The sequence below is a fragment of the Heterocephalus glaber genome, unplaced genomic scaffold (genome assembly GCF_053883595.1).
Source record: "Heterocephalus glaber isolate CG9 unplaced genomic scaffold, H.glaber_assembly_v1.0 deba00001733, whole genome shotgun sequence".
Taxonomy (NCBI): domain Eukaryota; kingdom Metazoa; phylum Chordata; class Mammalia; order Rodentia; family Bathyergidae; genus Heterocephalus; species Heterocephalus glaber.
The window spans coordinates 10458719-10530807 of record NW_028258444.1 but is presented as its reverse complement, the minus strand read 5'-3'; the positions used below and the strand labels follow the sequence as shown (position 1 = coordinate 10530807).

General features: G+C 37.4%; 1 pseudogene; it reads right to left on the bottom strand.

The window, feature by feature from the left end:
• Positions 1-21135: 21135 nt before the first annotated feature.
• On the bottom strand, positions 21136-70892 carry LOC106008571 (protein kinase C iota type pseudogene; annotated as a pseudogene).
• Positions 70893-72089: the final 1197 nt, after the last annotated feature.

Sequence of the window (72089 nt, the reverse complement as noted above, 5' to 3'; positions counted from 1 at the left end):
GAATTACAAAAATATGGTTCCAAACTCTGCTAGTTCCACAGTGATCCTCACCTTTCCCTTGCTCTTTTATTCTTTCCTTACTGTCTCTTGGCTGGAGTATTATCACTCCAAAATGCAGATTAGATCACTAATTTTCTTGCTTTAAAATCCCTAAGAGTAGCCTAAGACCTAAAATTTTATCTTCCTACATTTATAATCCTCCCATCCCTAATACATACACACACATGAAGCCAGACCATTCAATTTCCCTTTACATACCTCTGTTCACCATCCTGTTGTTCCTCCTGTCTAGAATGAAAGCTTTCTTCTGATTTGTGAGCTCTCATTTTCTTTCAAGTTCCCACCTCCATACCTGGCAGTGGCAGTTTGCGTGTGGGTCTTCTCAGTGCATCTGGACTCCCCAGGTGCAAGAATTGCTCCTTCCTCTGTATGCCCACACACCTCACATGTCTGGAGAATTATGCTTATTCTGCTTGTTAGGTTTGTTTATGTGTAAACTCCTGTCTGCTCTGTTACTCCACTGTGAGTGTCATGAGCTCAGGGACTGCCTATTTGTCTTTGTTCTATTCCTGAGAGCTTATCAACATGCTGGGTATAGGCTAGCTACTTGATAAATTTTTTGACTGAGTGATGAATACATGTATAACACTTTGCTGCCAGTGAGAGGGTAGCAGAATCTAAGAATGTGGCTCCTGACTTCAAATACTAATGTAACAGAGAATCTTGATCCATATCTGAAACACATAAAAACATAAGAGACACTATGACATTGTCAAATACAAGTGCAGCCAATATGTCCAGGAGAAACTCAGGGGGATGGAAGTTATCTAAGTCTGCTTAAGCTATCATAATGAAATACATAGACTGGCTGGTTTAAGCAACAGGCATTTATTATTCACAGTTCTTGAAGGCAGAAGACTGACCAGGTGCCAGCCTGCTAAAGTTCTGATGGAGGTTCTCTTCCTGACTACAGATTGCTTCTCACCTGCCTCTCTGTCCTCGTATGGCAGAGAAATCAAGCTCATGGGTTTTATAAGGGTAATATCCCATCATGGGAAACCCATCAACTTGACCTCTTCTAAACATAATTATATCCCTAAGGCCCCATCTCCAAATAGCATCAGACTGGGGTGGGGGGAACGCAATTTCATCCATAGCAAAAGGTGAACCTTTGGCAGGAATGAGTTGGAAACAAAGACCTGTTTGTATGGTGCCCTCCCATTCCTGACAGATCCCATGAAAGACAGCCTCTCCCATTCTGACTTACTGACAAGAATTGTAGGGAGGAAGATGACAGCTTCTGTGGACTCCCCCAGAGAAAGCGTTTCATAAAGTGGGACCTTCATCTCACTTCTCAAGAAATGCTTGGTTCCTGCCACTTTTAGATTGAAGTGTGAGTTGTGAAACCTAAGTACCTAAAAGGGACAAAGTTAGGGGCAGTATCTTAATTACACTGGGAGTTTATACTTTTTTTTGTTTTTGTAATGTAGCAGTTCCCTTCCCTGAGAAGGAGGAAGAGAGGGAGAGAGCAGAGGCATTGCCAACAGCAGGACGACATGTAGAGAGGTGCTCCCATCTACACAGCTGTCTCTCTTGCTTGCTCTCAAGCACAGAACCAGACCCGGCTTTCCAAGAGAAAGGAGCCCATGCTCTGTGGTTGAGAGGCTACTGAATGACCTCCTCTTCTTTTCCTTTTTTCTCCTCCACCTGTGTCCACTGTTCACTTAATTTTTCTACAGCATTTCCTTGAGCAATTCCTATGTTGTCTTTCCTTTGTGATGATAGCAATACTTATTCTTAATTTTTATTCTTATAAGTGATGATAGTAAATTATGAAAAAATTAGAAAACAGAGATAAGCATGAAGAAAAAAATCACCACTCACAATTCCATCATGCAGAGGTAACTGATATCATTTGGTATGTCCCTTGTAGTCTATGTATCTGGCTATATCATGTGAGTTTTTCTTTTGGAAATAAAAGGGAGGTCAAACTATATACCCTACTATTCACTGATTGGCTTATTCAATGAGTTCCCCAATATGTTTAGAGAAAAAATTACTCCCTAGTCCAGCACTTAAAATGCTTGCACCTATCTCTAATCTGCTTTTCTGGCCTTTTCCAGACTTACACATCCAGAAGGGTTGACTTATTCGGGCCTCCTGGCCTCTGCTCCACTACTAATCTATTGCCATTCACCTAGAATTCCCTTCTTTTCCCTCCATGTCCCAGAGTGTTGTCGTGTTTCACAGCCCCAATGGTATTTCATGTATAAGGTCCTTTTAAAACAAGGTTAGAAGTGATTTCTTGCCTTCCAGGTTCTCCCAGATGGCTTCCTCTGCCTGGCATGCCCTTTCACCTCAGTCTATGTTGGGGTGAGATGTAGAGAAATGTCACCATCCACACAGTTGTCTCTATTGCCTGGTCTTGAGGTCTTTGGTCCTCAAAATAAATGTTCTGAGATTTTGCAACTCCATTTCCATCCCCTAATAACCTCTCATTTTTCTCCAAAGCAACCCTTCTTGATATTTGGAGTATGTTGATATTCAACGTTTTGACTGATCGATAGGCTTTTCTTGTCAGGAAACTGTAAATGGATGCCCATTACCCCCACTTTCTTTTAACCAGAATAGCTAAGTAATCTTGAACAAGAAGAATAAAGGAGAAATTAGGCTTCTTGTTTCCAAAACTTAATACAAAGCTACTGTAATCCAAACAATAAATCTTTGCATATATGGTCAAATGGTTTCTGACAATGATACAAAAGCATTTAGTTCCTTTCAACAAACAGTTCTGGAAAAACTGGATATCCACATTAAAAGAATGAACCTGACCCCCAATGCCCCATACAAAATTAATTCAAAATGGATCAAAGGCCTAAACATAAGATTTAAAACTTTAATTGGAGAAAGAACTTAAATAGGCATTTCTCCAAAGAAGATATACAAATGATCAATAAATAAGCACATGTAAAGGTGCTCAGTATCACTAATCATTAGAAATGCAAATCAAAACTACAATAAGTAGTTTCCACTGCATACTCATTGAGATGGCTACTATAAAAAAATAACACCAAAAAGAAGAAGTGTTTACAAGGATGTGGAGAAACTGGAAATCTTGTGCAGTATGGGTAGAATGTATAATGGTACAAACATTGTGGAAAACACAACGGCAGGTTCTCAAGAAGGCAAAAATGGAATTATCACACAATCTAGCAATTCTGCTTCTGTGCATACAAAAACTAATTGAGTCTCAAAGAGCTATTTATACATCCATGTTCATAGATGCATTATTCATAGTAGCTAAAATGTAGATTACTATTCAGCCCTAAAAGGAAGGAAATTGTGATATGTAGTGCAACATGGATGAACTTTGATGATATTATGCTAAGTGAAATAAAACATGCAAAGATGAATATGGTATGATTCCACTTCTCTGAAGTACTAAGAATAGTTAAAATCATAGAGACAGGAAATAGAATGGTGTTTTCTAGGGGCTGGAAGAGGAGATGAGGAATGTTTAATGGCTAGAGAATTACAGTTCTGTAAGATGAACAACCTGGAGATTGATGAAGACAGTGAGATATACCAAGTATGGTATGTATACAAGGCGAGGTATATATTTAATACCACCAAACTGGGCCTTAAACATGGTAAATTTTATATGTATTTTATTACAATAAAAAATTTGTGAAAAAAAGGGATCCAAGTCTCCTGAGAGAAGTGATTGATTCCAGATCTGGTGCAGGAACAACATAAAATAAGTCTTGGACATCTTGGGGTGCCACAAAAGAAGAACATGCTCAGGAAATATGAGGAGGCCATGGTGCCTGATGAAAGTACACAGGAGCCAACCTGAAGGAATTTCCGATGGCAAAAGCTGAAATAATTGTATCAAGAAAGTAAATAATGAGTGCATGAAGTCTTAATCCATAGAATTAAATAGCCGTGTGTCCGAGAGTCATTATTTACAATGAACTGAATTCATAATCACGTGGGCCTGGCTCATTACTGTCTCCATCTTGAGTCTCAGTCTCTTTTCCTTGTCTCTCATCATGGTTTATGCTTGTTTTTCCATGGAGCCCAGCCTCAAAATGTTCACATAGCTGGTGGTCAATAATTATTTATGACTGGACAAGAAAAGGATTTCTAAACTTAGGCTTATAGAGGATATAGGGAGGAGGCTTATATGTTTAAACTCCCACTTTAGGTTTTCTTACATTTTTCTGTTCTAGGAATTTTCTTCTTACAAGCAGGAGCAATGGCCTCTATACATACAAATTCCAAAGGCCAAGTACATTTTCTGATGAATTATACCTGGAGTAAAGGTAGATCATGAAATATCGATGACCTTTTAGTGGATGATCCATATTAGAAGCTACTAAGGGCCGGGGATTTAGCTCAGTGGTTCTGCTGCCTGTCTCGCAAGCACAAGGTCCTGTGTTCGATCCCTGGTGCCAAAAAAAAAAAAAAAAAAAAAAAAATCTGCGGTATCCAAAAGGGCTGAAGTTTCTTCTGAAGCCTCTGATGCAAACCAGGCCTGCCAAATGCTGTGCTGTCTGATTTTAAAATCCTACTATGGATTTTAAATTGCAGTGTGAGGCGTTTGTTTTCATATCTGTGTCTTTTCCCTGGAGTATCTGATGGCAGTGGGCCACTTCACCTCTTGAAGCTTGGCTTCACCTCCACAGGGATGCGGATAATCAGAGCTGCTCCCTCTCAGCAAACCACAAAGACAGTGACAAAAAGGCCCTCAAAAGAGTACCTCCTAAAGTTGGTTGGCTCCTTGGTTAATTTTTCATCTTCTCATCAGATGGGGTGAATACTCCAGATGCCAGACTTCTGTGAACTTCCGTTCAACCACTGGTTAGACTCCTTTGACAGGCGTGTGTGAAGCCATTGCCTGGAGAAACGTGATCCCTGTAATGTTACCTCTGAGAGGACACCAGCAGGAGCTTCTTCTGGCTCCCTTGCTGTTGAAAGCCATTAACTATTGATTGGCGCAACTTCTAGTTTCAGGTGGTATTGGGATTCATCAGTGTGACTTTGATAAATTTTTATACAACTTCCAGGAATAATACATGTTCCTTTTAAAATAGCCCAAAGCTTGCACACAGTGATAAATCATCTGAGAGGATTAGCAGGTTTGAAAAGCAGCATTTATTAGCTTACACTGCCATTTCTTTTCCCACCTAGATTTCCTCTCAAAGAAAATTTATTGCCCCGTCTGTCCGACTGAAGTATCTCCCATAACACAACTGAATTGAAAATACAGTCCCTCCATTGTTTTTGCCTTCTTAATAACTAAATTGAATTGACTAGATAGTTGAGTCCATTGATTGCGCAGAAATCTTTTAAGATAGCTGAGAACAACAACAACAACAAAACACAATTAAGCTGGAAACCATCTGAGTCGGTGGTCACATAAAAACATGAGTCGTGTTCTTTACAGACTTTCTGTCTATTAAAGTATTTAATTTGAAAAGTTATCATCCCACCCCTGAAAGGAGAGTTGCTTTAATGACACAAAAAAATGATTTATTTTTTTGAAAGCTTTTGTATTCTTTTTAATCCAGTATCAGGATGACACACACACACAAAAATCATTAGTATCCAACTTTCCTGTCAAAATAAAAAGGATGTATTCATTTTTGACTGAGAAAAAAAATCCAAAACCAATTCTTAATTACCCCTGACTTAATGTGGGGGATTTGAAAAATCACTGAGTGTCATTCTTCTAAAGCCTGAAGATATTTTTCTATTTACGTATTACACATATATTTCAATCTCTCCTCCTGGCACAAAGAAAATTTCTGGAGATTCCAGGATAGAACCACTAGACATTCTTATTTTGAGAAAAGAAGGGAAAACACTAATACTGAATAAATCAATAATTGATTTTAAAATCAGTTAACTTAAAATCATGGTCCTTAAATTCAATGTTATAAAGATTCTGAGGTTCGATGACTGACTGCTTTCAAAGCTTGTGACCTTCTCTCCTTGCCCCACATATGGGTAAGCCAGGAAGAAAATTCACATGCTTCTGTCCCTAGCAACAGCAGGAAGTTCAAAGCATGTGAGTTTCAGTTTGTGACAACTTTTCACCCAGGCCCCACTCTAACCAAAATAAAAACCAAATTTACTGACCCTTCCCTTCATTCAAGCCATTTTTGACTAGGTTGGGTGCCTGACCTGCTTTCTCCTGAAAGCCACATTATGTGACTAATCTACCTCTCCATTCCTTCCTGGAGAATGTGCTATGTCACCAGCCTTAACATCATGTCATCAGCCTTAACTGAACCAATCTTGGGTGAGAGGTACATTCCACTGTCCAGAGGTCACCACAATTGGTCAGTGCTGTGAGTCGGATGTTCTGGCCACCATTACCTGGACCTTTGCTACCTGTGGGCCCTCTCTCCCTTGCTCACTGGCTCTGTGGCCTGCTGGTGAGCGGCCACTTTGAGCGTATACCTACTGGTTAGCATGTGCTGTGAGCCAGGCCATTTTATGCTACATTTGCCGACTCCTGCTGAGCCTGTTATGGATTTCACTGTTGTTAAGTTGGGAGTTTTGAAAAATTGGCAGTTCGGGAAGGAGTTCAGATTGGGATCTTCCTCAAAGTGTTTCTGGGACATACATCTTGTCTTAGAATCTTGGATTGAATTGTGTCTGGATTTCAACATAAGCAACTGAAGTGAGGGGATTTTTACTCTATGATTGTTGGTTGCATGTCTCAAGCAGGCACTGGGCCTTGTTCTACAGACTTCTCAGAGGGAAGACTTCAACCTTTGCAATATAATTATTCTTGCTAAAATTCCCAGATATGTTCCATCCCTAACATTGCTAAGAAGCAGCTATTGTCCTGGTCAGCATTCCCAGTGTTGAAAGAAAATTAACATTTTTAAAGACCTTGTAAGGGTCTAGAAGCAGCCTGTTTCTCATCTACAAATTGGCCCATTTTGAGTGGGACCCCTCTACAACAAAAAGTTTTAAAATCTACCACATTGCAATATAAGCAGTATCCTCCCTCCCCTACCCAGATTCTCTCACTATTGAGATTTTAGACACCTTCTCTCAGGCCCCCTGGAATCTCTGGACAACCAAGATGGACATACATTGGCTGTGGTCTCCTGGTACAAGAAACTGCCCTTTACAGCTTACACCTAATGCTATTAGCAAGGCAGCTTCTGACCACATCCTGGGGTCTTCTGGGGGAGGGAGGCTTTTATGGTTCCTGAGCCTGTGGATGTTGCAGCCAGCTGCCCATTATGTCTTGGATCATGAAGGCAGCATGCTGCGGAGGCTTGGCATGGCTACAAAGGTCTCTTTGTTGAAATAAAAATGCTACTTACAGACTAGAGCAAATTCTAAGCCTTCAGGGCTATCCTACTTCCCTTGCCTCAGTTGCTTGTTTACTGCATGGTACCCAAGGAAGTCGCCCCCTTCTGGACCACTGGCCACCTGGGAAGTTTCAAAGGACAGACTGAGTGATTAGAAAAGGCAGTTTATGCATTTCTTTGGATGATAGTGTCCCTGCCACTCATGATAGAACCTTCTGTCTGCAGTTGACTCTTCCTTAACTGGGACCTCCATGATCAAGGGCAGGACCCAAAGATTAGCACAGTTGGCTGAACATTAGGCAGTTTCCTGGAGGATGCCCTTACTAACAATCAGCACCACCTGTATAGTTTTAGACTTTGGGGCCATAACAATGATCTGGCTGTCTGGGCTTACCGATAACAAGTTCATATCCAAGGTTTTTCTCCTTTGAGTTGAAAGTTTGTTAAGTTTCTTGTCTTACAGATATACAAAATATAAATTAAAGCCATATATATCTTCTGTGAATATATTACCAGATGAAAGGAATTTTGGTGATGGGATTAATTTAAGAACTTTGAGATGTTAGGGTTTGGGTCTAGGTGTCCCCCGCAAAGCCTCATGTGGTCATAGGCTGGATCTAGAGTGTGTGAAGCTGGAATTGATTCATGATGCAATGCAGGGCTCAAGGGCACTAGGATTAAGGGTGTGAGTGCTACCCACCCTAAGTAGTCTGGATAAGATAAAAGGGGCAGGGAGATGCTGTTAACTCCCTTGTTACCTTTGCTACCTTGTGTGTGCCATGTTGTTTCTTCACTGTGATGCTTGTTTGCCACTCCAGCCTAGGAGCCAGATGATTATGGACTGAAACCTCTACAAACTATCAGCCAAATAAAACCCTTCCCCTTTAACTTTGGGTTTCTGGTATTTTGTCTCAGCAACGAGAGAAAAGTAACACAGGGAGACTAGCTTCAATTGTGCAGGTGGAATCAATATAATGAACCCATCCTAGAAGGAGGCAGGAAGGTCAGGAATTGTGGTCCTGGAAGTGGAGGTCACAAAGGGAGAGATTTTCAGGTACTACACTGATGGCTTTGAAGGCTAGGGAAGAGGCCAGAAGCCAGGAAATGTAGGCAACTTCTAGAAATCTGAAAAGATGAGGAAAGATTCTTCCTCAGGCCTCCAAGGGGGACAGCCCTGCTGCTAGCTCAGTGTGCCAAGTAGGCGGCTAAAATCACATGCACATTGTAAAAGGTATTTCCCCCAAGTTTTTTGGGAACATTTATTTTACATTAAAAGAAGCACAAGATTTTAGAAGGCAATGGGTGAAGTCACAGAAGTTTATGCCCTCAGGCTCCTTCTGGGATGGGTTCACCCTCTGTCATTAAGGCTACTTGAAAAGACCGAGAATCCCTATTTTTCAGATAACTTGATTTCAAAGGACGATTTGATAACTAGATAAGATTAGGTTATGGCATTATGAAAATTGACCTGGGTTCCTTGAGCAGAAGTTATCTTGGATGATATACAGGTTAAGAATATTTAAACATTTTAAAATTACCAGCTAGTGAATATGCACTGGGCTTAAAATATTTTACCATCCTAAAAAATTGCCCTTCTCCTGTGTTCTGCCTTCATTTTTAAAAATAGAATTTCATTAAAGATTCATAATGATTTGCAGAAGATCCTTGGATGACCACTCCAGGAAATCTGGATGTGTTTGTGTGACTGTTACTCCCTGTGTGTGGATGAAGACACAGAGGGAGAGACAGACTGACTTAGGGTGGTTGAATTGGAGAGAGAAAATTGTGCCTAAATAAAAATTTCAATGTGAAATTTTATTGTAAGATGTAAGTGTTATGAATGCATCATCTGCCAGACTGCACTTTTCCAAACTAAAACTAAAACTTTTTAGAATATATTTTATCATTTAGAAAGTCACATTTTTACAGTATTTGCCTTTCTGGAAGCTTAATTGAGCCAGAAGTCATACTGGAAAAGTAGAGCGTGGAAGAGCTGTCTTCAAGCTGTAGGGTAGGCTGAAGGGAGCCCACCCTGGCAAGCAAGCGTGTAGTGCACTGCAGTCCTGGGGTCTTGCCCTGCAGGTGGTGCCCTCATGGTCATCAAACCAGCGCTGCTGAAAGAGAACTGCAACCATCACAACATTTTCTACCCATGCCCTGCAAATGTCCTCGTCACTGCTTTAAGACACTCATTCTGCCACTATTCCATTTCAGTGTTGATTGGAAATGGGCATAAAGGGGAAAGGAAAGCTGAGGAGAGGGCATATACCCCTTTAAATGACTCATCTCTTTCCTAGGACTTTTAAAATATTAAGTACAGCAAAATTTCCCTTTATGACCTTCACCAAATTCCTACTAGCTATTTGCTTTTTTCTGATCGTGAGTCTGCAGTTTGAAGAAATACCTCTTTTGCCTGTGCTCATTCTTATCAGTACTACTTACCTGGCAGATTATTTATGCTCCCCCCCCCCCCCCCGTGAAAAGTCTTTGTGTTCTTTATCTTTTTAGATTTAAACTTTGTATCTCCACCCTCCTTTTTGGTGGTACTGGAGCTTGTGCATGCTAGGCAAGGATGCTACCACTGATCTTCATCCCTATCTGTCTTGGTTATTTTTCTCATTATTGAGACAAAATGCCTGACACCCAAAGTTAAAAGAGAAAAGGTCTATTTAGCTCACAGTTTGTACAGGTTTTACTTCATAGTCATTGGGTCCAAGGCAGAGTGGTGTGGCAGAGGGGCATTGCAGAGGAGAAACAGTTCTTGGCAGGCAGAAGCCAGCAAAGCAGTGAAGCAGCAGTGACTAGCAGCAAGTGACAAGCAATAGCAGCAGCCCTCTTTCTGTCCCTTATATTTTATCCAGGGTACCTGCTCTTATGGTGGGCAGCACTCACACCAAGAGAGGGCCTTCCCATTATCCACACCCAGAATTATGCCAAACCAATCAGGACTAATTTAGAAATCACACACCCTTGATTCCAGCATCACACACTTAATCCCAGCATCACACACTCTAGGTCCAGCCACTTCTGAAAAGCCCCACCTATGACCACATGAGGTTTTGAGGGGACATCTAGACACAAGCCATAGCACCAGCTCTATTTTTTAAAAATTTGAGATGGTGTCTTGCTAAGTTGCTAAATTGCTCAGGCTGTTCTCCAACTTGCATTCCTCTTGCTTAACCTCCCAAGTAGCTGAAATTAAAGGAGTTATATCCCCATTTTAAATTAAGACATATCTAATATCTAATAAATGGACAGGAAAAATTATGAGAAAAGAAAAAAAATGGAAATGAAGTCTATGTAAATAGGGAAAGTTGGGGGGGTGAAGGGTGCAGAGGTAATGGGGAAAAAATAACCAAGATGCATCACGTACAGGTACAAGCACCCAATGATAAATGTAAATGTACTGTATACCTAGCATGTACCAATAAAAGAATTTAAGCAAAACAAAAAAGCAAAAAATCCAAACCAAACCAAACAAACAAAAAAACTGCATGGGGTAGATACAGATCTGGAAACAGAATGCAGGGATTTTGGTCTGAATTCTATCACTGACTTAATGTGTCAATATAGGAAGGCATTTAATTTCTCAAACACAGTCAATGCTTCTTATTAGCCAGCTCCACATTAGTGAATTTGCCTCCTTGCTCCGTTATCCACAAGCTCTGAGTCAGTTCTTGTGCTGGTTTCAGAGCAGGAAGGTATTTGAGCCCCTAAAAGCACACATTCCCAGATAAGCGGCTCAAGGCCTTTCTTTCTTAAGTCTCTGCCATAAGCTAGCTGTCTTCTCAGGACTGTATTTTTTCATATTTTTGTGAATATGAATTATGTGAATATTTTTGTTGGTGATTTCATTGTTCTAGTAGCCCCTAAGTACAGTGCTGAAGTGCTGTGACTACACAGCACCAGGCTTGTTGATACGCCTTTTGGAAAATACATGTGAGAGATCAGTTTCATTCTTACATGAATGATAATGCTGTTGCCATGAGTTCAACATTAATCGGGCAACAATACATAGAAAGGTGTTTCTAAACAGGAGCATACACAAAACAATGTCGTGCATTACTGAGTGACAAAAATGAGACCAGCAGCTTGCGGGAACCCAATGCTGCATTTCTTCTAGGAACCATGGTTCAGCATGTGCTAGTTTCATGTTCATGGAGATTTTCTACAACTTACCCACTGGCTGCAAAGAAATTTGACTGCTTAATTATTTTGTAAGGAAAAATCAACATCTCTCAATATTATAGTAGTTCATCTTACAACTTTGAAATGTCAAGGTTGTCAGGAAAACATAAGGTACTCCATGTATTAAAATACACAAGATTTTGATAAGGAAAGTCAAGTCTTATGCCAGGTTTGCAAGGTTATCAGCATGAAGTGTTGAGAGGGCAGATCTTCAAAGCTTCTTAGTGAAGCTAACATCTGCTAGCTGCTGTCTCAGCAGCAGAGTGGCTGCTGCTTTCTACCTTTCAAATCCATGTCTCACCTAAGCAGATGCTCACCTGGAAGCCCACAGGGAGGGGATTGTGGAAAATGCAGTTCTCAGCCACTCCTCACAGATCTTAGAATAAAGTGGTGGTGACTATAGGTTGATGAAAGAGACTCTAGTACAAGTAGTAATAATAATACAAACAGCGGTTGTGCTATAGTAGTAACAATCAGGATACAGTGAGTGTCAAACTGGACTTTCTGTGTTGGCTACTGTCACAGGCTCAGTAACTATTCACAGAGGTCTTTCTCTGTTCCTGCACGTGCTGTACGTGGATCCTTCAGAACCTTCGGGGCCACTCTCTGGCTTCAGAGTACAAGCCAAGATTTACCAGAGCCCAGCTACTTTTCCTTCCAGTGGTCTCTTCCAGGAGTGGCTGGAGCTTTCTCTTTATAGGGCCTCGAGGTACAAGAAGATCTGCTAGCACTGTCTTCCTCAGATAATGGAGCTACTTTTTCTCGTACTACTACTCTTCCTAACTCAACACTTTCCAGGCTCACACACCCACACTGGGAGGAAAATAGTCTTCAATTCCTCAAGGACCATTTGCTCTCCTGAGGGCAATCAAGCTGTAAGAAAAGGAAACACCTTAATAAATTCCTTATCCTAGATAGTTCTTTGCATTTTAACATGAAAGAAATTTCAGGGTCAACGAATGGGGCATTTTGGAGGAAGGTTGTTGTAGTTATCAAAGAAAGCCTTGGTCTGGGAATTATCAGATGTGTATATTAGTTCCAGCACTGACAGCTAACCAATGTAAAAACCATCATATGTTTTAAAAACAGGATTTGAAATCATGATAGATGTTCTCTTGGGGATTTTGAATATTGCTTTTGAAAGGTCACTTAAACTTATGGATTGATTGCAAGTTATAATGGCAGACTTCCCTTAGGAGAATGTGAACATGGGTGATGATTAAACATCATAAAAATGTAGCTCTAACAAGACCAGAGAAAGATACGAAAGGGCTTCTCTGGATACTAAGAAAGTATTTGGAGGAACTGAATAAAGCATATGAATAAGAAGAATAATCACTTTAAAAAAGGTAAAAGGGAGGCTTTGGTATAAAGACCTAGAAAACTTCAGAGAAACTGAGGAGGGATTGCATTTTTTCATAGTCGTTTGGTTTTAGTAGCAAGATGATGGATTGAAGCATAAATGAAATTTCATTCAGGATTTTTATTTTTTTTAAAAAAATATTTGGTTGTCTTCTAGATTAATGTGTGACTAGAGGTGGTTTACCTTGAGACTTGCTCATTTAATGTAAAATCATTTCAGAATTTAGAAGGTAAGCTTTATGTCAAATATTTTGTTTGCATTTTTAAAGTTAAAATGTCTTCAGGTGAGATCTGCTGTCAAGCAAAAGTGTGAGTGTGTAACTGAGACTCATTCTTACATCTTTTGTCAGGAAGCAACCACCAATTTGAGTAGTTCCCTTTACAGGATCATAACCCCTTCACCTCATTACAGATTATATTTTTATAGTTATCATCTCTTTATATATTTATGTAAATTCCTGTTCCTAGAAGGCTTTAGCTTAGCTGATAAAAAGCAGTCAGTTGGATTTCCATCCTTTTATAAGAGAACGATAAGGGCAGCCTAGGAAGTGTTGATTATTCAAGTAAAACAGTAGCTCTAAATTCTTTGACTTTCTAGGCTTGTCCTTTAATAGAAAATAATGCTGTAAATGTAAGTGAGCCCGTTAGCTAGAAACAATTCAAGGACTGAATTCAATAAAAACTCCCCTGGGTTTCTGCATGAGAGCTGTTGAATTTGGCTGCAAATGAACAAAAAACATCTAAAATTTTTTTTCCTTATCCTTACCCATTGTAGAGACCTTGATTTCATTTATTAGGCAATAATGGATCACCGTTGACTTACCTAACAGATGTATTTAAATACCTATTTCATTTAAAGATAGGTATTCAAATACCTATTTCATTAAAAATATGCTCAGAAAGGAATATAAGAGCTTGTTCAACCATCCTTCTTAATAGCTCCTTTGGAGTCTCTCTGTGCTCTCAGCTAAATCCAAACTTGCAGAGTTTCATTATGAGCGAGTATTGAGTCAATTCAATTACCCTTGGAATTTGTGGTGGTCTGTCATGTTAGAGTTTTACCCCAGGGAACTACAAAATGCATTCATTTTAATTTTGCTAAATCCACACGAGGCTCTCCTGACTGGGGGAATTTGGGGAGTGGGATCTGATCATTTTTTACTTTTTAAAATTAAGGCACATAACATGCACATAGCAATAAACAGAAAGTGCATTGATGTCAGGTATGCAGCTCAGCGAATTTGTACACATATATCCAACACTAATGATCACCCTAATGAAGACAGAGAACCATCCTTGCATCTCAGAAGGCTCCCTGTGCGTTTTTTTCCAGTCAATACTCCCACCCCATAGGTAACCACTATAGATAGAAGAATGATTTCTATCATCCTTGATTAGTTTTCCCTGTTTTTCAACATCATATAAATGAATCCTATATTGTAGGCTCTATTGTGTTTTCTTTGATCAGTAGATTGTGAGATTCACCATATTGAATGTAATAGCTTATTTAAAAAAAATCCTGAGTAAGAGTCCATATATGAATGTATCTGAGCTCAATTTATCATGCTTCTTATTATTGGACATTTGGGTTGTTTCTAGTTATGAATATTCTTGAATATGTTTAGTGGTGAATATATGCACTTATTTCTCTTAAATATATGCTTTGGTGTAGGAATGCTAGGGCAGGAATAGGTTATTAGGTTTCATAGATGCTGCCACTTTTCTAGTGATTGCTCCAGTATATTTTCCAGTAGTAGTGTAAGAAAGTTCAAGTTGCTCCACAATCTTACTAACGTTTCCATTTATATTTTTTTAAAAGGTAGCTATTTATTTAGGAAATGTTTCCCTACTAGGTAATGTTGTTTGGTATATTTTTATATGCTTATTTAGTTATTTTAATATCTTTTTTGGCCAAGTATCTGTCTGGTACTTGCTTGGAAAAATTTTAATCTTTAAAAATTTAATCTTTAAAAAATTCTATCTTCTTCCTACTGATGTGTGAAGTTCTTTGTATATTCTGGATACAAGTCCTTTGTTAGTTATATGTATTGCAAATATTTTTCCTAGCCCATGTGACCTATTTTTCCATGCTTTTAATGATCATTTAATAATGGAAGTTGTTTGATGAAATAAATGTATCACGTTTTTGTGATAATGCTCTTTTGTGTTCTATTTTTTAAAATCCTTGCCATTATAAGATAGGACATGTATTTTTGATTGTGGCTCTGTGGATATTTTGCAAACTCTATTTAGGGAACCAGTGGCCTAAGTGAATGTTATGGCTTATCTGTAGATGTTCCCTCAAAGCCTCATGTGTTCATAGATAGGGCTTTTAGGAGCTGGCTGGATCTAGGGCATGTGATACAGTATCAGCATTAAGGGTATATGTTACTAAATTAGTCCACTGATTGGTTTGGCATAGTTCTGGGTGTGGATAATGGGAAGAACCACCTTGGGTGTGGGTGGTCCCACAAAAAAGGCTTGTAGCCTTGATGGGGCAAAAGGGAAAGGGAGGCTTTCATCACTGTTGCTGCCTCCTGCCTGTTTTGCCATGGACTGTTTCTCCAATGTGGTGCCTCCTTGCCATGCCACCCACCCTTGGAACCAGTTGACTATAGACTGAAACCTTTACAAACTGTGACTGAAATAAACCTTTCCTCCTTTAACTTGTGGATTTTGAGTATTTGGTTCTAGCAATGAAAAAGTAACTAAGACAGTGGGTAATTTGTCAAGAAGTCAAGGAACCAAGTCCTTCATTTAGTCATGAGGAAGGAGACTTTCTTTTGTCATGACAAATGACAGCTGTTGTAAAATTATTTTTGTTTGTTTCCATAAGAAGTGTAATGATTACCTCTGTTGCTGACTCTACTCATTTTTAGAACATTAGAATTATATCAGGTTTTTTTTGGGGGGGGCGGCTACCAAGGATCGAACTTGGGTCCTTGCGTTTGTGCAGCAGGCGGCGAAACCACTGAGCTAAATTCCTGGCCGCTTACATCAGTTTTTAATATAAACTGATATAATCATTTAATTTTTGACATTTAAAGATGAGTAGATTTTTATATCCTGGTATGAGCTACTAAAAATATTTCAGAATGCATGGAAGGAAAGAGGAAATGGAAATATATCTATAATTAGTTGAAAGGAAGACTGTTAATAAGGAAAGCTAAAAATATTTATGACCCAAAGTCTAGGAGTAAAGAGGACTTGCGAGGGCTCTGGTGAGCTCTTTGTCGGGAAAGCAGTTTTAAAGGCATCAAGTTATCTATCCTAATTTACCCTAGCCCAACATGTGGGTCAATTGAAGAGTTAGTTTATAGAATAAAAGACAATTGCAGATAGAAAAGCAGAGATCCTACCAAATTTCTCCCATGGTGCCCCATTCCCTGAAAGGAGTGTTTTAGGACTGATTAGACCTTGAATTGGGTGTGGCCAGATGGGTATAATGACTGACTCTTCTGGACCATGGCTTCATGGCTGCTACAACACTTGCCTCAGGTTTATTGTCAATCAGCAAAGCCACTTATACCTGACACCTTCCATTTACCTTTGCAGATATGGCTTCTTCTCTTATCCCCACTGGGAGGCTCCCCACTGGGTGGCACGTACTGTTGCCCTCTGGATTCTGGTTGGGTTTGGCAATGGAAAACATTGTTGGGAGAGTGGATGCAGGGCAGGGAAAAGGGGATGGTAATTCATTATTCCCTTTCTTCAAGGTTGCTCCAAATTGCCTGTGGCTAGGCCTGAAAGTCACAGTCTCTTCAGGTGACCCTTTCTACTCACTCCAGGTGTGAGAAACTGTTCTTTCCCTAAATCCTTAAGGTTTGGGGTACCTGTGGCCTCCTATAGTCACATGTCCTACAGTGTGGCACTATCCCTTATGACTTCTTTCCCTACACATTGACTTTATGGGTCATTATGCATAGTCCTAGAATGAAACTTTTCTCCAATGACCAATTCACAGAGAAAATGAATTAAAAATTTCTGAGAGGACAGGGGCACAGAGGCTAAATTTTGACTAATAGTTTATCTTTAAAAAAACAAAAATAAAAACATGCCTCTGCCTCCTGAGTGCTGGGATTACAGGCATGCACCATCACATCTGGAAAAAATTAACTTTAAATGTGAAATATAATTGTGAAATAAAGGAAACAAAAGAAAAACATTCACCCAAAATATATCACCCAAGATATCAACCCTTTTTCTTATTCTACTCTAGATTTCATCTTTATTTGCACATAGTTTCAAAAATTGCTATTTTAAGTGGATAAAATTTCATTAATTAATTATATTGGTACATTTAAGGTATACAATATAATGACATTTGTCATTGGAAATTTGCACCTTTACATAATCCATCTTGGTTCTTTTTCTCATATTAATTCCATTCCCTTCTTTCTTTTTCCCTACCCCTCCCATTTTCCCTTCCCCTTTGCACCTTTTCTTCCTATTTCACATTATCCATTATATCTTTGTCATACAAGTTTAATTTCTTCCTTCTATGATCCAGACCTCTCAAACAAAGGCTTCAGTGGGGATTTTCTTCAGAGAAACATAAAGTGCTTGTAAGCCTCCTTGAACTCTACCCCAAGAAGAACCTAGAAATTATAATTCAAAAGCATACATATCCTGTTTATGTGAAGGAAGGATGGGAAATGATGTTGTATTTTTTTAGTCCTGGGTGCATTCATACTTCATTGCTCACATTCAAAATTCAATACTTCAGCTTGCATGTAAATAATGCTACAAAAATTACAGTGAAACATATAATTTTCCTCCCAAGAAATGTGATTATTGGGTCAACTTTTAAAAGCGTTTTACTAGTTAATCTAAAAGCTAAATTGTTGTGACAAGAGGATCCAAAGAGACATAAACCACAGACAAGGTGGCTTCCACTTCTGTGGATGAAATAATTTAGCCAATTCTTCCACTGAAGATAGAGGAAACGGAATACATGGTTGAAGAAAATTGGGAAAGGACTCCTTATCCTGAGCTCTCACTGTCATTGGTGTTACAATGACGCTTTCTGCTTCTGATCCTCTGAAGAGACCTTTCCTCACTGTCTCAGAGGTCCTGAGAGGGCTATCATGATGCTGTCAATGAAGATGCTGAGAGGTTTTTTTGTTTTGTTTTGTTTTTGCTTAAATTCTTTTATTGGTACATTTTAGGTACACAATATGTTTACATTTATCATTGGGTGCTTGTACCTGTACATGATGTATCTTGGTTCTTATTTTTTCCCCATTACCTGTGTTCTCTTCACCCCCTCCACCCTTCCCTATTTACAAAGACTTTGTTTCCATTTTTTCCTTTTCTCATAATTTTTCCTTTCCCTTCTTTCCTTTCCTCTTCCCCTCCCACCTTCCCTACCCCTTTGGACCTTTTCTTCCTATTCAAATTATCAATTATTCTTTTTAATCATTTTAATTCTTATTTACACTTTCAGTTTCTCACACCGAGAAACTATTTGGTATTTACACATGTGTGCTATTTACTGCTTAAGAGTATGGCCTCAGTATGCATCCATTTAGCTATAAATGTCTCTAGTTTTTCATTCTTTATGGCTGAGTAGTACTCCATTTTATAAAAAAACCACATCTTCTTTATCCAGTTTCCAATTGATGGGCACTTGGGCTGTTTCCAAGCTTTAGCTATTACAAACTGTGCCACTATAAACATGGGTGCACATATATCGCTGTGGTATGATTCTTTCAATTCTTTAGGGAAGATAAAGTGGGGGAATAGCTGGGTCAAATAGACACTGAGAGGTTTTAAGAGAGCAGAGTTAAATCATGCTAAAACCAGAGAAGGACCAAGACCTGGGAGTTGAGTTCACTGTTTGAGGCTGCTTTCCTTAGAAGTAGGTAGTTGTGGTTCTAGAGAAAACAAGTACAAATCTTAGAGGCTGACTGTTTTCTGGACAGTCTTGAAAGGAAAGGGAAATTTAAATTTGGATCTGAGGCCCAGAGGTCAAGAGTCCCATTGAAATCTCTGGCTTTGGGGTCATACCCCACATAGTTACAGTTTAAAAGTAATAGCAAACACCAGAAGTAAACAGACCTGCAAAATTTTTTTTGGAAATTTCTGAATAAAGGGAGTCAGTCTCAGATTGTCAGTTCCCCAAACAGTTGATGGAAGCCATATAGATTCTCTAGAGAAAGATAATAGAATTTTTATATTCAAATTCATTTTTCAAACAATTTCTTAAAAAAATATAACTGACAATAGAAAAAATCGGCATGCGAGATGATGATACAACACACACACACACACACACACACACACACACAAACTCAGCAAAAAAACCAAACAACAAAAACAGATGAATGTGGGCATCAGATATTTTTTTGATGAGTATTAAATGTTTTATTTAAAGTTTTTCAACATGAAAAAGAAGGTACACAAATACAAATTACATTATGATGAACAAGGCAGTATTCTGCACAACAAAAACTAAACAAAACAAATTTATAAAGTAAATATACGGGCACTGAACAATGTACTTGAAATTGAATCCAGGCTGCATATACCTAAAATGATCTGACCACAGGGTTATGCAAAATAAATTATTTCCTAGAACACCAAAATGCCAACCATTCTGACTGTAAACTGCCTTATTTCCTTGGTGAGTATTTTGAGAGAACTATATAATAAGAAAAGAACTGGAATGATACTTAAGAAGACTGCAAAAAATAGAACACACTTAAAAACGTATTTGTAAAGCAATTCTGCATAAAATATACATAGTCAATCTTACTACTTAAAATTTTTTCAAAACAAAAGACCATCCAGAATAAAGATTAAAACCTCATCAAAGAAAAATGCTCATCATTTGTATATTATTGGTAGAAAATTGATAAGATTTTGCTGGGAGTAACAGGAAAGATATCTAATGAAGTTATTTGTTTAAAATTTATTCAAAAAATGTTCATAGGGCTGTAAATTGCTGCTTATACCACCTTAAAATATTACACCATGAATATACTTTCTACTATTTAACTGGAGGACAAAAGAATAACTTTAAGAAAGTGTTTCTCAAAATGAGGTACAGAGGCTCCAAAGAATTCTAATGTGGGCTCAGTAATATGTTAAACAAAAGCCCTATATGATTATTATGATTATTCTACACTCTGAAATGCCCCACGGCAAAGAGCAACACTTAAAAGCAAGATCATAAACATATTTCTGACATGTTAGAATTCTCTATAATTTTATTTTATAAATACTGCCTTTTGTTTTAGAAGAAGTTCCAGGCATTAAGCGAAATATATATGCCTTGGAAATGAACATGTGAATGTTTACAAACATTTTCCTTTGATAATGTCATTATACTCATACTTAGTTATTTGAAGAAAAGACAATATATGTTTTGGAAAAGATTTGAAAAGCTTTGGATAAACTTTGGAAAAGTTACATTTCTAATGAAATTTGGCATCTAAAAAAGATAAACAGATAATTTATTAAATGCCTACAAATTTTAAATCATTCAATATTTAAACCTAAATAGCTTACCTAACACTAAATTTTACTAAGATTGTACCACTGTAACTTATTTAGATGATGATGGTTACTTTTCAAGTCCTTCGCATAAAAATGGTACTAAATCAGAAGAATGCTATATCTGGCAACTCTTTAAATAATACTCACTAATTTTAATAAAATAGTTTGAAGAACTCTGCCCCTGAAATGAATTCAACTATGTATTTCATGTGTTATCCTATTAAATAAAAATAAATAAAAATTTAAAAACTTAAGCTGATAGAACTATCATATATGTATTTTCTGCAGATTTATTCAAAATTATTATTATTTTTTGGATTTCCCTGAAGACTACATAAACTAGGCCCCAAAAGAACAGAAACTATGGTTTGGAGAGAAACTAACATAGGTAAGACATTCTATAGGAAAGACAAATTATTTTACTGTATCATAAATAACAAGAAATAAATGTTAGGCATTCTGTCTCCACTCAACAAATGGAATGTGTTTACAAGTTTAGTTAACAAGCAATTAGCTCATTGTTATTTAAGTCAAATGATAAAAAGCAACTCTATCAACAAAACAATCAATATTCTTATAGACTATTCTTAGACTATAAGAAGCAAGTATTACATCTAAATATAACTACAAAAAAATTAAAATTAGCTTCCAGACAATTATGAAATGGTTAATTGAATCCAAGCTGGTGACAAGTTTTTCCATGCATTAAATAGCAACATAAGCAGACTGCATAGTTGGAAAATGAGGATCAGACCCATTCTTCTTCATACATTAATAGAGGATTGATGTACTCAAAACTTACAAATTCATATCTACCAGTCTTCCTCACAATGTCATTATCATCTGGGATGAGCTGGACAGGTTCATTAATAAACTGAGAACCAAAGTTGTCCAAACCGAATTCCCCAGACATATTTGGTTTAAAGGGAGGCACCACCTACTTTTGCTCCATCGTGTCCCAGTCAACATTTCGAAAGAATCGATGTTCCTGAACATCAGCAAATCCTGTTTGAGGATGACAACCCAATCATTCCTTTGGGTCCCTGTTCAGAAAACTCTTCAGGACACTTGAAGCTTTTACAGACAGATAACAAGGTATGTGAATTTTTCTTTCCAAAATAACTTGCAAGAGATTATTGTTTGAGTTTTGGTCAGGGTTATCAGAGCTCTCAACAGGATGAAAGGAGACTTTCCAACCATCATTTCAAACATCAGTACTACAAGAGTCCACCAGTCCACACTGAAACTATAATCCTCTCCTCTTAAAATTTTTGGAGCCAGGTAATTAGGAGTGCCACAGAAAGTGCTGGTTATATCTCCTGGCTGTAGTCCTTCCTTACACATGCAATAGTCAGTGAGTTTAATGTGTCCTTCTGAGTCCAGTAATAAATTGTCCAATTTCAAATTTCTCTAAAGTACCCCTTGCTCATGAAGATAATTTAATGCTAAACTGATTTCTGCAGAGTAAGACCTGGCATGTTCTTCAGGGAGTATTATTTGTTGCTGCATATGAAATATCAGATCTCCTCCATTTACAAAATCTAGAACAAAGAACAGTCTGCTTTCTGTCTGGAAGCAAGAATGCAGTCCAACAAGAAAGAGATGATTAGATGCCTGCTCCAAAACATGCTTCTCTCTCTGTACCTGATCAATGTTGGCAAGCTCTTTTTTCACTATTTTCATTTCATAAATACGATCTGTTTTTTTAAGTTGAACCAACAGTACTTTTGCATAGCTTCCTCTCCCTAGCACCCGGAGCAAATCAAAGTCCTGAAGACCTAAACTGGATGAAGCTTTGCCACTTTCCCTGGTGTTTCCTGCCTCATTCTCTTCATCAACTTGTTCTAAACCCTCATGACTAGAAGAATTATGTGGGATCGCTGTCTGTGCAGGGTCTGAAGCCATGAATGATTGGTCCTCTGGCATCATGGGCTCCAGTGGCAAAGAATGCTGCCCACATTCAATTGTGACAAGTTTGTGACACTTCTTGTGAACCGAGAGTTTACAGTTGATGCATTTATATACCCAGCGTACAGTCTGTGCAGATGGCACAATGACCACACCTGCTGAAGCATTTGGCTTGAAAAGCATGGCTGTTTTCACAGTACAGCTTTCTCCAGTGGCCTGCAACTCTGTGGTGGATGGATTTCACTTCTCCTGGACAAGGCACTTTAGGATGTTCTGGTATACAAAGCGATGCATGAATTGAGAGCTTAGAATCCTTCTTTAGCTCAGAAAGCCTAGAGGCTTCTTTTAACTCGAACTGAGGTGACACAGTATATGAGTCTCCTTCCTCATCTACCCAATCTGTGGTGAAAAGCTGTTTATTGTCAAAACATCACACAGCTCAATCTTCATCATAAAGGGCCTCAAAGGAGATGGAATTATCAGAAGATGTTGTCATGATATCTCTTCCCAGAGTCAGGGCCGATTGAGTAGAGGTGTGAGTCATGGAGGTTCCTGGGAATAAGGCACCATAGAAGGGTTGGATGCCCAGGAAAATGGGCAGGAAGGGCTTGGTGAATGAGTGCAGCCTGATTGCCTGCAGGGTCCACACTGGCTGGAATTCTGCAAGACTCCGTGAAGTTGTTTCCAATAGTGGTGGCCAGACCTGCATGAGTGGACACCAGGCTTCTCAGTGTCTCTTAGGGGCTGGTGGCTGCGATTTCAGTCTCCTACCCTGGACTTTGACTCTAGGTTTTTTGTACCTGGCCCTGGGGAGACCTTCCCAGAGCTACTGGGTGTCTCTGGGCCTGGTGATACTTGCCCTGTGCTCTTCCCAGTTTCTGTGCCATTGGTATTTGGGCTTAGAGAGACTTCACTGGGGTACCTTGATTTTGCTAGGTCACTAGTGGTGACTCCCAGGGAGACCTTCCCTGGGGTGTCTGTGACAGTTGTGCGGCTGCTGCAGCATGGCCTGCGGTGTCTGGATGGAGTCAGCCATCTTCTTAATCTTTTTTTTTTTTTTGTATTAAATTCTTTTATTGGTACATTGTAGGTATACAACACAATTACATTTCTCATTGGGAATTGTACCTTTACATAATGCATCTTGGTTCTTATTTTTTCCCCATTCCTAGCCCTCCTTTCATGCCCTCCACCCTTCCCTATTTACAAAGACTTTATTTCCATTTTCTCCATTTCTCATCATTTTTTCCTTTCCCTTTTTTCCTTTCCCCTGTGCCTCCCACTACCCCTACCCCTTTGGACCTTTTCTTCCTATTTTACATTATCGATTATTCATTCTAATCATTGGTACATTTTAGGTATACAATATAATGACATTCATCATTGCAAATTTGCACCTTTCCATAGTCTCTCTTGGTTCTTGTTTTTCATCTTTGCCCAGCCCTCACTTCAACGCCTCCAGCCCTCCCTATTTACAAAGATTTTGTTCCTATTTTTCCATTTTCTCATATTAATCCCATTCCCTTCTATCCTTTCCCTTAGCCCTCCCACTTCCTTCCCCTTTGCCCCTTTTGTTCCTATTTCACATGACCTGTTATACATTTAGTCCTTATTTACACTTTCAGTTTCTCACACCAGAGAAACTATTCTGTATTGACACGTGTCCTATTTATTTCACTTAAGAGAATTGCCTCAATGTGCATCCACTTAGCTATAAATGTCTCTAATTTCTCATTTTTTATGGCTGAGTAGTACTCCATTTTATAAAAAAACCACATTTTCTTTATCCAGTCTCCAGTTGTTGGGCATTTGGGCTGTTTCCAAGTTTTAGCTATTACAAACTGTGCTGTTATGAACATGGGTGCACATATATCACTGTGGTATGATTCTTTTAATTCTTTGGGGAAGATCCCCAGCAGTGGAATAGCGGGGTCAAATGGGATTTCCAGTCCTAGTTCTTTGAGGTATCTCCATACTGCTTTCCACAGTGCTTGCACCAGTCTACACTCCCACCAGCAGTGGAGCAGGGTTCCTCTTTCCCCACAGCCCCACCAGCATTTGTTATGGGTTGATTTCATGATAGCAGTCATTCTTTCTGGAGTGAAGTGGAATCTCAGCGTTGTTTTCATTTGCATCTCTCAAAGGACCAGTGACGTTGAACATTTTTTCCTGTATTTCTTTGCTATTTCTACTTCTTTGTCTGAGAAATGTCTGTTCATTTCAGATGCCCATTTTTTGATTGGGTCTTTAAATTTGGGAGGTCTGATCTTTTTAAGTTCTTTATAGATTCGAGATAGTAGACCTTTGTCTGAGGAAGAGCAGGTGAAGATTTTTTCCCGCATTGTGGGTTGTCTCTTCACACTGCTGGTGGTTTCTCTTGCTGGGCAGAAGCCTTTTAATAAGAAGAGATCCCACTTGTTGATTGTTTGTGCTAGTTCACGGGCAACTGAGGTTTTGTTCATAAAATCTTTTCCTACACTGATGTCTTCAAGGGTTCTACCTAACCTCTGTTCCAACTGGTTCAGAGTTTCTATTTTAATATTTAGATCTTTAATCCATTTTGATTTTAGTTTAGTGCATGGTGAGAGATACAGGTCTAGCTTTAATCTTCGGCAAGTTGAAGCCCAATTTTTCCAGCACCATTTATTAAAGAGGCTATCTTTCCTCCAGTGAGGGTGTTTGGCTCCTTTGTCGAAGATGAGATGACCGAGTGTGTCTGACGTTGTTTCTGCATCTTCTAATCTGTTCCACTGGTCCTCAAGCCTGTTTCTTTGCCAGTACCATGCTGTTTTGATCACAGTAGCTTTGTAGTAGAGTTGCAGGTTGGGGATTGTGATACCCCATGCCATGTGTCTGTTACCTAGAATTGTTTTTCCTATTCTGGGTCTCTTCTTGTTCCAAATGAATTTTTGGATTGTTTTCTGAAGGTCCCTGAAGTATGCTGCTGGGATCTCAATTGGAATTGCATTAAATCTATATAGCAGTTTTGGAAGTATGGCCATTTTCACTCTATTAATCCTTCCCACCCAGGAGCAGGGGATGTCTGTCCATTTTCTGATATCATCTTCAATCTCTCTTTTCAGAGTGCCATAGTTTTCAGAGAAGAGGTCTTTGATTTCTTTTGTTAGGATGATTCCTAGGTATTTCAGTCTTTTGGATGCTATTGTGGAAGGAATTATTTGCCCTATTTCTCTCTCAGTGAGTCTGTCATTGGTGTAGAGGAAAGCTATTGATTTTTGTGTGTTGACCTTGTAACCAGCTACTTGACTGAATTTGGTTATTAAGTCTAGAAGACTTTTGGTGGAGTTCTTGTGGTCTTCTATATAGAGTATCATGTCATCTGCAAATAATGACAATTTGACTTCTTCATTTCCTATCTTTATTCCTTTTATTTCTTTCTCTTGTCTAATTGCTGTGGCTAATGTTTCCAGAACTATATTGAACAAGAGTGGTGATAGTGGACATCCTTGACTTGTTCCTGATTTTCGTGTGAAGGATTTCAGTTTTTGACCATTTAGTATGATATTGGCTGTTGGTTTTTCATAGATGGCTTCTATCAGTTTGAGGTAGAGACCATCTATTCCAATTTTTTGTAGGGTTTTTATCATAAATGCATGTTGGATTTTGTCAAATGCTTTTTCTGCATCTATGGAGATAATCATATGGTTTTTGCCCTTGGCTCTATTGATATAGTGTATTACATTGATTGATTGGTGTATATCGAACCATCCCTGCATTCCTGGAATGAATCCCACTTGATCAGGGTGTATGATCTTGGTGATCTTCTGCATTCTGTTTGCCAGTATCTTATTAAGGATTTTTGCATCTATGTTCATTAGTGAGATTGGCCTATAGTTCTCTTTTTCAGTTGGGTCTTTTTCTGCTTTGGGGATCAAGGTGATGCTTGCTTCCAGGAATGAATTTGGGAGTATTGCTTCCCTTTCAATTTCATTGAAGAGTTTAAAGAGTAGTGGCAGCAGTTCCTCTCTAAATGTCTTGTAGAATTCAGCAGTGAAGCCATCAGGGCCTGGGCTTTTCTTAGGTGATAAGTTTTTAATTACATTTTCAATTTCATTGGTTGATATTGGGTTCTTCAGAATTTTTAGGTCTTCTTCGTTCAACTTTGGTAATTCATATGTATCTAGGAATCTGTCCATTTCTTCTGTGTTGTCCATCTTATTGGCATATAGGTTCTGGAAGTAGGTATTGATGATCCTCTGGATTTCTGCTGGGTCTGTTGTAGTTTCACCCTTTTCAGTCCTAATTGCATGGATTTGGGCCTTTTCTTTCCCTTTTCTGACAAGGTTGACTAAAGGTTTATCAATTTTGTTGATTCTTTTAAAGAACCAACTCTTGGCTTCATTGATTTTTTGTATCGTTCTCTTAGTGTCCATTGCATTAATTTCTCCTCTGATCTTTATAATTTCTTCCCTTGTATGAGCTTTGGGGTTGTCCTGCTCTTCTTTTTCTGGAAGCTTGAGGTTCAGCATCAGGTTGTTTAATTGGGCTCCTTCTGTTTTCCTAATATGCGTATTCACTGCTATGAATTTCCCTCATAAGACTGCTTTCATTGTGTCCCATAGATTCCGATATGTTGTATTGTCATTGTTATTTAATTGAAGGAACTGTCTGATTTGTTCTTTAATTTCCTCTGTGACCCATTGATTATTCAGAAGTGTGTTGTTCAATTTCCATGTGTTTATGAAATTTTTTGAGTTTCTTTTGCTATGGACCTCCAATTTCATCACACTATGGTCTGATAATATACAGGGGATAACTTGAATTCCTTTGCACTTACTTAACCATGTTCTATGTTTGAGTATGTGGTCTATTTTGGAGAATGACCCAAGTGCAGCTGAGAAGAATGTGTATTGTGATTTTGTGGGGTGGAAGACTCTGTAAACATCTGTTAAGTTCATTTGTTCAAGAGTTCGATTGAGTTCTAGTATTTCATTACTTACTTTTAGTCTAGTTGATCTATGTATTTGTGACAGTGGGGTGTTGAGGTCCCCCACTACAATTGTATTAGTGCATATATGACTTTTCATGTCCGTTAGTATTTGTTTTATATAGTTGGGTGCACTAGTGTTTGGTGCATAGATATTTATGATTGTCATCTCTTGCTCTTGGATTCTTCCCTTTACAAGGATATAGTGTCCTTCTTCATCTCTCTTAATTAGTGTTGGTTTGAAATCTCCTTGATATGCCAAGAGGATAGCTACTCCTGCTTTTTTTCAGGTTCCCGTCCCATGCAGTATTGTTTTCCACCCTTTAACTTTCAGTCTATGAGTTTCCTTTTGAAGTAAGTGTATTTCCTGTATGCAGCATATTGTTGGATTTTGCTTCTTGACCCATTCTGCCAGTGTATTTCTTTTAATTGGTGAATTGAGACCTTTAACATTGATGGTTATAACTGAAATGTATTGACTTGTCATTGCCATGACTTTTTCTTTTTGTTGGGTTCTCCCCCTTTACATTTAATTTCTTGTCATGCCAGATGGGTCCATTCTACTTTGCTTCCTGGGGTTGTGATCCTCAGTGTCTGTTCCTAGGCTATTGTGTAAAATTCTTTGTAATGCTGGTTTGGTATTCATGAAGTTCCTAAAGTGCTCTTTGTTATGAAAGTATCTTATTTCTCCATGAATTTTGAAAGATAGTTTTGCAGGGTACATCAATCTGGGTTGGAAGCTGTTTTCTTTTAGGGCTTGGAATATGTCACTCCAAGCTCTTGTTGCCTTGATGGTTTGTGTTGAGAATTCTGCTGTTATTCTGATGGGCTTTCCTTTGTATGTGATTTGTTTCTTTTCTCTGACTGCTTGGAGAACTTTGTTCTTCTGTTGAGTTTCTGGAATCTTAACAATTATATGCCTATGTGTAGATTTTTTTTGATCCAGGCTATTTGGAGTCCTATGTGCCTCACTTATCTGTATGTCAAGCTCTTTTCCCCTGCTTCGGAAGTTTTCTGCCATTATTTCTGTGAAGAGATTTTTTATGTCATCTCCACTCTCTCCTGTTTCTTCATTGAGCCTAATCAGTCTTATGTTATTCTTTTTTGCATCGTCTAGCAGCTGCTGGATTGATTTCTCATGTTCCCTTATAATTTTGAATCAATTTTTCTTTTCCTGGTCACTAATTGCAATCTTATCTTCTATATCTGAAATTCTGTCCTCACACTGGCTCATTCTGCTGTGTAGACTTTCAGTGGAGTTTTTCATGTCCTGGAAATCTATTTGCATGTGTTTTATGGATTCCATTTGTTTCTTATGTTGGGATTCCATCATGTTCCTCAGCTCTTCTCTATATTTATTAATCATGTCTTGCACTAAGGGCACAATTTCTCCTGTTATCTGAGAAATTATTTCTGATTTCATTTTTTCCAGATCCCCTTTTGTTGCCAGTTCAGTGGGTTCAGGTGGTTGAGTATCAGAGTGTTCCATCTCATTTCCCTTTGGGGTTGCTGTAGGTGATCTGGAAGTCTGGTTTTGAGACTTATTTATGTGTTTTCTCATTTCGACTGGGGCGGGGGGCTGTTAGTGCCTGCATGGATTACCTCCTCTGAGCTGGGTGAGGTGGGACAAGGGCTGGGAGCAGCAGTAGGGATGGTGGCCCAAAAGCCCTTTCCTGTGGGCTGGGAGCAGCAGGAGAGATGGTGGCTGGGAAACCCCTTCCTCTGGGCCAGGAGCAGTGGGACAGAAGGTGGCCCAAAAGCCCTTTCCTCTGGGCTGGGAGCAGCGGGAGGGATGGTGACCAGGAAGACTCTTCCTCTGGACCAGGAGCAGTGGGACGATGGCTCAGAAGCCCCTACCTCTGGGCCGGGAACAGTGGGACTCAGTACCTTGGTCTGGTGGTCTGGTGTCCTCTGCGCCTTGGTCATGTGGAATCAGGTGGCTCCCTGTCTGCAGTGGGGTGACCTGGCATCTTCCGTGTGACTGGGGACCTCGGCAGGGTGTGTGCAGACCTGTCTGTCTGCAGCGGGGTGACTCGGCACCTTCCGTGTGACTCAGGACCTCGGTAGGGCATGCGCAGACCTGCCTATCTACAGCGGGCTCCATCTTCTTAATCTTTCACAGATACTTTCTCTGCATGGGGTCCTGAGGCTGCAGCCTCTCAAAATGGAGAAACAGCTCCACATATTTGCTGTTGACTGTCTCCGGCCAAATGACCTCCAGAGATGGCTGGTACTAGATTGTGATGCCCGTTAGCAAGGGTTCCAAGTTCTGTTTGGAGATGTTTCCAGGAAAGTGAGGTTATGTCTTTGAGGTTCCACAACTTGAGTATCCCCTCTGATAAGAAGATTCTATGGCTCATCTTTTTCTTCACACTAAAAAATCAGTGGCTACTTACTTATTTTATTATTTTTATCTAAATATTTATGAATGTTTTTATCTATGTATTATCTATTTCTTACTTGTGCATTACTGGGGCTTGTACTTTGTATATCCACAGTGAACTATATCCTCAAACATTTTTTATTTCCAGACATGCACGAAGGGTCTCACTAACTCACCAAATTGGTCAGTGTAGACTCCGTGATATGATCTTCTTGACTCAATCACCCAGAGTGCTGGGATTACAGTCACACATCATCTTGCCTGGTTCAGTGTGCTATTTAGAAACAGCAAAACTAGGAAAGCTTTCTGTGATATCAGGCATTGGTGAAATTTTCACTTTTATTTTTTATTTATTTTATTTTATTTTTTTCTCTCATTAAGTTTATTGGTACAATTTAGGTATAAAATACAGTCACATTCATCATTGGGATCTTGTACCATTACATGAATATCTTGGTTCTTATTCTTTTTGCCTTCCCTTGCCCACCCTTCCCTATTTGCAAAGACTTTGTTTCCATTTTTTTTCTTTTCTCATATTTTTTCTTTTCCCTTTTTTTATTTTCCCTACCCCTCCCACTTTCCCTGCTCCTTTAGACCTTTTCTTCCTGTTACACAATATCAATTAGACATTTTTAAAATTATAATATCAAGATCTAGGAGACATTACCACAGATTTTACAGAATTTAAAAGGATATTGAAAGCATATTACAAAAATCTTTTTTGAAATAAATTTGACCACTTCTAAGAAGTACCTTGGAAGACAAATTAATGAAACTAACTCTGGAGGAAATATAAAATTTGAATAGCACCTATTAAAGAAAGTATATTCCTAGCTTGAAAACCTACCTATATGACAACAGCAGGCTCATATACATTTTAACTGATAAATTATATCAAACAATTAAAGCAGAAAAAAGAAGGAACACTTCTCCCCTCATTTTAGGGACTCAACATTGTGCTAATCCTAAAACTGGATAAAGATAATAGAAGAAAAAAGTATGAACATAGATAGAAATTTGTTGAACAAAACAAACTCTTAGAAGTCAGATCTGGCAGCATGTAGAAAGTGGTTTTGTTATAGGAATGGCAGTGTTGGTTCAGCATTGGAAGATCCACCCCTAGAAGTCATCATTTCAATAGAGGAAAGGAAAAAAACCCACATGATCCTGTCACTAGTTGGAGAAAAAGCATTGGACTTAATTCTACAGCTGTTCACGGTAAAAGCTATCAGGAGACTGGAAGTAGAACAGAAACTTCTCAACAGATTAAAGACATGTACTCCATACTTCCAGTGAGAACACCTTATATGAATGGAGAAGATACAATGCTTTCTCCTTAAGGTGGGGAAAAAGGGCAGATATGCTTACTCTTTATCTGTCCATTAAACTTTGAAACCTAGGCCCAACCAAAATAGTGTGGAAGTAAAATGACATAATTAGGATAGGATTGGCAAGGTAGAAGCAAAATCTTTGTATGTAGATGAAATGATCATCTAGAGAGAAAATACTAAGAAATCTCTAGGAGCCCCTAGAACTTGTATTTGAATTTAGCAGGATTAGAAAACACAAGGTATATATAAAAATTCAGGTCTGTGTATACGTGCTATAAATGTAGAATTGGATATTGAAATTTTAAAGTTATGTAGGAGTACAAAGGACCTAGAAAAGTTAAAAAACAAAACAAAACAGTGTTGGAAGATGTTTAGTATCTAATTTTAAGACTTCTTCTAAAGCTACAGTAATCAAGGCAGTGTTGGTGTAAGAAAAGACATATAGATCATTGGAATAAAACAGAGAATCTAGAAATAGAACCACACATAAATGGTCCACGGAGTTTTGAAAGATTATTTAACATTAGCATTTTATAGAATATAAACTCAATCAAGAGCTGAGGAAGAGATAGTGTTTTCAGCAAATGGCACTAGAACACCTGGTATCCATATATAAAAAATTAACCTCAACCGTTTATTTCCATACATGAAAATAACTTGAAGGGATCTATGAACCTAAATATGAAAACCTAAAAGTATAAAACTTTAAGAAGAAATTATAAGGGAAAATGTTTATGAATTTAGGGTAGCCAAGAACTACCTAGGATACAAAAAACATGATGTGTAAAAGGAAAAAATTGATAAATGAAATTCCATCAAAATTTAGAACTTTAAATGACATCATTGAAATGAAAAGTAGTCCTTAAACAGACCATATTTACAATGCATATAACCTAGGTCCAGAATATATAAAGAACTTTTACAGCCCATTAATAGACAACCCAATTAAAAAGTGGACATAAGAAAATGATAAATAGCCAGTACAGCACAAGGAAAGGTGTGCAACTCTAGAATCAGAAAAATACTAATCAGTACAATAATAAGATTGAATTATATACTCATTAAGGAGATGAAGTTAAAAGTTTTAAAAGCCTTGTCATGACTTTTTCTTCTTATTGGATTCTCCCCCTTTGCATTTAATTTGTCATGCCCAATGGAATCATTCTGCTGGGTTTCCTGTGGTTGTGATCCTCATTGTCTTTTCCTAGGGTATTGTCTAAAATTTTTTGGAGTGCCGGTTTGGTATTCATGAAGTTCCTGAGGTGCTCTTTATCATTATTTCTCCATCAATTTTGAAAGATAGTTTTTCAGGGTACATCAATCTGGGTTGGAGGCTGTTTTCCTTTAGGGCTTGAAATACATCACTCCAAGCTCTTCTTGCCTTGAGGGTTTGCATTGAGAAGTCTGCTGTGATTCTGATTCTGCTTTCCTTTGTATGTGATTTGTTTCTTTTCTCTCACTTCTTGTAGAATTTTTTTCTCCTCTTGGATTTCTGGAATCCTAGCTATTATATGCCTATGTGTAGATCTTTTTTGATCAAGGCTAGCTAGAGTCCTATATGCCTCACTTATCTGTATGTCAAGTTCTTTTCCCCTGCTTGGGAAGTTTTCTGCCATCACTTCTGTGAACAGTTCTTTTATGTCATCTGCACTCTCTCCTGTTTCTTCATCGACTCCAATCAGTCTTATGTTATTCTTCTTGGCATCGTCTAGCAGCTGCTGGATTGATTTCTCGTGTTCCCTTACAATTTTAAAGTAATTTTTCTTTTCCTCCTCACTAATTGCAATCTTATCTTCTATATGTGAAATTCTATCCTCACATTGGTTCATTCTGCTGTGCAGACTTTTGGTGGAGTTTTTAATCTCTTGGAAATCTGTTTACATCTGTTTTATGGATTCCATTTGTTTCCTATGTTGGGATTCCATCATGTTCCTCAGATCCTCTATTTTTTTAATCTGTGTCCTCTCTAGATTTATTAATCATGTCTTGCACTATGAGCTCAATCTTTGCTGTTATCTGAGTCATTTTTTCTGATTTCATTTTTTCCAGATCCTCTTTTGTTGCCAGTTCAGAGAGTCCAGGTGGTTGAGTGTCAGATTGTTCCATTTCGTTTCCCTTTGGGGTTGCTGTAGGTGATCCAGAAATCTGTTTTTGAGGCTTGTTCACATGTCTTCTCATTTCTACGGGGGGGGGGTGCTTCTGGCATCCTCACGGCTCACCTTCCCTCCCCTAGGAGCATAGGATGGTGGCAGGCGAGCTTCCTTCTGGGTGCTGGAACTGGCTCACCTTCTCTCTTATTTCGTTTTCTTACTTCATTATGTTGGCTAGGTCTGATAATTTAAAGAATAAATGTGAGAATAGATAGTATCTCAATCTCAATTAATACAGAATATACCTGTAGTTTATTTATGCAATCCAAAGATTGTTGTTACTTTTCAGTATTAGCTTCTGCAGCTTGAGTAACCCGTATGTGAAATGCCCACTTTTAAAGCAACATGTGTGTAGTGACACTTTGCATGTGATGGGCACAGTGCTGAGGGGTCTTTTCCATATAAAGGAGGCCTTTTCTGAAAAAATACAATGCTGTGGATTTACTCTTAGCCAAAATTTTGTGATTCTTTTCTTTCCTGGATTTTTAAAATTAATTTAATTGGTGCAGTTTAGATATACATAATGATCACATTCATCCTAGGGAATTTATACCTGTACATAATATATCTCCATTCTTCTTTTTTTCCCCCAACCCTCTCCCCTCCTTTCAATTCCGCTTCCCTTCCTTATTTACAAAAGCTTTGCTTCCATTTTTTTTCTTTTATTATTGTTTTTTCTTTTCCCTTCCTTCCTTTCCCTCTCCTCCCTTCACTGTTCCCCTTCTCATTTGAACATTTTTTTCCCTATTTTCCAATGTTTATTTTGGACCTTATTTACCCTTTTGATTTCTCACACCAGAGAAACAATGCAATATCTAAACATGTGCATCTGATTTATTTCACTTAAGAGTATGGTCTGAAGGTACATCCATTTACCTAGAAGCATCTCGAGTTTATCCTTCCTCATGGCAGCGTGGTGCTCAATTGCATAAAAAACCACATCTTTATCTTTTCATCTGTTGTTGGGCATTTGGGCCATTTCCAAGATTTAGCTATTACAAATTGAGCTGATACAAACATGGGTATGCAAATATCACTGTGGTATGATGCTTTTAATTCTTTGGGGACAATAACAAGAAGGGAACTACCTGGATTAAACAGAACCTCTAGTTTTAGTTTTATGAAGAATTTCTACTCTGATTTCCACAGTGGTTGCACCTGTCTACATTCCCACCAACAAAGGAGAAGGGTTCCTAATTCTCCACAGCCCCACCAGCAAAATTATTTATTTCATCCTTAGTTAAGTGGCAGAATACACCAGCATTTGTTATTGGTTGATTTCTTGATAGCAGCCATTCTTTCTGAAATGACACAGAATCTCAGCATCATTTTCATTTGCATCTGTCAAATGATCAGCAATGTTGAACATTTTTTCATATATTTATTTGTCATTTGTAGTTCTTCATCTGAGAAGTGTGTGTATTCATTTCAAATGCCCATTTTGGATTGGGTCTTTAAATTTGGGGGTGGGTGGGGATCAGATATTAAAGGAAAGAAGTTATTAAACACATACTTTTATGAATATATGCTTGTGATTAGAGACAAAATACACAATTGAGTATTTTTTCAGACAATAGAATATTATGTAAGGGACAAAAGAATGAAACTTCTAGAAAAAAGCTTGGGAGCATAACAAGATGCCCTTTGGTGAGAGAAAGACTTCTCCACCATGGCAGTCTTTATGCACTAATCAAAAAGTGGAGATAAAGATTGAAAAACTAAAACTTAAATTGAGACTTTTCTGTCCACAGGAAATACAGGTAAGGGTTTAAACATACAAGAAAATTGGGGGAAGGTATTTGCCAAAGTCCTGTGCATATTCCCTGTATACATTCCCCAAAGGTCTGTGTATCAAAGACCTGGTCCTCTGCTTGCTGCTACTGGAAGCTGCTGGAAACTGTGAAGGGGGGGAGCTGAGGGAGGTCATAAGTCCTTGGGGTTGGGACTTGGAATGGAATAATGTAAATCCAGCCCCTTCCTGTCCTGCTGTCTGTTGCCTCACCACCACACAGTTGCTGAATGAAAGAATATAAAATAGTATATATTGTGCATTATGTGCAGCAAAATTCCATTTATCTAACTTTAAAACACAGGCAAAACTAATTAATAGTGGTACATTAAAGGAGATCATGCCAGTGAATATCAAGTAAGTCAAGATAATGAGAATTCTAAGGGACAGAACTCATGAGAAAGAGCATGAAGAGAGACTCTGGAAGCTCCAGTATTTTGTTTCTTGACCAAATAGTGGGTAGTGGTGTGTGGTGTGTGTGCATGTGTGTGCATTTTGAGAGAAATCAGGGAGCTCTACATTTTTCTTTTGCTTGATTTTTTACATGAATGATTTATTATTTCTCACTTGCATCCTACAATCCAACCACAGTGTCAATCCCTGTTGTGGTAGTGTTTAATTTTAGCCATTTTGGTAGGTATATGGTTGCATCTTTTGATTTAATTTGAGTTAAATTAAAAGGAGAATGATGTTGAGACTCTTTTAAGGTGCTTCTTTGCTATCCACATATCTTCTTTGGTTCAAAATCTTCTGAACATTATAAAAATTCAGCCCTTTGATTCTCAATTGAGTTTTAAGCCTTTTTGTCAGTGGAGTGTAGTGGTACCTGCCTGTAATCCCAGCACTGGGAAAGCTGAGGCAGGGGAATCCTGAATTCAAGGCCAGCCTTGGACACCTAGTGAGTTTGAGATCAGCCTGAACTACATAGAAAGACCCTGCTTCAAAATAAGGGGGTAGGTTGTCAAAAAATATTCTCTATACAAGCTTGCAAATATTTTCTTCCTATCTATAGTTTGTTCTTAACAGTGTACTTTGAATAACAGAAATTCTAAATTCAATCTGTTTTTCACACTACTTACAAAAATGAACTCAGAATGGATAATAGGCCTCTATATAAAGACAGGAACTAAAAAAAATAGCTAGAAGATAACATAAAAGAACAACTTTGTAACTTTAGATTTCATGGACACAGATTCATAGCTATAACACCAAAAGTGAGATCCAGTTGAAAGCATGTTTGCTGTATATGTATGCTCTTCCATGCTCTTCCTATATTTGTTCATGCTGTTTGAGTTGATTTGCAACCCACAATTATTTTTCCACTTCATATTATTTAAAATGGTGGAATATTGTGGAAAGAGGCATTTATATAAAAAAAACAGAGTTCAGTGCTTTAAGAAGATGGAGCAAAGATTAATTGCTAAGGGAAACATGCTGTAAATAGCGGTAATTGTAACATACTGAAAGACACTGTAAACACTGAGAAAAATTATGCTCCCAGATTTAACAAAAATTCTCACTAATTAAAAAAAGTGCCCAAGGGCTGGGGATTTAGCTCAGTGGTTCTGCTGTCTGTCTCGCAAGAGCAAGGTCCAGAGTTCCATCCCTGGCAACAACAACAAAAAAGTACCTTGTAAGTCATTGTAGATGCATGTGACTGTGGTTTCTGCAGAGAAGTGAAAGGGATACCCCTCTAAAGGGAATACAGGAATTCATATTCAAAATAAAATAAGTGATTCTAGATCAAAAGGTTGCTGAATAATTGTGCATTTACATGTGTTAAAATAATGTGTTTAATATTTATTGAATAATTTCAGCATTAACTTTTTAATTAGCTAGTGTCCCATTACCCCATATTTGAAATATGGGGTAATGGGACACTAGCTAATTAATACATAGCCATTTACCTTTTTATTCTACACTATATATACTTTACAATAATGAGATATATTTTACAGTATTTTATATTATTTTAAAAAATTTTGGGGGGGCTACTGGGGATTGAACTCAGGACCTTTCACTTGTGAGGCCGGCATGGCGCCACTGAGCTAAATCCCTGGTACAATTTTACAGCATTTTATATGAATGTATACTATATATTTAATGTCTATAGAGTTTAGTCTTCCTTTATTTTCATTTATGATTTATTTTTAATCACCTTAATTAGTTTAGCAAGTTTTTGACATGTTGTACTGGTAAATATCTAACATGTTCTTCATCAGTTTTTATATATCTAATTTTTAAAAATTTTATTATTCAATGGCAATGGAGTTTGTTTAGTGATCTATTTGTTCTTAAATTGCTTATCAGTTAATTCCAATATTGTTCATTGATTTTTTTCTAATTCATTATTGGATATAATTGTGTATTTTTAAAATTTTAAATTCTAAAAAGAATTAAAATTTTTTTTCCCATTAACTAGTCAAATCAATTACTATACTTTTTCATTTTTCAAAGGGAGAAAGAAAACTGCCATGAATCACAAATTATCTTTGCAGAACAGCAATTCTCAACTGGGAGTGGGATTTTGTGGCCCCCCCCCAAAATTACCAATATCTGGAGACACTTTTACTTGTCACCAATCAGGAAGTGCCTGTGGTGTCTAGATGTCAGAGGCCACAGACATTGCAAACATCCTGTGTCACACCAGACACCTCCAACAACAAAGACCCCAAATGTCAATAGTGCTGAGATTAAAACCAGCAAAGAAATGCAAAAAAAAGCAAAGCAAGAAACCTTATAAGGAACTAAATAGGAGAACTTGAGACAGCCAAAGCTTAATAAAAAGAAAGAAAAGGAAAAGAAAACCACTCCATACAACCAAACACACCTCAGAATATGAGAAAAGGAAAAAATGGAAACAAAGTCTCTGTAAATGGGAAGGGGTGGAGGGGTGAAGGGAGGGTGGAGGAATGGGGAAAAAATAACCAAGAGAGATTATGAAAAGGTGCAAATTTCCAATGATGAATATCATTGTATTGTATACCTAAAATGTATCAATAAAATTCATTAAAAAAAAAGAATATTTTAAGCAGGGGCCGGGGATTTAGCTCAGTAGTGTAGCGCCTGCCTCAAAAGCACAAGGTCCGGAGTTCGATCCCTGGTACCACAAAAAAAACCACCCCAAAACCAAAATAACAACAACAAAAAACCCCAAGAATATTTAAAGCAGGAGAGCACATGTGTTTTCTATGGGGAAAAATGAGAAAGAGTAATACACAAAACATTGTTATGAGGTAATTATATACATTTAGAAAATGAATGCAATATAGGCAAGGGACTGTCCTCACAATCCTTCATTTAAAAAGTCTGTGGGATATTAAGAGGTTCTTACTGATAGAGAATTGTCATATTGATGGAGTAAAGTAATCTTTGGGGAAATTTCTCAGATGTTTGATATAAATGGCAGTTCCCAGGGCACTTTGCAAGAACTACCTTGCAAGCTTTCTTTCAAGTGGAAATTGGGCCTCAATTATGTTGATATTGCATTCAAAGGTACATAATCCATGATCTCCACGCTGCCACTTAGAAAAGGAATTCTTAACAGTTGATTTGCATAATAGCTATTAGAGGCTCTAGATTTAACAAATACAAATGCAGGGTTCTTGGTTAAATTTGGTATTTATGCAAACAAGTATTTGTTGTTTATCCTAAATTCAAAATTAATTGTCCATCTTTCCACTACTCACTGCTGCCCCCTAGATTCCATACTGCAGAGTCAAAACCCCTCTTCCATTAATTTTCTCTATTTAAATGTTGGCTTTTGTGGGAAAGATTCCAATTTAAAATGTACTCCAAATTTTAATCCAGAACTTAAGAAATAAAATTTCCCTAGAAGAAGACTGATGTCAGCTATGATTTGGGGACAACGAGGTATGACACAGACTTAATGAAAAAAATTTTAAAGAGCAACTGCCATCAAAAGAAAGCCCATGGAAGGATACAGGGGAAAATCCTTGATCCTTGGACCTGCCACTTGGTGGAGAATAGTGTTTCTCAACATATCATCCTTGGACCTCTTTGTCTCAGAACCACAGAACATTTAAATGTGGACTCCGGGGTCTGCATCAGAATTTCTGTTTTATCAAATGCTCCATGTGAATCTTAGTGCATATTGAAGTTTGAACACGGCTAGGCTAGACTTTTCTCTTATACTCCTGCGCATATGTTGGCATTGCTGGTAGGTATTAAAAACTAATGATTTCTTTCAGTTCAGATTTCATTTGGAAATACGGTTGTTGTTTCTTGAACCATGTCCATAAATTCCCATTTCTTCTTTACAACCTGTACCAACTCACTTTCCTGCAACATTTTTTTGTTCACTCATTCACCTATTCAGCAAACATTGACAGATACAAGCCTCGATGACTCCTTTGAAGGCAAATGTAAACAGAAGCCTTATCATTACCTTCCTGAAGGACAGTGTCTTCATATTTTACATTTCCATCACTTTCCACATTGTTGGCAGCCAAAAAAAAATATGGCCTTATTTTACTTGTTTTCCTGTCACTCATGGCAAATATTTAATTTGTTACTAAATGACATTTATGGGTTTGAACTTGCTTGTTTCTGTGTCACCACATGCACTGAGGTCCCAGTATGCACTGACAATATGGGTGTATGCTTATCAAAGTGCCCTTGGGAAATGAAATAACATGTGAAATTCATTTGTTATTTTCCAGTAAACTTCATAACATTCTCCCTGATTCTGTCCTTTGGATAGATTTCTAGTTTATCTTATATGTGAGAAATGACCTTATAACCTATGTGTGACAGTTGTTTGGGTTTTATTAAGTGCCCTGCTAGCTGGCGCTATAGGGGCATTACTCATAGATATTTGTTTGCTACCCCAGTAAGCCAAGAAAATTTATTTTTATATGCTTAACTACAGTGTCTGTCTTCTCCTGCATGTCATTTAAAAGTAGTTCATTGAATAAGGAGAATGCTGACAATTCTGGCTTTAGATGAGGGGGAAAGAGATGGATTATTATAATGGATCCAAAAGGAAAACCATGTAATGTACACATCTCCTAGGACAACATGAGCCTGGTGAAAATTGAACCTAGATTCAAAGTAAAAGGAGTTTCTATTCCCTTGCTACACATACTTCTAACCCCAGAACATCAGGGAAGAGGGCACTCAGGATGTGTCTGTCAAGCCATCTCAAGTGTACTCCTACAGAAAAGCAAGATATTCCCATGGCTGGTTTTAAAAACAATGCCATCTTACTACTCATTTTAAAGTTGCAGCTAATTTCTATCATGTGAAAATACTCCATGGTTAACACAACTCATGAAGGCTCCAAGAGTAAATTCTTAATCATGAACTGTCTTCCCATGTGATGTACTGAAACCCAAATGAGGCTTCATTAGTGAATCTCATGTGGTTAAGTATAGAAAATTTTTAATAAAACTGTACTATTTAATATAACCCTTCACACTGATACCAAAGCAAATATGATCGTTATCCTTTTTCACAAAGGATTTGTGCTGTAAACTCCATTTCTCCAGCAATTAGAAGTTGCATTTCTGTTCAGCATGCGTGTGGAGAGGAGTGGATTATTGTATTATTAGGATGTGGCCAGGTAGGACCAGAGGTTCAGGTAGTTACAGTTGTAGGTATTAGATAATTACACTCCTGCCCAAGCCTCAACACTCATCCAACTGGATCCAAAGACATATGTGATTATTTTCTTTTTTTCTTCATTTAAAAAAAATTTCACAAAGCTGCCTGGAAACAAGAGGGAATAGAAAATGGCCAATGAATGTGGTGATGAGGAATGCCTAAGAGACACTGAACTGAGAAGTTATCACCAAGATGTAGCTTCAGATAGCTATGTAAACTGGGGGCGATTAGTTTTTCTGAACAACAGTTTCATAATATTAAAATGATGGCACTATTACCATAGGTGTGTTAAAGGCAATTGTAGTAACAAAAATTGGAAACAATTAATCTACTTTGTTCATTAAGGTGAACACAAGCACAAACATGAATCCAACACAGCCAATTTAGAAACATAATGATGCAGAGGAATGATTTTAAGCAACTTTAAAACTGCACATATTTACTGAAATATAGTTTTATTAATGTTATAGCATAAATTCAAAGTAAAATTTTAATGGGAGGAAGCAAAATTTTAAGTGTAAAAGGAAGGACATATAAGTGTAGATTCAAATAAATGAAGTAAGGGCTGGGGATTTAGCTCAGTGGTTCCACAGCCTGCCCTGCAAGCACAGGTCATGAGTTTGATCCCCGGTACCAACAAAATAAAACAAAACAAAACTAAACAAAAAAATGGATTATCAAATAAATGAAGTAAAAAGCATTGAAATGCTAAATTTGAATGATAAGTATTGATTTGAACTCCTGACAGGAAAAATATACAGCTTCTAGTTCTGTCCATGGGAGAAAACCAGAATCCCTGATACCTCAGGAATAATGAAACTCTTAGTACCCAAATTTGAAATCCTAAACTCCTTTCATACTTAAAAAAAAAACTATTTCCAAGTTTTGGATATTTTATGTCAGAAATTTGGAACATACAAGAAGGCTATGAAGGTCACTTTGAGAAGATTTCAGCTGATCAAGTTTGGAAAATCTGATCAACATAAATTATGCACTTAGCTGAAAGTCATTGAACAGAGAAAAACAAGGGGTCCATATTGATACTAATAACAACAACAGCAAAGGAAGCAATAGAATAAATTCTCAGCTGCCACATTGGATAGTGCAATCACACCTTGGTACTTGGCTGTTCCAAAACTCATCAGATTTGGTGCTGGATGCATTCACAGTGCTCATTTGATAGTCAGTGAAGAAGCTAGAACTTGTTGGTGTTGACTGCCTTGTGACTTATTACCATTTCCAGCCAAAACAATTTGTTCGGTACTCACCGTTTCCTTGTACTCATTGTACCTCCCAGTACCAATTAATTATGATTATTTAGGTACCACTGCACAACTCAACTGGATCCTTACTTTAAAAGTTGGGATTAGAAGGAAAGAATTAAAAGCATTTGGCCTATCTTTTTGAAGAGCTATAGTTCAGGATAAGCACAATAGATCTAGTTGTTGAGGGAACTCTATAGAGGAATGCCAGTTAAAATGCAGAAGATGAGATGCAATTAAAAGTCATGTCAACCCTTCCATAAAAAATATGAGTTAAACAAGCATCACCATTTGCTAAACCATCAGAAAAATTATTCCATATGATGCCAGAGTACTAAACTGTAGATGACCTGCTAATCACAAAGAGAAAGAATTTATCTTGATAATGGAGAGACCATTGCCATCATCCTAACCCAGGATCAAACTGGCAGCACTAACATTGGAAAACCAAGCATCATGAGCCTCGTGATATGATACACTGCAAAATACACAGTGGCCCCTAGAAAATATTCTTGCACTTGAATTCATTACCCCTTATAAGAAACACTGGTGGGCCAGGGATTTAGCTTAGTGGTTCTGCCGCCTGCCTCGCAAGTGCAAGGTCCCAAGTTCGATTCCCGGTACCAAAAAAAAAGAAAAAAGAAACACTGGGACTAGAGGAAGAAGTAAATTGGTACCAGAAAACAACTGAACGAATCTGGATCAGGGCTCATTCATCAGACAGCAGCCTTGAGCTGAACTTGCTGATGGTTGAACAGTTGGGTAGGAAGCAGTCTGGGTGACTGGGAGACCACTGTGAAAGTGGTCTCATTTGAATTCTCAGGCTTATGTGTCCTAGCCTTGTGTCAGGGGACATGCTGGAATGTAACATACATGAGTTCCCACAGTCAAAAATGTCCCTGAGTGGACCTAAAACTAAACATTTAATCTTTTAAAATAACATAAATTAGCATGTACTCATGTTTTTGTGTGTGTGATACTGGGAATTAAATGGCCTTTGCAATAAACTATATCCCCAGCCCTTTTTATTTTTACTTTTATTTGAGACAGAGTCTCACTAAGTCACTAAATTGTCTGACTTGAACTTCAATCCTCCTGCCTCAGCTTCCCAGTGTTCAGATTATAGACATGCGCCATGCCGTGTATATGTTAGATTTGTTAATCATATCACAAGTGATAATAGAAAGATAATTACTCTGTCAAGACATCCTTAAATATGCACAAAGGTCTGTTAGATGCATGTATTGAAAAGACAGCTGAATAAGTGTAAAATACTTCACTAAGTATTCACTAAGTATTTTTATTATTCTGAGAATATTGAGTCTTGTCATCACAAAATAAGGCTTTAATAAAGTTGGGCTTTGTTTTCATATTCTTTCCTGAAGTGTATTTTCTCATAAAAATATAAAATGTAACATAATAAAATATGAATAATGTTAGTTTTTGTGTTTTTATAATGAAATGTACACAAGTGTGTTATTATCCCCAGTAGATTTTAGGTCATACAGCTACATGTTTTTTCATATAGAAATATTTCCACTAACCCTTTCAAAATTTAAAATTCAATCTTTTAAGTTGTAAGGATCAGCTAGCATTATTTTCTATCTGTGTATATGAAGTTTATTTTCTTAAAAATTTTATTCTTTGTTGAAACAAAATCTCAGGGCTCCAAGAACTAGTTATAAGTAAATTTCAGAGGATGAATGCTTAAACAATCAGTGGTAGCTTTAAAGAAAGCCTAACTAATAAAAACTATCATGATTTTAAATGAGTCGACTATAAAAGGAGACTGGACAATAAATGAGATCCATGTTAATAAACACAGTGATAAGGTTACTCTTGCCAACACAGTCAGCTTGCAGATCAAGCTTGCAGCTAATTTATATTTCATGCCCTTTATTAACTGATAGCTAATAAGAATTATTCATATTTTTCATTGTATCACATCAAACTCTCCTAATGAAAATCTGCTGTTTTGCATGTAAGTTGCAGCATTTCATAAAATTCGCATCAGTCTTTGATTCACTAAATAAAGTTGTCACTCAAATCCCATTTCCTGTTTGAGAACAGGGAGGGTGAATGGCTCAGAATTAATTTTGCATATCGTCTCTGCCTGATGAGGTCTCTAAGAGATCTTTGTCCTGTCACCTTTAATGGACTCTGTCTAATGGACTCATTAGTGAATTTCTTATCATCTTTAGGAAAAAGATGCAATCTTACAAGGCTGTCCTTCATACATTTGGAAATTACTGTAATTTATTCTTAAAACATTCAAATATTAAGAATGAGAAGACTCTGCTTTATTTGGATACCATAATATTGCAACAATAACTTGCTGATTACAATGAGAGGTCTAAGAATACTATTTCATGCTGATTACTCACGGAACATTCAAAACTAGCAGTTAAAGCGGACAACACTTCCACTCAATAGTTTAATATTATACTCTACTCAGAAAATTTGCAGCTGGGAAAATGGAAATTTTCTTGGCTTCATTTATCTAAGAGTGCAGAAAAACTAATAATAAATGATTCCTTCATACCAGGCAAATCTCTAAATTCGTGCTATGGAGATTTAGATTTTAATATTATTTTATACTACCATCCAGAAATGAGTACTTACATTTGTTATCTTATACTACACTCTTCCTACTGTCTCTTCTCAGCTTTACATTCTATTTTGATTAATGAAATTTACATAGGTGAATGCTAGAGGTAAGAAAAGACTCATGTTAGATAAGTACTGAATTCTCAGAAAATCCTGAAATGTTTACTACTTTTTATTGTATTTGGCTGTATTTTCATATCCTTAATTAATTTGTGAAAACTTGCCATTCTCAAGTAATAATATTATTACTTGATAAAATTTGCTGATTGAACTTCAACTTTTTAAATGACTACTTTATTGCTTTTATATTTTTAATAAAAATGTCCAATGTTAATACTCTTAATAACTCTCACACATTTTTCCTTGGCCTGAAAGCATCCTTTGACTTTTTATCACGAATTGCCTATGATATGACTGTAGTCTCTGATGAGGAAAGCTGGGGAGCTGTGAAAAGTGGAGACATGGGTAGATAACAGCTCTGTCTAAGGCTGTGTGTGTGTGTGTCTGTGTGTGTGTGTTTTGGGGGGTGAGAAGAGGGCATAAAGCTCTTTCCTGAGTTCACTGTCAATAGAACCAGAGGCACATACTTGACGTTCTGGAGGGCTCTCAGTGAACCTGAGCGATCAGCTTAGGCAAGTTGTTGATACCAAATGATACCAAGGGCAGCCTAAGAAGGGGGTTTCTCATGTCTAGACTTTCCTGGGTCCTGGAACAATTATTGGCATGGGCAGTGAGGTCAGAGTTTGGAGAAATTCCATACAAAAAATGCAAAGTCTACAGTGTTCATTTTTATTGGTTTAAAAAATAATTTTATCCCACCATTGACTGAACAGACTCTAATACTGAACTGTCATCTTTGGGGTATGTCATTCAACAATTTGTCTTTGTAAAGTCTCATCTCCCCATTATACAGAGAAGACATGTAGTTCTCTCAGTTTTTTAGGCTTTGAATGCAGTTTTTTTTTTTTTTGTCTGCCTAGGAGGTACTTTCTCTTCTTGTTTGTTTGGCAAATATTAATCCTTCCTTTAAGATATGATTCATATGGTCCCTCTTCTATGAAGCTTTCCCTAGAAAATCTTCCACAGCTTCATGGCCAGAGATACTCATTCTTGTATTTTAAGCACTCTAATAAAGTATTTAACTTTCTTAAAATGTGTTGTCTCTTACTATTATTTGGAGAAGTCATTGGGATTAATAATGGCTCAATCTCTTGTGACAAGTAGAACACTTAACAATCCTATTACATTTCCAAAATCTTTGGTTTTTCTACTAATACAAAGATGGAGAAGTACAGAAAACAAAACATGAAGTGATGTATTAATGTCAGCCCTGCTAATTGATATTTTTATTTTAATATCTTTTTTTGTTACACTGACACATCTGTGCTGCCTTTCCTAAATTGAACTGACTCTGCCATAAGTTTCAGAACAATTTTTGAGCAGCTGAAATGTTTATTGCACTCAGTGTTTACACAGTGCATAGTGCAGGGAGTGTGAATGCAAAGAAGGAAAGGAACAAGCCGCCATCTGGTAGGTATAAATGTCTGTGATGAGAGGTTAGTTAGTAGAAGCAGCATCTGAAAATGAGAAGAAATAGAAATGGTGTACATTAGGACTGTTTGGAAGTAAAACTGTGGAGAAATTAATGATTATGGGGATTTTAATGCTAGCAGAACAAGTAAACACTTCTGTTTGGAGAAAATGAGATGTTGCTTAGCAGAGAGATCTATGTTCATCCCAGATTTTGTCTAGGTCTTTTTAGTTCTTTAAGTGATAATAAAATTAAATGGAAACCCTAATCCATACCCTGAGAAAATTTCCACGCTTTTTCTTAAAGTACTGAAAATTACCAGGGAGAGGAAGGACATAATTCTCATGATCAGTCTGACTTTCATTACCTGGCTCCCCTGAACACTTGTTTTCTTGTGTGCCTTCTGGATCTTTCCTTATTTCTGCTTTGGCATTATAGGCCAAATATAGGACTCAGTTGTCCATCTATTTCAGTGGAAAACAACTGTTTCAAAAACACTTTGAGGAGGGATGTAAGCACCAGCCTTTAATGCAGTTTTGGGGGGACAACAAGTTCACTTCTCATCAAATTATGTTAGTTATTTTTGGCCTTAAATGTCATTCAGCACCACTACTTCTTAATTATTCTCTCTATTCTCCACTCTATCCTTTTTTTTTCTTCTTTCTCCATTCACATTTCATCCTTGAATTCTCTGATCATTTGTCTTAGTCAGCTTTTTGTCATTGTTACCAAACACCAAAGAAAAACAACTAAGAGAAGGAAAGATTTATTTTGGTTTCAGGCCATGGTCAGCTGGCTGCACTGATTTAGAGGTGTGGTGATGCAGAAATATCGTGGCAGAAGGACATGGTAGAGGGAAGCTACTCACCTCATGGCAACCGGGAAGAAGAGCAAGAGGGAAAGAGCCAGGGAGAAAGGAGCCAGGGACCAGACACAGTCCCCAAGGGCAGACCTCCACAGCCCACTTCTCTCAGCTAGGCCTCACCTCCTAAGTTTCTAGTACCTCCCAAGAATATCATCAAATTATAATTTCTCAACAGATCAAACTGCTGGTGAAGCACAAGTTCTCAGGATCCAAGCACTTTGTAAAAGCCCCAGCTCTGAACACATAGGAATCGGGGGCGGGGGAAGCATTTTAGATCTAAACCTCAATATCATAACAGAAGGCAGTTTAACTGTTTCCATGATTGTTTTGTTACATGCTAATTTATACTTTGTGAATCTCAAAGAAGAAGAATATCAATCGAAAGTGATCCAGAAATGGAAGAGATAATAGGATCTGTAGACAAGACCACTAAGATGAGTTCTAACTGTATTTTATACATTCAAGGAACCAGAGGAAAATTTACACACAAAGACTGAATAAATTATCATGAAAGATGTAGAATAGACATAAGATTTGAGAAGTGAAAACAATGTCTGAGGTGAAATATACACTGGATGAACGAAGTGAGAGATTCAAAAAGAAAAGATTCGTAAACTTGAAAAAACACGAACAAAAACTATCAAAAAATGAAACAGAGAGGACTGAAAAAGCATGGATAGAACATGGGTGGTGAGATGTGGGAGAACCTTAAGAAGCCATATACCCATGTTTTTGGAGTGACCTAAGGAAATGAGAAAGATATGGACAAAAATGTGAAGAGTAATGGCCCCTGTTTCCAATTTGATAAAAAATGTCAATGAGGAAGCTCATCGAACACAAGAGACTACACTCACATTTCAGAATGAAATTATTTAAAACTTGATAAATAGAAACTCTTAGAAGCAGTAAGAGGGGGGGAAAAAGAGACTTTATGTAGAACAAAAAAAATTTAAGAATGACAGTAAATTCCTCATGTGAAAGAACACAAGGTAGGAGAAAATAGTGCAACATCATTAAATTAATCAAACACAAGTACATGAGTTTCACTGGGGCATCTGTTATGCTTTATATCTAGGTGGCCCCCCAAAGCCTTGTTCAATCATAGGTGGGGCTTTTGGGTGGTGATTGGATCTTAGGGGCATGAGACTCAGTGGATTAGTCTACAGATGACTTTATAGCTAGATGTGATTTGAACAACACTGTCAAACAATTGGACCTTATTGATGTTTGTAGTACACTGTAGCCAACAACAGGAGGATACACATTCTTTTCAAGCACACTTGGAACATTTACCAAAGTAGAACAAACTGTGGGCCATAAAAAGTCTGTAAATATTTTTAAAGGATTTAATGAATACAAAAAATGTCTCTGATGATAGAAAATTAAATGGCAATAAATAACAGAAAGGTATTACATAATCTACAAAGATTGGTAATGTAATTACATACATTTAAATAATCTCTTGGTCAAAAAGAAAATAGGTAGCCATTTTGAATAAATTGAAAATGAAAAGACAACAATTAAATTTTGTGGGACACCCCATGTGGTAAAGATAATAATGGTCTTGCCAACATTTGTATGTCTCACTCTCCAGAATCTATGAATATGTTAACTTCCATGGTAAAAGGACTTTATTGATGTGACTAAGTTACCCCATATATAGTTAGGTCTTCTGTTCTTAGTCAATCTTACATTTGCTGCCTTTTTATCAGGACATTTAGACTATTTACAATCAATTTGTTATTGAAGATTTAAGATTGCTGCTGAAGATTCAAGAATCTGGAGGTAGGGAAATTATCCTGATTATCTGAATGGCACTAGATTCTTTCCTGTGGTTATTTGTCCTCTACATCCTCTTTGGTTAAGTTTGTTCAGGTATTTTGTCTGAAATTTTTATTGGATGTTTTTATTTGCTTTTGAGATTTGAGAGATCTTATATTCTAGATACAGGACTTTCAGATATGTGATTTGCAAATATTTTACATGAATGGACCTGAAAATGCTCTGAATATCACTAGTCATTAGGGAAATGTATCAGCCTTCTCAGGCTGCCATAGCAGAGTACCATAGGCTGGGGGATTTAAACAATAGAAATTTATGTTTACACAATTCTGGAGGCTGGGAATTTTATGCCATGTCTTGGTTTCCAGTGAGGGCCTATTTCTTGTTTACAGATGGTTGCTTTGTCCTCTCATGGGCTTTTCCTCTGAATGAATGTGGGCAAAATGGGAGAGAAATAAAGAGAGCTCCCTGGAGACTTTTATACAAGAACACTAGTTCTGTTGATCAGGGCCTTACCCTTATGACTAATTACTTCCTAAAAGTTCTGCCTCTAAATATAGCCACATTAGAGATTGGGGCTTCCACATATAAGTTTTGGGGGACTTAATTCAGTCCATGTCAGGAAATGTGACTAAAACTATAATAATATGCCACTGTATCACTGGAATATTCAACATTGGAAAGATCGTACCAAAATTGGTGCAATAAGTGATTGGAATTCCAATACTAGTGTAAAAATGTAAAATGATAAAACCATCTCAGAAAACATTCTGCCAATTTCTTAAAGAGTTAAAATACATCTACCATATGGACCAGTCATTCCCATTCCACGCACAGGCATTTACTTAGGAGAAACAAGAGTATATGTTCATACTGAGCTATGCACATTAATGTTCTAGATGCTTTATGGCTAATAACCATTCTTGAAAAAACTCAAATGTCCATCAGTAGGCAAATAGGCAAAGTAGTCCATCCACATCATGAATATTATTCAGCAGTGTAGAAGAGAGAATTAGAGCAGAAACAACAACATAGATGAATCATAAAATAACTATGTTAAGTGAAATAAGCCAGACAAAAAAAGGATATATACTGTATGATTTTATTGTTTAATAAAACATTTCAGAAAATGCAACTAATTCACAGCAATAGAAAGAAGAGTACTGGCTTCCTGTGAATGGAGTGTAGCTGGCAGTCCAGGAGGAAGGAATTACCAAGGAGCAAAAGCAAATTTCTTTTGGAGATGAATTTCTTCATTATTTTGATTGTAGTGATTATTTTAGGGTCATATATATGTGTGTGTATATATATATAAGTGTATTTATTCCATCTCAATTATGCCTCCATAAAACTATTATAAAACATATATACAGTGAGACACCACTGTACCTCTACTATAAAAAAAGAAAAATACTAAATGCTGGAGAAAATGTATAAAATCTGCAAGCCTCATACATTTCTCAAAGAAATGTAAATACACAGTTGCTATGGAAACAATTTTGCATTTTCATCAAAACAGTGGAGTTACCATTTGACCCAATAAAGTCATTCCCGGGTATCTGTTACAGAGAAATTAAAGATATATGTCTATGTGACTCATAATGCAAATGTTTATTGGAATGTTTTACTATGCATTCATTGTAGATAAAAATAAAACTATTGTCCATCAACTAGTGAAAGAATAAACAAAACGTGGTATAGTCATCCAATCAAATAAAAAACTAGTATATGTAAAAACAAGGGTAAACCTAAAAAAAAGTGAAAAAACCCAGACACACACAAAAAACTATATATAGTAACATTCAATTTATAGAAAATTTGTAAGGATAGAAAGCAAACCAGTGCTTGTAACTGGGGCGGGGGGATAGGAATTGACTGCTGATGGATGTGATAGAATTTGAGGGGATGATAAAAATGCTCTAAATCTGGAATATGATGAGAGTTGTATCACTGCACAAATTTACTAAAAACCATTCTGCATATTTTAAATGGGTGCATTCTATGCTATGTAGTTATGACTCAATAAAACTTAAAAAAGCAGAACAATATAGAGCCCCTATCATGTGCAGCATAGTGGGATATACAAAGACAGATATGATGTTATATATGATAATGGAAAAAGATGAAAAGTAGGGTAAATGATTAACTGGCTCATCCCTTCTCCCACATAATAGGCCCAGCAGAAGTCACCTGGTGGAAGTCAGTGTTTGGTGTCTGAGATCCACACATCCTCCTCTCAGAACAAAGATCTCTGCTGTTCTCTGTTCTTTGCTCTTTGAATAAACACACACCTCCCTCTTTCTCTCTCAAGGTTATTTTTTTTCCTAACCCAGAATGGGAGATGGTAATGTAGTTACTCTCCTTGCCTTCCTTTGATGTCAAACGGGTTTAATAGATGACATTTGTAAAGTGCTCTGAGGTATTCAGAGAAAAGAGCTTGACATAGTCTGCCCAGGTTTAATGACTAAAAAGGCCTGTTTGCTACTTCCCAACTGTCACCTCTTCCCTGCGTTCATTAGCTCTGTCTACTGTAAATGGAACAGGCCATATCATTGAGACGGTGAGGAGACTTACGCATATCACATCTGCCAATAAAACTGAAGGCAAGTTCAATTCTTTGGGGGAAATAAAATTAAGTTAACACTGCAGTCTTGCTTGTTTCTTTAATGTAATTAGAGAGGCTCTGGCTTGTTTTCCCCAAACAGACCACTCTGAGTTCTGCATCTGCCAAGTAGTTTAAAATGCTTGATTAAAAAGAAAAAAAACTGTACAGTGCCACAGACTTACACACATGCACCACTGTTATATGTAGAAAAACCCTGCTTTACTGGTTAGTTTAAATTTTTAGGATGATTATCAAAATGACTTACATTATTTCTCTTGGATAAGTACCCAGGAAGGGAATGGCTGGGACACATGGCAGGATACATATGCCTATTTTTATTAGAAACTGCCAACCACTTTTCCAGTCATACTGTTGTGGATTCCCATCTGCAATGCATGAGAATTCCTGCTATTAGATCAAATGGCGTGAGGGCTTTAAGCAGTCAGATAGCATAAGTTGAGATGAACATACACATTCTCTGCATGATGTACCTGAATCATATTAGGAAGTGCTGACTTAGTTGACTGACTAAGGAATTGGGTGACCAGTTTAATAACTACAGTTGTAGTGTATGTGGAAAGTAAGGAGAATTTGAGTTAAGACAGCTGGACAGGAAAGAGCAGGAAGAAATAGGGAATGCAGATATAACACACAGGATGGAACTAAATACATGTGGGAGATGAGAGGGGAAAGAATGACCTTTGACCCTGATATTTGGTGATGTAGTACCTAAAAGAGACATTTATATTGTAAAGAGATAACAAGAAATTATCTGGGCGGGGGGCGCGGAATGGAGAAACTGATGTTTACTGTTTAGGTACATTATTCTAACAAAGTTTCTATTTTTTGGTCTGGAGCTGAGAAGAGAAAGAAGATCAGAAGGGCACATTTGTGAGTCGTGTCCACATTGGAGGTGGGGTGGGGTGGCGAGGTCACAGCGCTCTGGGACAATGCATTAAACAGCGCTAGAATTTGTGAAACTGGAGGGAAAGGGATACAGCAAGAGACAGCAGAAAGGAAGAAAGGAAATTAGAGCTTGGACCACTTGGGGAGCAGAAGAAGGAGAAAAATTAAATCCGTCGGATGCTTTAGACATTTAGTTTACACTGCAGTAAAGAAAGGCAAACTGAGGCATTGGTAGGTAAATAGATGCAAACTGAGACTATTAAGTGAAATAAGTCAGATACACAAACTCAAATATTGCATGGTCCATCTTACATGAGAAACACTATATATATGTACAAATAAAGTATAAATACATATAAATGTACATATATATGTACAAGTAAAGAGCAAAATAGAAGAGACATCAATAGGAAGTAGGGAGAAGTTAAAATAAAAATTCCATATATTTCAATATATACGCTAATTGGTTCCATTTATACTACTAGTCTATCTTGGCTTATTGCAAAGAAAGTTTTGTATTATTATCTGTCTCTTTTTTGTAAGAATCTTTTTGGTTTATGTCTTGTACTCTGAGTAGCTACTTTGAAGATAATGATAAACAGTGTGATAACTGGTTATTCTCAAATTATTTGATTATGAATTATTTTGTTTTATCATTCCTAAAATAATAAAAAATAAACTTAATTTTAATATGTTTGCAAAATAATTTGATGGAAAACTGTACAAGGCATGCATTTGATATTTAAAAGATTTTTTCTTAAATTTAGGTTTAAAGAAACTGTGATTATCTTTAGATGAGTGGCAAAAAAGGGCTACTGAGCTTTGATAACATCTTCAGCATTTTGATTTGGAGTTATTTACACTTAATAAGGATGAATTCAAATACACAAGGACCCATAGCTGACTGACACAGTGTAGCCAACCTCCAGACACATACACACGTACACACACATGACTAAATCTTTTATCAGAGTGATAAAAGAGTGCCAGAATATTAAAAGATAATTATTTGGCCCATAATGTTTTGATTAATAATTATAAATAGAAATCACAATGAAATCCATAGTCTCTAAAATAGAGGTTCTATTTAATGATAAAAATGTGTGCTGAATCAGGCCTTATCACCAATAGTGCACACTGGAGTTTCACCAGAAGCCAGTGTTTTGCCTCAAGGTGCGCAGTTACCTCAGAGCAGATATTAATTTAAGATGTTACTGCTTATGTCATCAGATGTTCTAATTTACAGACTAAGGCCCTGTGAATTTGCAGTCTGTGATGATAAAGGTGGCTTGTACCTGTTCACTTTATTAGCACAGAGCTTCTTTGCTTTCCTCATTTGTTGGTATCTTCATGGGGGGGGCGGTTGGCTGGTGGTTTTATCTGGGCTTTAGAAAAATTTCTTCTGAAAATGGCTAAAGATGAATTATAATAGGCATTTGTAATGTATTTTAAAATGTTTCCCATATCAGAAGATTTGGGGATCAGATTTATTCATGTCTTACACATACATTCATGCCAAAACACTATTAAGAGCCGTGTGCTTGTCATTATGTTAATAAGGCTTATGCCAATTGCTGGATATGAATATAGATGAAAAAGGCAGTTTCCGTCTTTAATGGTATTCGTATTTTAGCAGTCTACAAAGTTATCAAATATAACAATTTGTCTTTCCAAAATTCTATTTAAAGTCAGTTGTTGAGAACTCAGGACGTAGTTCATCATATAAATAGGACACAAGGCATTAATGTGGCAAGTCAACTGCAATCCCATAGAGCCCATGACACATGCTGTTCCTGCATCTAACCCTTGAGTGGAAGTGTATTTATTAGGGAATCCACATGCAGAGATGTCACTTGAATGCTGAGCTGGGCTGGACAGAGTGGGGGCTACTGAGGGAGAGCCACACTAGGGGAATAGGGTCTACTCCCTGAGGGCCAGTTTTCTTTCCTTTTGAAGCAATGTGTTTGTTTCCTTTTTCACTGCCAACATACAGAGTCAAATAGTGGAATGCCAATTCAGCATATTGCAGCTCATGCAGTATTTGATCTGACCAGGAAATATCCTTTAAGATTGACCCTGCTAAATTTAGAATGATTCCTGTTCAGTCTTCTCCGATTTCAGGAGCTCAAACTGCTTATTAAAAACCTCTCAGTTGGAAATAAGACCATAGATCTGTCAGCCTTTTGCTGAACCATTAAGCCATAGCTACCACTTTTACTGGGCAGGGTATAACTTTAGTTGTTGTGAAGGAGATTATTTGCAGTGGTATATATCACCATAGTAACTAGATTTTCAAGCAAGGCTGTTGAAATAGAACTTGAAAGTCACACAGAAACAACTCTACCTTACACTGGCTTCAAAAGGATCATGTCAGAGAAAGAGAGAAAGATTCATGATTGTATGCCATTTGATCTGTGATTGCTCAAAGGCATGGGTGAAGAGCTGGTAATATGCATTCCTATAAATATGTTACAATGTTAGGACAAAATAATATGTATTCCACGATTGACATGCTGAAAACAAAGGACCCAAGAAACAGCTGTGTCTTATAACTGTGTGGCTTAAATTAACATAACATCTACGAATACGTAAAACTGACATTAGATTTAGTTTTTCTAAAATTATTTTTTTGCACTTTATTAAATTCTTTTATTGGTACATTGTAGGTATACAACACAATTACATTTCTCATTGGGAATTGTACCTTTACATAATGCATCTTGGTTCTTATTTTTTCCCCATTCCTAGCCCTCCCTTCACCCCCTCCACCCTTCCCTATTTACAAAGACTTTATTTCCATTTTTTCCATTTCTCATCATTTTTCCTTTCCCTTCTTTCCTTTCCCCTGCCCCCCCCCCACTACCCCTACCCCTTTGGACCTTTTATTACTATTTTACATTACCGATTATTCATTCTAATCATTGGTACATTTTAGGTATACAATATAATGACATTCATCATTGGAAATTTGCACCTTTACATAGTCTCTCCTGGTTCTTAGTTTTCACCCTTGCCCAGCCCTCTTCAATACCTCCATTCCTCCCTATTTACAAAGATTTTGTTCCTATTTTTCCATTTTCTCATATTAATCCCATTCCCTTCTATCCTTTCCCCTAGCCCTCGCACTTCCTTCCCCTTTGCCCCTTTTCTTCCTATTTCACATGACCTATTATACATTTAGTCCTTATTTACACTGTCAGTTTCTCAAACCAGAGAAACTATTTGGTATTTATACATGTGTGTCCTATTTGTTTCACTTAAGAGTATTGCTTCAATGTGTATCCACTTAGCTATAAATGTCTCTAATTTCTCATTTTTTATGGCTGAGTAGTACTCCATTTTATAAAAAAACCACATTTTCTTTATCCAGTCTCCAGTTGTTGGGCATTTGGGCTGTTTCCAAGTTTTAGCTATCACAAACTGTGCTGCTATGAACATGGGTGCACATATATCACTGTGGTATGATTCTTTTAATTCTTTGGGGAAGATCCCCAGCAGTGGAATAGCGGGGTCAAATGGGACTTCCAGTCCTAGTTCTTTGAGGTATCTCCATACTGCATTCCACAGTGCTTGCACCAGTCTACACTCCCACCAGCAGTGGAGCAGGGTTCCTCTTTCCCCACAGCCCTGCCAGCATTTGTTATTGGTTGATTTCATGATAGCAGCCATTCTTTCCGGAGTGAGGTGGAATCTCAGCGTTGTTTTCATTTGCATCTCTCGAATGACCAGTGATATTGAACATTTTTTCCTGTATTTCTTTGCTATTTCTACTTCTTTGTGTGAGAAATGTCTGTTCATTTCAGATGCCCATTTTTGGATTGGGTCTTTCAATTTGGGAGGTCTGATCTTTTTAAATTCTTTATAGATTCGAGATAGTAGACCTTTGTCTGAGGAAGAGCAGGTGAAGATTTTTTCCCACATTGTGGGTTGTCTTTTCACACTGCTGGTGGTTTCTCTTACTGTGCAGAAGCCTTTTAATAAGAAGAGATCCCACTTGTTGATTGTTTGTGCTAGTGCACGGGCATTTGAGGTTTTGTTCATAAAATCTTTTCCTACACTGATGTCTTCAAGGGTTCTACCTAACCTCTGTTCCAACTGGTTCAGAGTTTCTATTTTAATACTTAGATCTTTAATCTATTTTGATTTTAGTTTAGTGCCTGGTGAGAGATACAGGTCTAGTTTTAATCTTTGGCAAGTTGAAGCCCAATTTTTCCAGCACCATTTATTAAAGAGGCTAGCTTTCCTCCACTGAGGGTGTTTGGCTCCTTTATCAAAGATGAGATGGCTGGGTGTTTCTGGCGTTGTTTCGGCATCTTCTAATCTGTTCCACTGGTCCTCAAGTCTGTTTCTTTGCCAGTACCATGCTGTTTTTATCACAGTAGCTTTGTAGTAGAGTTGCAGGTTGGGGATTGTGATACCCCCTGCCATGTCTCTGTTACCTAGAATTGCTTTTGCTATTCTGGGTCTCTTCTTGCTCCAAATGAATTTTTGGATTGTTTTCTGAAGGTCCATGAAGTATGCTGCTGGGATCTCAATTGGAATTGCATTAAATCTATAGAGCAGTTTTGGAAGTATGGGCATTTTCACTCTATTAATCCTTCCTACCCAGGAGCAGGGGATGTCTGTCCATTTTCTGATATCATCTTCAGTCTCTCTTTTCAGAGTGCCATAGTTTTCAGACAAGAGGTCTTTGAGTGCTTTTGTTAGGATGATTTCTAGGTATTTCAGTATTTTGGATGCTATTGCGAAAGGAATTATTTGCCCTATTTCTCTCTCAGTGAGTCTGTCATTGGTGTAGAGGAAAGCTATTGATTTTTGTGTGTTGACCTTGTAACCAGCTACTTGACTGAATTTGGTTATTAAGTCTAGAAGACTTTTGGTGGAGTTCTTGGGGTCTTCTATTTAGAGTATCATGTCATCTGCAAATAATGACAATTTGACTTCTTCATTTTCTATCTTTATTCATTTTATTTCTTTCTCTTGTCTAATTGCCGTGGCTAATGTTTCCAGAACTATATTGAACAAGAGTGGTGATAGTGGAGATCCTTGTCTTGTTCCTGATTTTAGTGTGAAGGATTTCAGTTTTTGACCATTTAGTATGATATTGGCTGTTGGTTTTTCATAGATGGTTTTTATCAGTTTGAGGTAGGGACCATCTATTCCAATTTTTTGTAGGGTTTTTATCATAAATGCATGTTGGATTTTGTCAAATGCTTTTTCTGCATCTATGGAGATAATCATATGGTTTGTGTCCTTGGCTCTATTGATATAGTGTATTACATTGATTGATTTTTGTATATTGAACCATCCCTGCATCCCTGGGATGAATCCCACTTGATCAGGGTGTATGATCTTCTTGATGATCTTCTGCATTCTGTTTGCCATTAGCTTATTAAGAAATTTTGCATCTGTGTTCATTAGTGAGATTGGCCTATAGTTCTCTTTCTCAGTCGGGTCTTTCTCTGCTTTGGGGATCAAGGTGATGCTTGCTTCCAGGAATGAATTTGGGAGTATTGCTTCCCTTTCAATTTCATTGAAGAGTTTAAAGAGTAGTGGCAGCAGTTCCTCTCTAAATGTCTTGTAGAATTCAGCAGTGAAGCCATCAGGGCCTGGGCTTTTCTTAGGTGATAAGTTTTTAATTACATTTTCAATTTCATTGGTTGATATTGGGCTATTCAGAATTTTTAGGTCTTCTTCATTCAACTTTGGTAATTCATATGTATCTAGGAATCTGTCCATTTCTTCTGTGTTGTCCATCTTATTGGCATATAGGTTCTGGAAGTAGGTATTTATGATCCTCTGGATTTCTGCTGGGTCTGTTGTAATTTCACCCTTTTCCTTCCTAATTGCATGGATCTGGGCCTTTTCTTTCCTTTTTCTGACAAAGTTGACTAAAGGTTTGTCAATTTTGTTGATTCTTTCGAAGAACCAACTCTTGGCTACACTGATTTTTTGTATCATTCTGTTAGTGTCCATTGCATTGATTTCTCCTCTGACCTTTATAATTTCCTCCCTTGTAGGAGCTCTAGGGTTGTCCTGCTCTTCTTTTTCTAGAAGCTTGAGGTGCAGCATCAGGTTGTTTAATTGGGCTCTCTCTGTTTTCCTAATATGCATATTCATTGCTATGAATTTCCTTCATAAGACTGCTTTCATTGTGTCCCATAGATTCCGATATGTTGTATTGTCATTGTTATTTAATTGAAGGAACTGTCTGATTTCTTCTTTAATTTCCTCTGTGACCCATTGGTTATTCAGAAGTGTGTTGTTCAATTTCCACATGTTTATGTAATTTTTGCTATTTCTTTTGCTATGGATCTCCACTTTCATTGCACTATGGTCTGATAATATACAGGGGATAACTTCAATTCCTTTGCACTTAAACATGTTCTATGAGTGAGTATGTGGTCTATTTTGTAGGCCTATGTGCAGCTGAGAAGAATGTGTATTCTGATTTTGTGGGGTGGAAGACTCTGTAAACATCTGCTAAGTTCATTTGTTCAAGAGTTTGATTGAGTTCTAGTATTTCATTACTTATTTTTAGTCTAGTTGATCTATCTATTTGTGACAGTGGGGTGTTGAGGTCCCCCACTACAATTGTATTAGTGCATATATGACTTTTCATGTCCATTAGTATTTGTTTTATATAGTTGGGCACACTAGTGTTTGGTGCATAGATATTTATGATTGTCATTTTTGCTCTTGGATTCTTCCCTTTACAAGGATGTAGTGTCCTTCTTCATCTCTCTTAATCAGTGTTGGTTTGAAATCTACTTGATCTGCCAAGAGGATAGCTACTCCTGCTTTTTTTCGGGTTCTTGTTGCATGGAGTATTGTTTTCCACCCTTTAACTTTCAGTCTATGAGTTTCCTTTTGAAGTAAGTGTATTTCCTGTATGCAGCATATTGTTGGATTTTGCTTCTTGACCCATTCTGCCAGTCTATTTCTTTTGATTGGTGAATTGAGACCACTAACGTTGATGGTTATAACTGAAACGTATTGACTTGTCATTGCCATGACTTTTTCTTTTTGTTGGGTTCTCCCCCTTTACATTGAATTTCTTGTCATGCCAGATGGGTCCATTCTGCTTTGCTTCCTGGGGTTGTGATCCTCAATGTCTGTTCCTAGGATATTGTGTAAAATGTTTTGGAGTGTTGGTTTGGTATTCACGAAGTTCCTAAGGTGCTCTTTGTCATGAAAGTATCTTATTTCTCCATCAATTTTGAAAGATAGTTTTGCAAGGTACATCAATCTGGGTTGGAGGCTGTTTTCTTTTAGGGCTTGGAATATGTCACTCCACGCTCTTCTTGCCTTGATGGTTTGTGTTGAGAATTCTGCTGTGATTCTGATGGGCTTTCCTTTGTATGTGATTTGTTTCTTTTCTCTGACTGCTTGGAGAACTTTGTTCTTCTGTTGTGTTTCTAGAATCTTAAAAATTATATGCCTATGTGTAGATTTTTTTTGATCAAGGCTCATTGGAGTCCTATATGCCTCACTTATCTGTATGTCAAGCTCTTTTCCCCTGCTTGGGAAGTTTTCTGCCATTACTTCTGTGAAGAGATTTTTTATGTCATCCCCACTCTCTCCTGTTTCTTCATTGAGCCCAATCAGTCTTATGTTATTCTTCTTTGCATCATCTAGCAGCTGCTGGATTGATTTCTCATGTTCCCTTATAATTTTGAAGCAATTTTTCTTCTCCTGGTCACTAATTGCAATCTTATCTTCTATATCTGAAATTCTGTCCTCACATTGGCTCATTCTGCTGTGTAGACTTTTGATGGAGTTTTTCATGTCCTGGAAATCTATTTGCATCTGTTTTATGGATTCCATTTGTTTTCTATGTTGAGATTCCATCATGTTCCTGAGCTCCTCTCTAGATTTATTAATCATGTCTTGCACTAGGGGCACAATTTCACCTGTTATCTGAGAAATCATTTCTGATTTCATTTTTTCCAGATCCCCTTTCGTTGCCAGTTCAGTGGGTCCAGGTGGTTGAATATCAGAGTATTCCGTCTCATTTCCCTTTGGGGTTGCTGTAGGTGATCTGGAAGTCTGGTTTTGAGACTTATTTGCATGTTTTCTCATTTCAACTCGGGGCTGGGGAGGCTGTTGGCGCCTGCACAGATTACCTCCTCTGAGCTGGGAGAGGTGGGACAGGGCCCTGGAGCAGTGGTAGGGATGGTGGCCCTAACGCTCTTTCCTGTGGGCTGGGAGCAGCAGGAGTGATGGTGGCTGGGAAGCCCCTTCCTCTGGACCAGGAGCAGTGGGATGGCAGCTCAGAAGCCCCTCCCTCTGGGCCGGGAGCGGTGGGAGGGATGGTGGCCTGGAAGCCCCTTCCTCTGGGTCAGGAGCAGTGGGACAGAAGGTGGCCCAAAAGCTCTTTCCTCTGGGCTGGGGCAATGGGAGTGATGGTGGCCAGGAAGCCCCTTCCTCTGGAGCAGGAGCAGTGGGATGGCTGCTCAGAAGCCTCTACCTCTGGGCCGGGAGTAGCAGGACTCAGTACCATGGTGTGGTGGTCCGGTGTCTTCTGCGTCTTTGTATTGTGGAACCAAGTGGCTGTACAGAGGAGTGTGGTGGGGGAGTCGGTCCAGTGGATTGTTGCCAGGGCATGGGCTGATTCAGCATGTTCTGCTTGACTCAGGACCTCAGTAGGGTGTCCACAGACCTGCCTGTCTGCATTGGGCTGATTCGGCGTGTTCCACCAACCTCGGTAGGGCATGCGCAGACCTGCCTCAGTTTTTCTAAAATTCTTTATTGGTGTTCTAGAAGTTATTCACCTTACAAGAGGATATGTGTATTGTCTCTGCCTGTGTACTCTCTAGTCACTGTGGGGAAGAGTCTGTGCTAGATACTATAGTAAAGGTAAAAAATAAATGTAAGAAGAATTTAGTGGAAAAATTAACATTAAATGTGGGAGGGACTGTAAGGGTCATCTTATCCAATATATCTACTTTTCAAGGGGAAAGAGGAAGCAAAGTTTTATATTGATTGAGCAACTTAATGACGGTCACACCGCTAGTTAAATGTGAATAAGTCAAATATTCTGACTTCTAAATCAAGAGATCTGGGGAAATATGACAGAAATGAAAGACAGAGAGTCTCTACATCAGTTTCTCACACCAGAAATAAGAAAACAAAATGAACATATATAAAACGAGAGCATCATTATAGGGGCCAAAGGTTTAGAATGAAGGGTAACCATGTTCCCACTGATTGTCTTTTAAAATCACTTACTATTCTAAAAATATAGGTTGAATTGTGTGAGATTTCATTTCTGTAATGCTAAGCAATACAGAAAAGTACAGACAGGACAGCCATGGAAGACATTTACAGACAAGCTAACAAGTGAAACTTAACTTTTTTCATATTTGGTTCAAATCTTGCCCCTCCCAGTATGAGCAGTATTACATTACTAAAGACAAAAATCCACAAATATTTAGTCATCCTCTACAATGTGTTAGGCAGATTTGTAAGTGCCAGACATACATCACTAGGTTTTAAAATCTTTTTGAAATTGACACATTAGAAAGTGCACATATTTATTGGGGATGGTATGATAAAACTTTGATATGTGTATACCTTGTGTAATAAACAAGGTAGTATATCTATCACCTCATATATTTCTTTGTTGTAAGAACATCTCAATCCTTCCCTTATTCAATCAACATTTTGAACAATAGCCCACTATACAATAAAACAGCATGGATTATTCCTCTTATTTCACTAAAACTTTATAACTGTTGACTAACCTTTCCCTATTCCTTCCTCTCCATACTTGGTCTCTGGTAACCACTCTTCTGCTCTCTACAAGACCAGTTTCTTTAGATTCTGCACATGAGGGAAACCATGTGGTATTTGTCTTTCTGTGCCTGACTTATGTCACTTATCATCATATCCTCCTGGCTCATCCATGCTGCTAGAAACGACAGGATTTCATCCTTTTTATGGCTGAAGAGTATTCCTACATATGTAAATATACATCATATTCTTTGTTCATTCATCTGTTAATAGACATTAGGTTGATTCCACACCTTGGTTATTATGGATAGTTCTACAATAAACATGTGAGTACAGAGATCTTTTCAACATACTTATTCTATTTCCAGTATTGTTTTCCTCTAAATCTTATGGTAGATCAATTTTTAACTTTTTGAGGAACTTCTATATTGTTTTTGCTTATGGCTGTACTAATTTACATTCCCATCAATAGTGTATGGGACCTCCCCTCTCTGCACATCTATGCCACAATTTATTATATTTTTGTCTTTTTGATAATGGCTGTTCTAATCTGAGTAAGGTGCCATTTCATTGTGGGTTTGACTTGCATTTTCCTGATTATTAGTGATGTTGAAAATGTGTTCATATACCTGTTAGACATTTCTATGTCTCCGTGGGGTAAAAAGAATCAAGATCCCTCATGTAAATGTTTACTTTCCCATGATGAATGTATTTATTATGTATTGCAAACATACTAATAAAAGAGGGGAAAAAAAGGAATCAGAACAAGTACCAATAGAATACATGAGAATTATAATGAACAACTTCAACAGTCCTGGCTCAAAAAATAACATCTGTGTGATAATAGAATATCTTCAATCCAAATAAAATTAAATCAGATTATTATTGTTGTTGTATAATTATTGTATGTTATTGCTGTTGCTTGAGCTCCTTGTATATTCAGAATATTAATTTTTGTTAGATGTATAGTTTGCAGATATTTTCTACCATCCTATGGATTGTCCCTCTCCTTTGTTGACTATTTCCTTTGCTATGAAGAAGCTTTTGAGTTTGACGTACTCTCCTTTGTCCGTGTTGGCTTTTGATGCTGTTGGGGGTCTTATCCAAAATATCCTGGCCCAGAACAAAATCAAAGAGAATCTCCCCTGTTTTCTTCTAATAATTTTATCATTTCAGAAAATGTTCAACATCACTGGTCATTCAAGTGATGCAGATGAAAACAACACTGAGATTCCATCTCACTTCAGAAAGAATGGCTGCTATCAAGAAATCAACCAATAACAAATGCTGGTGGGGCTGCGAGGAGGAAGGAACCCTGCTCTGCTGTTGTTGGGAGTGTAGACTGGTGCAACCACTGTGGAAATCAGTGTGGAGATTCCTCAAAAAAGTAAGAATAGAGGTCCCAGTTGACCCTACTATTCCCCTGCTAGGTATGTTCCCAAAAGAATTAAAAGCATCATACCACAGTGACATATGTGCACCCATGTTTATAGCAGCACAGTTTATAATAGTTAAATCTTGGAAACAGCCCACAAGCCCATCAACTGGTGAATGGATAAAGATGTGATTTTTTTTTTATAAAATGGAGTACTACTCAGCCATAAAGAAAGATAAACTTGAGACATTTCTAGCTAAATGGATGCACATTCCCATACACATAAGTGAAATAAATAGAACACATATGTGTAAATACTGAATCATTTCTCTGGTGTGAGAAACTGAAGGTGTAAATGAAAGCCAAAATGTATAATAGATATTGTGAAATAGGAAGAAAACGTTTGAAAGGAAAGGGAAACTAGCTATCAACTTTTCTTCCCATTTCTGTATACCATCAGCTGTAGATTTGTCATACCTGGCCTTTCTTGTGTTAAGGTACATTGCTTCTATATCTAATTTGTTAGGCCTTTTTTTTTTTTTTTTTTTTTTTGTACCAGGGATTGAACTCGGGTCCTTGCGCTTGCACAGCAGGTGGCGAAACCACTGAGCTAAACCCCCAGCCCAGGTCTTGTTTTTTATCATGAAGGAATCTTGCTTTTGGTTTGTTTTTTGTTTGGTTTTGTGCACATGTGTGTGTGTGTGTGTGTGTGTGTGTGTATGTTTGAGATAAGGTCTTGAAATGGAGTTCAAGCTGACCTTGAACTCACTATGTAGCCCAGCCAGGCTGGCCTTGAACTTGTGACAATTCTCCTGCCTCAGGCTCCTGAGTGCTGGGATTGCAGATGTGGACCACCATGCCTGGCTTTTTGTTTTGCTAAATACCTTTTTTGCTAGCTACTGGAATCATCTTATGGTTTTTGTCTTTCATTCTGTTAATGTGCTGTGTCACATTTATTGGTTTATGTATGTTGAAGCATCCTTGCATCCCCCACATGAATTTCATTTGCTAATGGAGAGTGATCCTTTTAGTGTGTTGTTGAATTAGTTTTGGCAACATTTTCTTGAGGGTTTTGGCAGCTATATTCATCAGTTTTGTTTTGTTATATCATTGTCTGGTTTTGGCAAAACAGAAAAGTTCTTGACCAGGAATACGCTTTACATTTTAAAGGGAGAATTTGATGTGTATTCACTTTTTTTTTCCACTTTTAATAATTATACATCTACATAGACAAAGCAACAACATCTTATTTGTTTCTATTTTTCTATGTTTCTTTCAACTTTTATTGTGATAAAATGCACACAATATAAAATTTATGATCTTGACTATTTTTAAGTGTAAAGTTCAGTGGTATTAAATGCATTCATTCTAAATGTGCAGCCATTGTAACTCTCCACCTCCAGAACTGAGTCTTATAAAACTGAAACTCTATACCTATTAAATGATAACTCCTCCCTCTTTCCCTCTCCCCAGATCCTAGAAACTACAATTCTTTTTTTTTTCTTTTGTGGTACTGGAGATTGAACCCAGGGCCTTTGTACTGAGCTACATCCTTGGCCCTTTTATTTATTTTGAGACGGTCTCTTGCTAATTTGCTGAGCTACACAGGCTGGCCTCAAACTCGTGAAACTCAAGTTTCTCCATATCCTTGCCAACATTTGGAATTTTCTTTTTTATATGAGACAACCTAATGGATATGAGGTGGTCTCTCATTGTAGTTTGGACTTGCATTTCTCTAATGATTAGTGATACTGAGCATGTTTACCCGTGTGTATTGGCCATTTATATAACTTTTTGGAGAAATGTCAATTCATGTTCTTTCCCGACTTTTAAATCAGGTTATTTTTTTAACTGTCAAATTTTTAAAAGTCTCTATAAATTCTGAATATTGATCCCTTATCAGATGTATTATTTGCAAATATTTTCTCACATTCTATAGATTGTATTTTGTTTACAGTATCTTTTGAAGTACAAATTTTAAAATTTTCATGCATTCCAATGTATCTTTTTTTTTCTTTTTTATTGCCTGTGCCTTTGGTGTCATAACTAAGAAACCACAGCCAAATCCAATAGCATGAAGATTTTGTCCTATATTTTTTCTTGATTTTTATAGTTTCAGGTGTTTGATTCACTTTGTGTAAATTTTTTATGTGGTTTTAGGTAAGGGTCCAACTTCATCTGTTATTTGTGGTTATCTAGTTTTCCCAGCACCATGTGTTGTGGAGCTTGTCCTTTTCCCACTGAATCATCTTGGCACCTTTATAAAAAACCATTTGACCATATGCATAACGGCTTACTTCTGGGTGTTCTATTCTACTCCATTGGTTGTGTCTGTCTTTATGCCACTACCATACGGTTTTGATTACTGCAGCTTCTTTTGCATCACACTTCACATATTAATCTGAAACTGAAGCTTTTCTCCCATTCAACATTATTTTTTTTGATACAAAAAGTAAGAGACCACCTTCTAACTTAATCAGAAACCTCACTTTCAATATCATTCTTAGTGCTAACTTCAGGGCACTCAAGTATGTAACATTCAACTTGTTTTCTGTATCATGAAGTTATGTATCATCATTTAACTTCGTTGTACTGAGCATTCATCTTTATATTCAGAAAAGATTGCATTTTGTGGAAAATAAGTATTTTGCTAGATCTTTGTTATTATGCTTGATTGAGGCTAATTTATTTACATAAAACACGTTTTAAATGCTTTACATGTTATCAAGTCAATTGTCAGAAAAGTCTTCTGGAGGAATTAAAAGTTTTTCTTATAAAAACACTATTTTGGGATATCATTTTTTAGCTGCTGTATGATATTGATGTTTTCTCCTTTTTTATTAAAGATCGTTCAGAATCTATCAAATTTGTACTATTAGAATAATGTTGGAAACCTGTCCTCTTATGCGTCTCTGGTGCACATATTTAAGTATCTCTCAGATATATCCCCAGACATGGGTTTGCTGAATCTTAGAGTAACTTATTTTTTATTTCACAAGTTGTTACTGAATTATTAACTGAAATCATTATACCATGTGGTTCTCCCATCAGCAATGATATTCACCTAGAAAGTATCTATAGTCCATAGTCATTTAATTTTTTTTTGTACTGGGGATTGAACTTGGGACCTTGCACTTGTGAGGCAGGCGGTGGAACCACTGAGCTAAATCCCCGGCCCCATAGTCATTTAATTTTTTGATGACATATATAAGGAATTCAAATTCTTGTCTTTTGCAAGGAGGAGAGCACTCATTTGAAGAGAACTTTGCTAAGTGAAAGTCTGAGGTAATTACTGACTTACTAAAACATGACCTAAGGTTGGCATCCTAGTAAGAGACTGGGAAAGTCATTTCTATATTATGGAACAGGAAATTTAACTGTTACTCTTATTAAATTAGAAAAGCAGGCTCAGTCCTTCCCTAAGCAGGTGTGATGGCTGATTGATTGTGTCAACTTGAGTAAGAGAAAACTCAACTAAATTGGCTCAGCAATTCCACACCCTAGGGTGGAAGACCCAGGCCTGGACGATCTAAAGGGGAAATGAAGGACGAATCTGCTTCTGTTTCTTTGGAGGAGCTCCAGTCTTCACCTTCACCTTGGACATCATCTCCTGGCTTCTAGCGCAGACTCTTCAGCTTCTGGCACTGACTCTTCAGCCTTCCAGTGCAGACCCATTGGCCTCCTGATACGGTCTTGCACGGGACACTCCAAGACACTCCAGACTTTCCACTGACTCCTTCAGTCTCCAATGTGCAGACAGCCCCTCTGCACTTTTCCTCATCCGACTCTCTGGGTGGCCACTGGAAGCCAATCTTGTAAATTCTTATATATATGTATATCTATATCTGTTTCTTCAGTAAGCACTGAGTGATACATTAGGCTAATTTCACTGAAATTAAACAAAACCAATCCTTTTAAGATAGTAAACATAGGTGATACAAAAGGATATAAGTTGATTTATGTAAGAACCTGAAAGTTACAAGAACGTTGTCTAAAAACTGGATGCAAAAGAGAATTTTTAAAGCTGTATTATAGTTAAAACACCAATGCAAAGGGAAAAGGTTTCTTCTAATTATTGGCAAAGAGCTTATGCCAAAAAGGAAGTAGAAAACAAGGTTAAAAAATTTAAAACAAGATTATAATTTCTCCAATTAAAGTAAATACAATGTCATATTCAAGTTGAAATTATTGAGAATTCAGAGGAAATTATCTGTACAATTGCTGGTTATTAAGATAAAAGTTTATCCCAGAACTAAGTTAGTTGGATTAAAATAATTTAAAATGAAAATATGGAAAATTATATAAATTACAGTCTCTTGAATTCCAGAGTATTTAAAATGATTTAATGAGTGTTTAAACCATGCAATGATTTTTGAAATTCATGGCAGAGGCAGAAGTGCAATGAAGAAAATTTTGAAGTTCAATGCTTTCTATGTTGGGCCTCAAAATCCATGACCTTGAAATATTTATGGCCAAGAGAATTTTTTCCATGAAAATCTGTGTGTATAAACTACATGATGTCAAAGCATTTTCTCCCCCTCAACCCAAGAAGATAAAAGATCTCATAGGAAGGTGGCCATGTAGCAAATCCTGAGAAGGAGAGTTTAGATGCTAGTAAAAATCTGAGAAGGTCTCAGTTTTTTCCCTTAGGCACATGAAAACTAACATTCATCCAGATCCATGTTCCTGGAATTTCGTGAGTATGTAAGGCACATTATGGCTCCTGGAGAACAAATACTAACCATTTTTCCCTGAAGGAAGAAACTTTCTAGCCAACACTCTCAGCCTCCCACCCTAATTCCTCCTAAGCACTTTTGGTGGAATAAGATCATGTGTCACCGACCCACCCATCTCAGGGTCTCATTAGAGCCGTAACCTACATCACAGGGTTTAACCCCCACCTCTGACTAGTCAGAGAAGAATGAAGATAATTCATTGTGTTTGTTCAAGTGGGGTTTTGAAGCCCATCCCCATAGGAAAGGGGAAGTCATTCCTGAGATCCTAAGAGGGACACAGCAGTAGCCAGGGAAGATGGCATACTGGAAGCAGCACTGCATGTGCTTTCAGGAGGAAATCCCCACAGCAGCAGATGTGCCTTTGGATTGTGAATGAAGACTGGATGAGAAATGGGATGTTCTCTAGAGTTCAGGCACAAGGATCTCACCCAAACTCATAAGCTCCCTCTGAGGCAGAAAGGGAAATATAAGTTAACTCAGAAAAAGTGTTAATTGAGAAAACACTGAGTTTTTTTTTTACACTGAATTTACAAAGATTAAGCTACTGCCATCAGGTAGAATGGAGGTTCAAGATAGAAAGTACGCACAAATATAGAAAATTAAACTGCCATCATTTTGCACATGTGAGTTCATTGCCTGAGAAATCTGTATTCATCTCATAACTTTAACTCCAAGACCTTAATGCTTTTGCTAATATATATTTATTTGACAAGCTAAGAAAGATATGAGGTTTGAAAGCACTAATTAGTTTTTGAAATGTAATTGGACTGAGCTAACAAAATTTCAATTTCTCAATTCTTATCAATTATATATCACCAACACTAAGCTAATATAACTTAGGTTTCCAAAGTCTAATAGTTAAAGTCTTAAAAATTTTAAAATCAGTTTCAGTAAATTATATTTTAGCAATGTTTTTTACAGACCCTGTGAAGCCTGATTCTCAAATTTAAAGATGCCTTAGTTTTAAAAAAACCCCAAAGAATGGTTGTTAGTACCCTTTTATGCTCATTTATTATTCATTTGCACAATTATGAAACAAAAAGAGGAATGTATTTTCTATTACTTACATTGTTTTATCAATGCAAGTGTAACCAACTGCCATACTTATCTCTCTTTCCGAAATTACGTCTCTGATTTTACATAGCTGATAACATGGCCTTTGGGGAGTATGGCTTATTATGACCATAATTTGAAAAATTCAATGGGGACTGTCAAAACTTTACATTCAAAACAATATTTACAGATACTATCAGGAGAAACACTGGGCGTATTTTTTTCCCCAGTTCTTCCTGTGATTCAATCTCTGAGGAAAATACTGTTAGTTGCTAATGCAATTTTCATTATCCTCTTTTTCTTCCTAAGTAATCTTGATTTTGCCTTTTATCTAAGTCCATCAAACGTAACACCTAGGAAGTAACATTTAAAATATTTTTCCTTGAAGACTTGAACATTTCATAATATGAATATGCAAAAGATGAAAAATTTGAATTTTCTGAGAGAAATCAGTGCTCTTAACATCCATTAAGCCTAGCCATTCTACTCTTTCAAGTTATTTCCTTTAATTTTGATTTTCTGAAATTTGAATATAATATTCCTCGATATAATTTTGGCATTTATTCTGATTGATGTTCTCTGAGTTTCCCAGATCCATGTTTGGGTACCTGGTATTAATTTAAAGGAAATTCAGGTGTTCGTACCTCAAATGTTGCTTTAATTCCTTTCTTATTCTCTTTTTGGTATTTCCATCATACATATATTACACACTGTGAGGCCATCCCACAATTCTTAGATATTCTACTTTTTTTTCTGATAGTTTTAGAAGTTTCTATTGTCATATTCTCAAACTCCGAGACTCATTGCTCGGCTTTGTCTGGTCTATTAATGTGTCCATCAAAAGTGTTCTTCCTTTCTATTGTAGTGGTTTTGATCTCTAACATTTCTTTTGAGCCATTCTTGGAATTTCCATCTTTCTGCTTATACTATCTATCTATTTTTGCATCTTGTCTACTTTGTCCATTAGAGCCCTTAACACGTTATTCATTGTTTTTTAAACTTTTAGTCTGATACTACCAATATTACTGGCATGGTTTTCATACTCGTTCAGTCTTTTCAAACTGTTTTTTTTGCTTTTTGGTATGTATATCTGGTAATTTCTTTGTTACAAGGAGGACATATGTAGGAAGTAAAAAGAACTGCAGCAAAAAAGCATCCTAATACTATGGGGTTAAGTTGTGGCAGGAAGGGAAAGCACCTTGCAGTCCTATGATTAGGTCTTAGTCTTTGGGAGCTTGTGCCCCTGGGCTGTGAACTTTCATCAATTCTTCTCAGTCCCATCCAAAACACCCCCTGACCTTTAGGTGGGGTGGGATGGCAGGAAGGTCTGGCATTTGGTATTTCCTCTCCCCTGTAGATAGTTTGGACTCAGATAAAACTGAAACGGTTTCTGCTGAGGGACTCACCTGTTAATGAGTATTCTGTTGTACTTAAAAATGGTTACTTTCCCCCTCACGCCGGCAGAAGCAGGATGGGAGTTTTTCTCTAATGTTCAACTATGTGGACTTGGTAGGGTCCCTGGAAGTAAATTTCACAAAAGTTTTGGGGTCCCCTGTGACTGCTCCACACTTAGTCTTCGTTCGCATTGAACTTCAGGTTTTCCTGTCCCATCACTAGATCTCACAGAGGCTCCTGTTCTGGTAAACTGTGCTGTTTTCATGTCTTTATAATGTTGAGGGAACAATCTGCCCTGCTGTGTAACATCTCTGACAAACATAAGGAAAGTTGTTGATTTTTCAGTGCAATTTGTTAGGATGGAGTGGCAACTCCTAAACTCCTCACACAGTGATAGGAAACTGGAAACCACTGACCTTACAGATATCCACTGATTAGTTCTTTCTCAGCCCCAGACCTGCCGCCTTCTCATTGTACATGACTTACTTCCCTGGATCTGGTCTCTGAACAATTCGCCATCTTGGGCACCAACGTTCCATTCTTCCCTGCCCCAGGACTTTTTTGTCTTGTAAAGAACACCCATTTTGTTCAAAGAAAGTTATTTCACTGTTTTCACAGGATGTGGCCTGGACCTACATGTCTCAGACAAAGCATAACCCTAATATTTAAGATTGAGATAATAAAATGTCATCCCATGAAATGGAAGCCAAAAAGAGTCTATTTAAATAGATGGACTATCTTTGCGGTATTTTAAAATATTAACAAATAATTCCCTCCAAATAAAAAACATACTTCAAATATAATCAGTTAAATATAAATATTTTAAAAATTGCAGTATTAGTAAATTCTGGACTTGAAAATGTAGGTAACTAATCAATAGCGAGAAAAGACATTTGGAAAGTAAAACTTGGATCGCCTCACTTCAAAAAAGTATCTGAAAGAGCTGATGTTATAATTTTAATGACCATTAAAAAAAACCCCGGCTTGAAACATTCTAAAAGAGTATTAACACTCAGCCAATTTTGTATTCATATAAATGTCACTTTTTTTCAGAGCCTCTAACTAAGCAGTCTTCTGATATGCAGTTTGATTTGTGGCTTGGTCTTTCAGCATTTTGTGTAATAATGGGCATCAGTTATTCTTCCACATAGATATTCCATTAAAAGTAGTAAATGAGACTTTGGGTTTATAAATTAGATTCTCAGGAGAATCCATTTCCAGAGTCTGATCATTTCTTGGTTAAGCTACTCAACCTCTTTGAGCTTCAGCACCCCATCTGTGAAATGTCAATTTAAAACACCATTTATTTTATTTATATCTTGCCTCATTCAAAACTCTGTAAATATCTCTATAAAACAAATATAAAAATAAAAATATAAACACCAAAATGAAATATATACTAGGAGATGCAAGAGTACACAGTCTCTAAGTGTAAACAGATAAAATTATCTGTTTGAAGGTGTCGATAGCAACCTGATTTGAAGGGCTGAAGGGAAGAATGGATGATATAATCTTTATCTAATTCCTGGAATAGCCTAAGATTCATGAGGAATTTCTCATAGGTTTCCTTCCTCTTAGAAAATGGAAGAGGTGGGCCGGAGATTTAGCTCAGTGGTTTCAGCGCCTGCCTTGCAAGCGCAAGGTCCTGAGTTCGATCCCCGGTACCAAAAAAAAAAAAAAAAAAAAAAAGGAAAATAGAAAATGGAAGAGGTGTCC